The sequence below is a fragment of the Hippoglossus stenolepis genome, chromosome 11 (genome assembly GCF_022539355.2).
Source record: "Hippoglossus stenolepis isolate QCI-W04-F060 chromosome 11, HSTE1.2, whole genome shotgun sequence".
Lineage (NCBI taxonomy): Eukaryota > Metazoa > Chordata > Actinopteri > Pleuronectiformes > Pleuronectidae > Hippoglossus > Hippoglossus stenolepis.
In genome coordinates this window covers 704,927-758,364 of record NC_061493.1, presented here as the reverse complement: position 1 = coordinate 758,364, position 53,438 = coordinate 704,927, and the positions used below count along the sequence as shown (strand labels likewise).

Genomic DNA, 53,438 nt, shown 5'->3' with positions numbered 1-53,438 from the left:
TACCAAAGTAACCTAAAGTTCTCTTTCTTAGCATTCGTTTTGATGTCTCACTATGGGATATGGAGACTCCCGTATTGCCAGACAAGCTTATCTCGACGACTGACAGCCAGCCTCCCTTCACGTTGGAGTGAGTGGGTGAGGCAGATCCACAGAGGAGTCCACGCTCAGGACAGCATGGGTCAGGCCAGGGGATGTGACATCCAACCTGCAGAACCTGGCAAATGTGAGGCGCGAAGACCAGCTAGCTGCAGCGCAGATTCCTTGGATAGAGACTCCCTTGAACAGGGACCAAGAGTAGCATGTGCCCGTAAACCAGTCGGAACCTGGAGGCCCAAGCTGGAGTAGGCCAACGCAATGGCATCCACTATCCCGTGAGAAAGTCTTTGTTTGGTGATAGGTTTGCCCCAGTGGGGCTTAGCCCAGGACACAACATGTAATCCTCCTTGTCCTCTCCACATATGTGGAGAGGACAAGGAGGATTACATGGGTAACCGCATGGGTAACCGCTGCTGTTCTGCAGAACCATAAGGTGATGGCTGAAAGGTTGACAGTTCCACTGGGGAGCATGGATTAACAACCCTGGGAACAAATGAAGGATTCGGACTCAGCGTCACCCCAAGGTTCCCTGTGGTGAACCACATACATGCCGAATGTACAGATAAAGCGTGAATATCACTCATTTAGCTGTAGCCAAAGCCAATAACAGAGCCACCTTCAGGGAGAAGTTTTTCATGTCCACGTTATCCAATGGTTCAAACGGAGGACTATAGAGGGCTCCCAGCACCACTGCGAGATCCCAAGATGGTGAAATAGGCAATGGGCAGTAATCTCCGTGCACCTTTCATTAAACGACAAACCAGGTGGAGTTGGCCTGCTTGTTTTTCATCAAATCCAACATGGCAAGCTAAAATAGCTGCCAAGTACACTTTGACAGTAGAAAATGCCCTGTTTCATCAATCAAGTACACGAACAGATCCACTGTCGCACGGACGAAACGTGACCAAATCGGATCTACTACAGCCGGATGAAGTGTCCACTCCAGGTAGAGAGGATTTCCCCGGGACAAACGGTGGGCACCCAGATTCGGAATCACAGATCTGTCCTCGAACACACCGCCCCAGCCTGACAGGCTGGCATCTGTTGTCACTACTTTCCTGGCAGATATTGCACCCATGCACCCTCCCACCGTCAAAAGAGACAGCTGTTTCGAGGGTCGCACAACACGCACACCATTACCCTGCGGCATCTGTGGCGCACAGTGTCCAGTCTGAGAGAAGCCACCCAACGCTGGAAATCTCTCATGTACAGCCTGCCCAGCCTTACCACCAATATTTTTTAGGCCATCAGTCCCCGTTACCTGAGGCAGTCCATAAGTGACCCGACGTGTTATGGCAAAATGAGAGAGAGTGGACCTGAAAGTGTCCCTCGGCTGACAGGTGAGCCATTTAGGTCAGTGAATTTAACGTGAGACCCAGAAAGGCAATGTCCTGTCTCTGTGTTAACATCCTCTTTTCCGTATTTACCACAAAACCCAGATCGGCCAGGTTTGTCAATACAATGCCCGGGTGCCCGCAGCCTCTTGCTCTGTTCATGCCAGCAGCAACCAGTCGTCTAGATAAGTGGCCAAGCGTATACCTCGTAAACACCCTTGGGCTCAGTGACAGGCCAAATGGGAGTACTAGGTTTCAGATCGATTGATGTGAACAAGTCTCCCGGCTGTATGAACCGTATCAGCACTGTGTGTGTTAGCATTCCAAACTTGTATCTACAGAGATACGAATACGGAGGTCCAGGTTGAGATGTAAGCAGTTCCCCCCTTTCTTTGGGACCAGGAAATACCTTGAATAGAAACCGTGTCTCCTACCGGTGGACAATGGCCTGTGCATCCAAGTACTACTGCGCATGCACAGACTGACTGACTCGGCATGAGTGGAACGAGATGTTTCACCACAGGTGGGATGCTGCATCCCCCTTGTCATGTTAAGGGGAAAAAACACTGTGCTCTGCACCTTTGTGTTTTTTGTAAACATTTGTAACCCTGCGCCCTCGGCTGTGAGCCTGGATGTGTCAGTGGAAAAAACGTTATGATCACAAACTGTGTGTGAGTGCTTGTGAGACATTGATGTGGCGTTGAACAATCCCCCATCTGAACCTTGTCTCCTCTTGACTGGAATGCATGAACTGAGGTGCGAGCGGAGCCAAAGATGCCCTCGGGGACAATAGGCATGTCCAGGATGACCTCCTTTTCCCTATCTGACAGATTGGTTAGATTCAGCCCTCTCGCCCTCTCTTGTAACACCAACATCGACATATACTTCCCCTCTGCCTGTACAGTGCTACGCTGGATGCATAGGCAGATGTCCGAGTTTGTGGTGATCTTGTCCCACGCAGGCTATGTCGTCAAAAAGCTCCTCTTCACTGTAACAAATTGCTGTAGTTTCTACAGTAAAATTTTACAGTAACTTCTTGTTCTGTCGTTTTACGATGTTTACCTGTATATCGCAATGCATCATGGGACAAATATAATTACAGTAGCTAACAGCATTTTTCCACAGTAACACATTGTAAAATTACAGGCAAGTTGTATTCTGACTGTAGATGGTGCATGTTACAGTTAAATACTGTTGATATCGATTGCGTTGCACGAGGCGGTTTGAAAGACGACCTTGACATGAGAGCAGAGGAGCAGAGGAGCAACAGCCGTGTCCAGCCACTACATAATACGTAAGTTGAATGTTAATTGCCTACAAAATTAATATGGGAAATTAACAACTTTGTTGGGATGTCATTGTAATAACATTGTTGAGATCTTAATTAAACCAATGCTATTGTTTGCAGTTACTAAAGTGACAACTTACTAAAGTGAATGACTTAAAGTGAATCAATGGAATTTTAAATTGAAAAGCTAGTATGCAACCCTACCAGGATGCTTTGTTATTAAAGGAGCAGTTAAGCTCAGTAACATCGCGCTAAAACTAGCGCGCTAAAGCTAGCATGCTAACGCTAGCTGGGTGAAATGGGATTGGGCCTAAATTGAACAGTCAGTGACTGCAATTTCCCATTATAGTAGCTAAATCGTGTTTTGAACATAGAGACATTTGGCATTCATCTTGTCTACTTTATTGTGGGGGGGCAGTTGGCTGTGGAACTTGCTGATTTGGGTATTCACAGTCTAACAGAGGTGGTCCAGGGCTCAAACTACATGTGTGTTAAGCAAGAAGATCTCCTTGATTATTGTCCATTAATGTGTACAAGCTGAATGGCACATCAGTGATTATATTTCACCACTCCCTCCCAGACATATACTGACATGTTAGTACTGGGGGAGGACATCAGACAAGCTGTGTTGGTGGTATTACCCAGCCTAACAGAGGACAAACTACAGTCCCAAGCATTGGAGTGGCATCCAGATCTGACCTGCAGTTCATCAAAGAGGAGGATCTCCCTGCCAACATCACACCTGTCCAGTGTCGAGGCTTCTCAGCGCTTGGCAAACCGAAGGTATGTCTTAGATTAATGTTTATAAAGCACTTAAAACAGAAAAGCTCATTTCATAAAATTAAAAGCTGTATATTGTGATCCACTATGCATGTTAATTTGCTAATTTATATAGGCTAATGAATGCACAACAAATTATTTTACTGAAGGTTTTGGTTTTCATTTTTTGTAGTAGGGATGACCTGCTGTTTTTTCCCGCAGATCACTGATCATCTGTGAGCCAAATCGGCTGATACACTGCAATACCGTTTTTTGTTTTGTTCTAGCAGGTATAACTTCAGGAAATCAGGAAATCTCCAACCAGAGGACCTGCTGCCTGAGGTTATGTTGATGCAACTATATCACTGCTGGTCAGCTCATGCAATCTTGTGAAGTTTTGCTTTTCATATTAAATGGGCAAATGATTATCTTGTCTTGAACAACCTGATGGATTCTGCTCCCTCTTTTAAAGGAGCTGCCGGCGCAGATTTTTCATGAAGTTTCTTTTCGTGTGATTTTGTGATTTCAGATGTTTCGTTGGAATCAATCCAACCAAAGGCACCAAGACGGCAAAGCTGGTCGGCCAAAGAAGTGGGAAGGTGCGTGAAAACAAGAACAACTCTGTCAGTCCTCACGTCTCTTCTCTCCTCAAGAGATTAATGGACTTTGAATGGTTTTGAGTGTAAGTCAAACATAAAGAATGAGGACTGTTCTCCTCCTCACTATGTGACTGGACATGGTTCTTCTCTTAACATTTTATTAGTATTTACATATTTTGCTGATATATTAAGATTTCCAAACACACTGAAAAAAGGTCATCCTTTTTAGCTAGTTAGCTAAAAGTTAAATTATACCAAAAATTATGTGACCTTCTTCTTAATACATTTCTACCTCAGGTCCTGGTTTCAGATTGGGCCTTTAAGCCGAGTATGTTGTCAGTTTTAATAATGTTTGACTATGTTGAAACTCTGGTCATGTGAATTCCACTGGGTGGCGGTGTCCAAAGATGTATAATTTACGTTTAAGAGCTTTTCTGAAAAAAGGACACCATGTTCTTAAAACGTTGTGAAACTGTATTGAGTGTCAATAAAAGTTTTATTTTGTTGCAGCTCTGGCTCCGTTTTTATTTAACAGGTGAAAAGACTTTAGTGCAATGTAGATGAATTTTGGATAAACAGTATGCATGGTCTCATTCAAAATACCTCACAGTATGCATAATTTGCAAAACTGCTAATGTAAAAAAATAAAAAATAACTAAAACAATTGTACAACATCATATTGTATTGTGAAGTATTAACAGCTATTTATTGGCAAATTTAGATGCCAGGTAACTTCTGTAATCTGAATAGAATACAAGGTAATGTTGTAAACTAGATTACAAGTAATTGCGGTTTTCTGTAAAAAAAACAAACAAGAAATTGCTGTAATTTATATACAACAAAAAACTGTTAAACGTATCCTGTAATATACTGTAATTCTTTTTACAGTGATTAACAGTAATTTTACAGTACTTTATTGGCCGACAGCCATGGGTGAAGGTTAGCTGCCACCAGGGGCTCCATGGGCGGCATGCGGGCCATGGCATATTTGTCCATCCCTTCAAAATCCAGGGAAGACACACCTTGAATTGTGGTTTTGCTTGAGTAAGGGGTTTCCCTCCAGGAGACAGTGGCTTCCTCCAGGAGCTCCGGGAACACCAGGAGAAGCTGTCTCACAGCCTGTTTAGCTTGGGGTAATTTCTTCCTCTTGTAGCGGGACCTTGGGGCCTCGCAACGACTTGCCACTCAGGGCTGGCGAATTGGTATAAGGGCTTCTGTGAATATGCGCAAAGGGCATAACCCATAGTGAGACATCGAAACAAATGCTAAGAAAAAGAACCTTGTTGAACTCCATGACTTACATTTGTGTGCATGGAGTTGTTGTTGTTGTTTTTATTAATAAATTAGCATCTATCATAACTTAATGAATGTGAAATGACCCTGATGATCAATGCGTTTTTATGGTGAATCAAATAAAAGTGCAACTTTTCTGACACCAAAATGGAGGTGATGTGTCACAGCTCCTCTGTGCCGCCCAGTTTCTCTCCCCCTTACCTTGTCTCTCTCCCCTCCGCAGGTGTGTGCCATCTTACCCTGGTGACTCGGCGGAGGCACGGCCAGGGACAGCTCATCACCGAACCTGCAGCTCATCCGCTGATCAGCAACAGGATATCTACCCTGGTTGTGCTTCCAGTCATCACCAGTTCGTCCTCGTCACTACTGTGCTAGTTAGTCGTCCTCGGCCCTCTGCGTAAATTAATCAGAGTACCTTCTTGTGTTGTTATACACTGTTCTCACCGCGTTTTCTCCTCGTCTCCTCCAGGATCCACCCCTCGATCCTCCTGCCTTCCCTCCTCGCTGAAGACCTCCCATGGATATATTCTCCCTCAGCTTCCACATCTCAGATCCAGCGTTTTAGAAAAATAAACACCCTTGAACTCTTAATTTTGACTTGTGCTCACTGTTCTGTCTCTGCACTGGGGTTCTAAAACACGTCCCGAGCACAACATGATGTAAGTGAGTTGGAGGTGAAGAAAGACATGAGCCGTTTTCAGACAGCACATCGACACTGGCGTCAGCTCTTACCACCACAATTGCTCTTGATGTCTTCGTCAATGTCTTCTACTTGTGTGGCACTGCTGAGATTTGTTTTCTTTTTGTTTTTTTTCATTTCTTCATCATCAACCCCCCCACTTGATGCAGTGAATTCTGCAGTGGATCTCCTGCTGTTCTCCTGCAGACTTTATACTAGGGGGCCAGGTGGAGAAAGTCCGCAGAATCTCTGGAGGCTCTCCCTTGGACCTTTGCATTCACACATACATGTCCCCTGGAGAAACTCTGGGATACAGCAGGGATATGACTGAGTGGCATTGTGTTGCTGCTGTGGTTAACTGAAAACTACTAGACAGATTACCACATAACTTGGTGGGTCATGGAAGAATCAATTGAATTTTGGTACTGATGGGTGCATATTCAGGGTTTCTTTTTAGGATCAGATTATTATTAATTTCTTCAGGGAATAGTGATGTAATTATCTATACTGTTATGTTTCTCACATGTTGTGTTCTAGAGGGATGTGGTATATAATGTCATAAGTGATGAACTGTGAAATAGGAGAGTGTGTGTGCATCAGGAGATGGTTGAGGTTTGACGCTGTCTCCCTTTCACATACTGGTAGCACGCTGAAAGCGATGCTGTTTGACCTTGGCAATTCTTACACTGAAATACTGTACCACCCAAACTGTTGAACGTGGACTAAATTCACCCTAATCCTCTTGTGACGGGACAGTCAGACCAGAAGAGACTGGGGGGTTGGCTCAGACAAGAAGGTTTAATTCTGACCGATGAATGTCTGGGGCCTTCCTCAAATATCTTGGGTCAATTGAGCCAAGCACTTCATGTGTCATGGATTTGTTTTCTTCAGGTTTGGCAAAGATAGTCATTGTAAACATTTTTTCAACAGAAACAAATCTGTTGCTGTATAAATACCGTCAGGATGTTTTGAATGACTGAAAGACGAACATCAAGGACTCCATTCATTACACTGATTCATTCATGATCATTTTCCTTCAAGAGATTTCATTAATGTAGCCTTGTACTCAAATAAAATAAAAAATAATTTCCTCATCAATCTACACCCTAATGACAGTTTAGACATTTTTTTGCAATTTAATAAAAATGGAAAACCTATCACATTGAAAAAAGTATTCCATCTGTGGTCAATTGAATTATTCAGGACACCAGGCATCATGGCTTTGTCAGCTGTGAGACCTTGTATGGACAGGTGGTGTGCGTCTTTCCAAATCATCAAATTGACCACAGATGAACTGTTAAAAGTATTACTATTTATTTTATCTTCTGTATAAACTTAAAGGATTTCATGAGATGAGCTGTTTTAGTTTGTTTATGTGGCTGTGTTTGTTTGTTGTTTATGTAATGTGTATGACTTTTTGTGTGTGTGATGGACCCCAGGAAGAATAGCTAATTCTAATTGCTGGTGCTAATGGGGATCCTAAAAAAGAAAGAGAGAAACCAATGTGTACAAACATCTTAGAGACAATATCAAGAGAAATAGGAGGAACGTATGAAGTGTCAATGTGAAGAGTGTGGATACTTAAGTCAATGTTATATATCATTTTGCCCTTTATGATACATTTGCAAAAAATTCTAAAGCTTTGTCATCACATCATTATGTTGAAGTGAAGGAAGTGCTACATGTGTTGTGTGACGCTGTAGTCGTTGGGAGGCTGTCGGAGTAGAAAGCTCAGGAGTCTGACACCAGAGACCATGTTGTGTGAGGTTATATTTAGGCAACAAGATGACGTTGGATAAAGTTGGGGAAAGATCAAAGCTTGGTTAAATGTCAATAAAGTAAACTTATCCTGTTACATTCACCGCAGACTGTTTCTGTATTGAACCAAGACCACAATCTTTCCCTAACCTTATCACTGTTCTTAATAAAACCATAATAAACACATCACAATATTGTAACTGCTTGTCAGATATGTTCATATTAAAACAATTTTGATAAAAAGACATCATCTTGGCAACATTTCCTTCATAATGCAGCTTGAATCCAGACCTGTTGTCTGACTGCTTCAGAAATCAAAAGTTCAACAGTTCCTCATTAGAATAATGTTATGATCACGTTTTTTGTCAAAGCTCCACCTCTCTCAAACCCTCAGTGTTGTGCTACAGTCTCCAGGCAGGCCAGCAGCTGTGAGCCATCAGGACTATTTTGGTCGTAGGAGAGTCGAGCCAACTTTCACACTTAGAGTTAGAGCATCTCTAATGGAATAGAACGCTGCATGCCAGGGGCCCAGATCAACTTTGGGAACAGGGAATGCCCCTCTGTTCTTCATAGTCATTGTCTGACTTCACTCAGTGAGACTGTAATACTTAGATCACAAGGGTTACGGATGATTATATGTTTGTCACATTTTTACCATGGTGATTAGCACAGTGATAGTTATAATGCATTATTTGTGTCTTGTAAAGAGTCTCAGAGCAGGGGACAAAGGATACACATACATGTGATGTAAAATGTAAACCTACTTTTTAATTCATCTCCATACAAACAACTGTCAAAAAACAAAACAGAGAAAAAATAAATTAATACATTGTTGTAGTGTTAAATAATGGCTAGCAGTATGTATATTGTATCAGCAGCAACACACAAATGATAGTTGCATTTAACAATCAAGCCAAATATTTAAAGTACAGTCATGAACAGTTTTGAAAAGACTCTCAGACCATAGACATTATACAGTGATGTAGAAATTCTACATAGAGAAAAAATTACAGATTGTCATCATCATTTCAGACAAGAGTCATAATAGATTGTCCTGTTGGGGCAAACCACTGATGGCACATTAGGTAGATTTAGCTGAACGTTAAAGGCTCAACCTAAATTTGACAAAAAACTCAACACATAATTCACCAACAAACATAAACCTAGCATCCGGCTAACTGGTCTCATAAAATCAATGACCCAGTTACAATTTAAAATTTTCAACAAATTATATTTCAGCCAGCAAAAAACATCACTGATATGTCCAATAATCTCTAACCTTCTCTTCCCTGTTCTCTTCAAATACAGCATTTCATCAAAGACATATCCGACCAGTGAAATTCTTCCTTTCTCTTTCATACTCTGACAACCTCTTTCCTCAAACAACCTTGTTTCTTCTCTTAAAATCAGACTATAGACGATGTTACTATTTCCTATTCTTAAAACTTTCCACCCACAATCCAGCAAGGGAAGGAAAACTCCCTCACAAAATCACTTACATTTTATGTATGAGGGTCACCATAGGCCTACCTCAGGGCAAGTTGCATATGATCAACTACACTAATCGAGGCCCAGGGTTAACCAAAACATTTCTTCTAAATGTGCATTCAAGCTTAAAATGTCACTGTATTAAAAACCCAAGGGTCTGTTTGTGTGGGCAAGTTGTCACGATAAGGTGATGCATGTTAATTTTAAAAGCTATCAATGAATAACAGTTCATACTATGAGACAGAATTATATATCTAAGGAAAGTTACTGGGATCATAAGCACATTTATCATCAGAAGCAACATGAGTTCAACAGCAGAAATCCTAGCGCACTGCTGGTTGTCAGGGTCCACTTTTTGGACACTGCATATTTTTGCTGGAGTATTCAAATGCATAAATCTGAGGACCCTCGACTGATTTTCTGTTAGTTTTGAATCAACAACTGTATGTTGATAATTGCATGTTTGCTAGAGGGAAATCTTGCAGATACTTGCAGGACAAGTTCACTGAACTGCTGAAGCTGGTGGAATAACTCACAATAAAACCTAAGCCAATTAAGTTGGTTATTTAAAAGATATAATATATGTAACTGAATGTATTGGTACTTTTGCACCTCAACAATGCTGTTCTTTCTGAAATGTTGAAACTCAAACTCTTTAGTCATGCTCACCTGCAGGTCTTTAGTTTGGCAAAGAATGAATCAAAGAAGCTGTGAGTAGAGCTGCATTTCTGCTTATTCTACAAGGATCTTCTAAAATGCCCTGGATGAAATGATGGTATATCTTATTGGTGATTAATTAGTGGATTGTGGTGATATTTCCAGCAGACTTGTCTTCAATTGATATCACACTTGCCCTCAGTCTTACTACCAGTCATTCAGCCTATTTAAATGAAGAGAAGATCTCAATGTGCTGCTTGGTGTTATTGTGCGCACCGCTTTGAGAATTAACAAAAATAATGGCCAAGAATGATGAAGAGACCATATCCAAGCAGTTAGTTAATTAGGGGCAGCTAACATTAGCAATGGTGCAGTGGATAGCATTACTGCCTTGCAGTAAGAAGGTTCTGAGTTTGAACCTGCTGGCCAGCCCTGTGATAGACTGGTGACCTGTCCAGGGTGCATACCTCACCTCTCACCCATTGTCAGCTGGATGAGAGAAAGAAGTGGTATAGCTAATGAGTGCTTGGATGGATACGGGCTGGGACCATAGCCAATTTCCATGGATGTGGAAAATAAACCAAGCAAAACTTTCGAACGGATACAAGCTGACCTCAAGAATCAATGTACAACAAATTACTGTTGAAAGAAAAACAAACTGAAAACAGTTACAACATGGAGGTTACTCAGTTGTGCTATGGGGCTGCTTTGCTGCTTGCTTTTTCCTTTTTTAAGTGGAACATTACTAATGATTTTTGTCACATGTGTATGTATATACACTCAGTTATACACCTGGCTAAAATGCAGTCAATAGCAACACTTGAACATCAAATCCACCACATGAAGGTGATAATGTTCAGCTCTTCATAAATTTGCTTTCAAGAGAGGTGTTGATTGGTGTGAATGGGGAATAAATCATGTGATACATTTTAATGAATTTGCTGAAGAGTGGGTCTAATGCAGTTTTTCAGACTTTCATACCTTGGAACTATGAGCTTTACTATCATAAAGTTAAATCACTCACCTGCTACCATACCAATACAATCATCTACCAGTTACAATAGTACAGTACAATTTGCATTTGCCAACACAAACTGTCCACAGTGTCAAACTGTCATTTCACCTTCTGTACACCGTATGTGTTTCCCAATTGTCACACAACTGCCAGGCATTCGATGCTACACCCTCACTGTTCAGGCTACTCATTTTTCACAACAGTGCAACGAATTCAAGTAAAACAAGATTCCAACACATAATCAACCAAAGCTTTGCACATTAACTTTGTCTCTATTCATCAATTCGGCAACTCACAAGACTTTAATTTACTGTATTCCCTTTAAAAAAAGTGTTTTATTCTGACTCTCAAGTGGGGACTCTCTTAAGTTTCTTTAGACATGACATGTATGGAAATCCAAATTAGCAAAAAACTAGAACACACCATTTTTTGAAGTTACATCAAACTGTCTCTGTGTCATGTGTTTTGTGATAAGACCTGATGTAAAGTGTTTGTAACATCATTTACAGGGTTCACCCTGACGAACAGAAAGTACATACTTTTTTTCCCATCAAATTTTGTATGTGAAAATGAATAGGAACAAATGCAGTCAGCTGCCTATCCAAGTATAATGCAAAACAATAGCTCACTAGAGTCTCTTTACCTCTCACACATAGCTGCTCATAGCATTAGCATTAGCAAGCCTATAAGCATATGACATTGTACATTAACAGCATTCAATTCTCTGCAGTGACACAGAACACAACTCAAGGGCCAATTGACTATATTCAGAGCTGATCAAGATATTGAGGGCTGTAATGTTAACTATGACACAACAGCAGGACTGTGGCGACACTGGTACTGACGCTGCTGGTATACGACATAGCTGTGACTCTCACAAAAAGTCAGTAATGTTCTTCGCTGCACTTATGCTGCACTTGGTGGAGGTCAGCCAAACCCCCCCCCATGTCCATCCGATCATGCTGGACCTTGCTGGAACTAGTGCTGTGTGTGGTTACAATTTGTAACTTGCAACCATCCTTGCAACACTATTACATTATGAGAAAGTGCAGTCGGAAAAAAAGGGTGAAAAAAATACAAGACCCACAATGAAGTCTGTGATGTCATTGAATTGGTGACTTATGTTACATTGGGTAAGACACAAACTTTGTTTGGCAAATTTTAAACTGACATTAGCTTTTGCATCAGCTGTGAATGCACAGTGGGCCCATGTGTCCCGGCCAGGTCGGAGCACGGAGCAAGGTCCAGCACTTCTGTGTGGGCTAAGGCCTGGTTTTTAAATAAAAAACAGGTCTGGCTCTGTTCCAGGTACTTCTGTGTCAAACAATATGAAGCCATTGAGCTGGGCCTCCCGCTGTCACTGCTCTCTATAGCTCCATCTTTTAGAGGTATGTCTGCTACCACAGCGATGCTAGCCGAGAACATGGTAAGAATGGAGCTCCTTCATTGGTGCTAGTGTATTGTTATGTTCCATATTTTCAGTTTTTCTCCTTAATATTATTCTCACTTTTTACATACTGTTTGGTTTAGTTTAGACAGCCAAACGGTTTCGTTAAGTTTCTTTCAAAATACTGACAAAGTACATACATGGAGTAAAATGTGGCGGGTCATTGGGTTAAACACATGAACCTTGGAGATTTGGGTTTGATTGCATCAAACTTCTTATTTTCACTCTTTCTCTGCTTTGGTTTGGGCAACAAAACTACTGAACTAAGTTTCCATATTATAACAAAAACGTGATGCTTAATCCAGCCATCAGGGTGGAAACATATTTAAGACAATGCTTTTCTTTCCCAACTGTAAACTTCATTAAAATTTCAAATGTTTCTATCTAAAACTTTCATCAAAAAATACAGATAAATATTTTAAATGACATCATGCACATTAAGAGGGGTTAATTTTAAAAGGCCAATAGTTCATTTTGAAACCAGCATTCACACACCAGCAGTTTTGAATACATTCAGAACATATGAAAGTATACCACTGATCTTAGTGACACTGTTGGCCTCAAAGCCCAGACTGTTGAGAAGTTAGCAGACACAAACTGAAACCTAATGTCACACTCTGCTTCTACAGTGTTATTTGTCATATACCATGACCCCCTGACAGAGATCTAAATCAAACAAAGCACTGTAAAATCATACCGTAGGGCATTCATCATTTAAATAAAACTGGAACAAACAGCTGCTGTACTATTCAACAGGCACTGGTACTCCAGCTGATAATGGTGAACAACAGCAGCACAGTTATCTGAAAGCAATGCATACCCTGAAGTAACTCTGAATCTTCATCCTGCCAGTTCAAATTCAAACAGGATACCACATACAACAGAGCAGAGAGCTCTACATCATCCAACCAATGTACAAATGTCATCTTTATCTAAATATGAATGATAAACCACCTAATTACTCTACAGAACAAAATCCTAAATGTATTAGTCAAAGGTTGGTAATATACCAACTGTACACCGTATGATATTGAAAGTCTTGGGGGCAGGGAAACACCTCCTATCATGCTTTATTTTCCACATTATTTTCCATTTCTTCATTATTTCCAGTTATTATTAAATAACTTTATGGCAAATAATTGTAACTAACAAACCCACAAAATAAAGTGTATGTTTCAGTATACTGAACAATAGTGGAAACATTTATCACAAGTCCACAGTTAAACAGAACAGTACCATGCTGTCAAGTTGAGTAAATATTAAAAATCAATTCTTCATATGCATCAAATAGAGATTGTAGACAAATGACAATTACTATTCAGCTTAATCAGCAAACTAACTTGGTTAAAGCTGCAAACACATGTTTCCACATTAAAATATGTATAAATAAATAAATAATGTATAGATTCTGAGTGATTCCTCTATGTTTTCTAACATATGTTATGAAGGAAAACATTTTAAGCTAAGGATTCCTTTGATGGTCTATGTTATTAAAACCACAATTCTCTGTGCTAGTAGTTTAGTTTTGCACAAATTAATGGCAAAACAATGCATTATACAATCCACAATGGTACAAAAAACTCAAGTTTTTAATAGATCCACCTTTCCCAGAATGGTCAGAGAATCAACCACGTTGATAAAACTAGGATGATAAACGAAGAGTAGCCTGTCAGTAAAGTAGTAAAGGAGTAAAGCTCTGCTGTGTCTCTTTGCTCATGCATAACAGTGCAAATATGGTCACACACAGTCTTCATCTCACTTCATTTTACAACTCCAAACAAGAGTTATGCATGTAACTGCCTGATGTCTGTGTCCAGCAGGAAGAATGAGACAGACCTCTCACAAGACTGAGAGTTGATTTTGACCCTTGACAGAAGATTTAGACCAAAGCAGATCTGAAACACTTTGGAGTTTAGGTAGAACACATGTATACAACCAAATCCACAGATTCTCATCGTGAGGTGCATCAATCGTCCCTTACAATTTAAGTTTTGTTCATTTTCCACTGTCTAATTCTTAGAAGATGTACAGAAGAAATGACAACAGCTTCTGTATTACTGTTGACTCACATTGTTCATGTACTGCACTAAGTGAAACAGCTTCACTGCAGTCACTAACACAAATCCACACTGCATTCCTACCAGGAATTCAGTTCATAGTTGAAAATTCATTTATATTACTCAGGCCTGAAATTAGAGCTAGATGAATTTCACTCATTAAGGTATTAAGAGTCTTAAATTGAAATCTAAATGTATTAAACTGTACTAACCTTCATTCATTTATTAAAAAAACTTCCTTAGAAAACAGAGGGGCACATACAGCTGTCACACGCCACACTGTTATAAACAGGATAGACAAGCCAGGGTTAAATTAAGCTCAGGAGGGATGAAGACTGTGCCAAAAGATATTAAAACACAGAAACATGAATTCCTGGTTGAGCAATAATTACAAGTGAAGACAGACACAAACAGTAATTGTATCAAAAGCAATCTTTCATTCATCCATTCCAAAAATGAAAGACAGGGAATAATATTCAATTTTCTGAATTGCAATTATCCCTTTAAAAACTATGATGTTGTAGTCATGTTTTCATCTGTTCATTTTGGAATAAAAGTCCTCTGATCATCGTATGTGCACCTGATGTGGTATAGAATATGGCAGGCAGGCCCTGAGAGACCCACAGAAAGAGATAAAAACAGATATGAACAGATCGATACACAGACTTATAGAAATGGAGCCACTCTCCCAGGACCAGGCAGAGCTAGATTCAGCCAAGCGCTTCACATTCCTGCCCGGACCCTTCTCACCCACCAACACGTCACTCTGTAAAACGGTAAGGCAGCTGTCGGATTCCATCAGCTCAAAGTGCATCTCCGAACATTTCCAGTCCACCATCGGCCCGCGTGCACACCCACGTGCACAAACAGACACGCGCACAAACACACACACACACACACACAGCAGAAGCAGATAGAAAAACATGTAAAATACACTGAGAAACACACAAGCCTGGTTTCCATCCAGCAGTTATGTGTAGATTTCGACGTAACGGGAGAGTTGATTCTAAGCAATAAAAGATAAGAAAGAAAATCTACAAAAATGCTTCATGCTCACCACAAGCAGAAAATGCTTTTCTTCAACAACACACCATGTAGCATTGGTTGATGCAATAACAAAGGCTTGGCGTAACTGACCTGGTCAATAGTTGAATTAAAGTGTACTACAGTTCATTAATGTTTATTGTGATGTATCTGACTGCCTGTTGTCTCTCTAAAGTGTAGGTGTCCTGTCTGATGGTAGATAAATAAAATAAAAACATAACATATGACCAACATCAGAACAGCAGTTACTAATAATTAACAGCACTAATCAACACAGTGAAGTCGCTCTCAGTTCTTCTGGAGGATCATTTAGGAAACAAATTGTGTTCAACGCAGCTGGACTAGGCACAAACTTTTATTGCAGCATTTCAAAACTTCCATATTTGCTGAACAGCTGGATGGAAATGGAGCTCGAGAAAGTGAAGCACACATTTATAGGCAGTATAGATGTGTGCCAGGCCTTACACTCGCTCTAATCCGCTCTACTCTCCAGGTCTCCTGTTATTTCTAAGCCTGTTAGAGAATCCATAGTTGGGGCTAAAGGGCCCATTTCCAACCAGCAACTGCTTGCTTCAGCTTTCACTGCACTCTGGAGTGGAGTCACAAATCATCGCCAGTCCAATCAGGTTGGACTCGGGCACTAAACACAGTCATTCAGTCCATCCAGAGAGAGAGGGCTGGGTGGGGTGTAGGGTGGTGGTGGTGGTGGTGGTGGTGGTGAAGGAGGTTTCATCTTCCCCCCCCTCTCTCTTTCTTCTCCATGTGTTTTTCTGCTCCACTTCTTCTCTTCCTCCTCCTTCTTCACTAGTCTATTTTCAGTCCTCCGTTCTGCCCGTGTTTGCTGTTCTGACTGTTGTTGTTTATTTGAAAGGCCCCTGTGGCTGGTGGAGGGTTAGCAGCTCGGCGACTAGTTTGGATGAGTCCACTGCAGGGTCAGAAAAGTTGAGGGTTAGGGAAACCTGGTATTATGGTGAATGTTATTCACGTACTAGGTTTGCAGCCATACTGAGACTAGGCAGGTATATTAAAATAACCTGCTGTGAAAGAGAATCACAATTCTTCAGATAAAAAATCCTGGAATCTTAAAAAGAGAACAACAACGTATTTAGTTGTTTAGTTGTGCATAGGTGAAGGTAAGGGATCAGTGTAGTAACACCTCAGAAATTAAAGTGCAACTAAAAACATTATGTGAATTTTTATAAAACACATTATAGGCACATAGTGCAAACATTGTGGCCAAAATAATAAATTTAGTACAATGGGGCTTATATTAAAATCAGACCTTCACTTTCAACTCACAGTCAGTTAACTGCTGAATATCTCCTCAGAATAGCGACGGTCCAATCATAGCTTAAAAGATGTGTCTTGTCCTGTCAAGCTCTGGATTTCTCTGCATGCATGTTACTACAGTAAAAGCAACACTCAGCAATTTAACCGTTCAGCTGTACTATTCTCTCCAACAACCATAACAAAAAAACTATTGGAAGGAATTAGGCTGACAAACATCAGCATTTCTGGTAAATATCTTATTATCTACAGTAGTATCCAAGCATTACATCAAAGGTTTGGAGTGAAAACACCCTTAACTACGTTTGTGGGCCCTGAATAAAACATCCACTGTGTAGGATCTCTCCACTGTATGGCAGGTGCTTCTGGATACCACAAGCATTTATGTTAAGCATATCAGTTAGTCCTGATCTTAGTCCTTTTTCCCTTTAACACAAAGTGTTTGAAAACGGAAATCTATGTAATGTAAACACATCAAAACAGGCTTATGTTAAAATTAAATAATAGTTAGATCTTACATGGTTCCCATACTTGTGTTAAACTAACTAGCTCTACACTGCAATACGATAACAATGCACATTCTTTCTTATGTGTTACGTATCGTCACGTGGTGAGAAGGATTGAATAAATAAAAAAACAATCACTTTAGTTAGATTAATGAACCTTTTTTTCTTTTATTAATTAGATCACTTTGTCAGCTTCACCTTCAAAATTTCAGTTGACGAAATGCCTGATAGATTGTTTATGTAACCCAATAATGTAAGTTATGTAACATTGTTAAACTTATTTGCATACTTGCCAGCATGCACTGCATTAAGTAGGGTTGAAGTCAACCAAAAATAATCTTAGTCCACTGAAATATTACCTACTTTTCAACAATTATTGATCTGCTTATTTTGTCTAGAATAACGATATCAGCCAAAGTGCATTAAGTGCACTCTACCTAGTTGCCTTATTAATCAAAATAAATTATGAATACACATTTATAATTGTGTAAGTATTGGCTGCATATTAAAATAATTTCACCAAATATATTGAAATGCCAGTTCTGATATGCTTGTGCTCAAAGCATCAAAGCTTAAACTCAGAGATGATAGAGCATCTTAACACAGACAGGTTATCTGATGTGTCATGTTGGTTGTTGAGCTGTGATATGAAAAGTTTTACACTCACCAACAATTTGTTTCATTACAAGATGCAACCACACGTTTCACTTCTGTGTTCCACCACTTAGACAACTCTGAGGTAATGTTCAGTAAATGTTTAATAAATGAAATCTAGTTATTAGGTTGGGCCAGTCCAAAGTAGTGAAACCCCATCTTTTCAAAGGTGCTCAGTCCCTCTCACCAATGTAAAAACTACATGAATCCTGGGAGGCTAATGATCTAAAGCTTTTCTCTGTGTTAATATAACAATTGTCTGACCAATAAGAATTTGGTTGGACTAGAGCAAATGCACCAATCGACCAGTTGAACATGAGATGAAAGCTCAAGCATTAAGGTTAAATTCTTCAGAAATTCTTGTTTAACTTAAAATGAAAAACTGTTTAGGGAACCCGATAGCTGAATGGTTATGGTGCATATCCCTCAAGCAGTCCCTGGTATGACGCCTGGCTATCTGGATCATTTACTGTGCATCTCGCAACCACTCTCACCCCATTTCCTGTCTCTTATTCAAAAATGTACAGACAGATCTGTACTTAGGCACTTCCTGTAGCCATCAAAAACTGCAACATGGGCATGAGTGAAAATAATAACTGATTTAAATGGATTCTGTATTTGAAACTCGGGACAGGACATACAGATCCTATTCAACCACATATCAATCAGTGCCTGGCTCACGCACAATCCAGTTCCACAGGAGAGTCATAAAGCCACTTTAGCTCATGTGCATCACCCCTTTAGAATGGATGAGGATGCAGGTTTGTCATGTGTCCAGAGATTTACTGGTGTGTTAGTGAAAATATAAAATAAAGGTCTAGTAAATATGCCTTTGAATGAGTTAGATTAGAAAAATGAATGTAACCAAAATTTATCAACACAGTCTAATATATGTATTATAAACTGAAGACCAACAGTTTCAGATACTTTTTGAAAATAGTTGATATCAGTTCTTACCTGAGTTGAGATTTGGTCAGGTGAGGAAATGGACAAAAATGATTGCTAGACCTACATTCAACAGCATCACAAGAGCCACCAAGATGGAGTTAGGGCCCTGTGGAAAACACAAGAGAAGATTACATTATGTCTTCTGAATACATTTGCATATAAGTACATCGAACCCCTGCAGCAAACTGACATTACAAATAAGCCTTTATTCAAATGGTAATGTCTGATAAAAAAAATTTATATATTTTATTTTACAAACTTAGAAAATAACAAAACATTTAAGAACATTTGTGGCATGTTCAAAAGGGGCAACAAGTCTCAGAACTTCATTAACTTGTTAGACTCTGACTCATTAGGACTTAAGAGGCAGGTCAAGAGCTGTTATTAGCATTTGTCAAGTGCTTCACTGTGTGAATTATCATTTAGAAATTATAGTTAAGGGAAACTGTGGAGGACAAGACAAGATCTGGAAGACCAACAAGATAAATCTGCAGGTCTGCTGGACGGAAAGACAAACCCAACCCCACTGCAGTCACCTCATCGCAAAAGTCAATGTCCGAAGTCTGCAGAGCGACATCTGGATACACCAGTGTGGTTTAAGAAACAGGTGCTGTGGACAGATGAAGCTAAAACTGAGCTTTCTGACCACGAACCCACAGACCAAAGTGAAGAAAACATTATGAACTTGAAGTGATCTGCAGGAGTGATTCCTAAATCACTAATAAGATGGGGTTACTAAGTACTGAATTTATATGATACGGTTGAATTTGTTTGTATTTATCTAGTTTATGAAATTTGAAGGTAACAGCATATTCACATTCAAAGGAAGCTCATGTTGGATGTCTGTTTGCTGGAGGAGTTTGATTTATTTCTTTGCCCCACATAAATCAACAAAATGTAATTTGCTCTTAGTGTGTATGTAACTGTACATGGCACATAAACTACATGGAGATGTTAACAGATACAATCTTATGAATATTAATCTTACTGATGGCAAATAGAATAATAGTGCAATGTAGTCTTTCACTTAATTAATGAACAAGATGATCACACTGTTATTTTCAAACAGTAGTCAGAATATAGTTGTTGACATCCAACAGCTGGAAAATCTGAATAACAATAAGAAGGAATAACTGATGAGTACATTGTCATCAATTATAGATTGCGTGCTGATTTGGGTTTCTTTCCTCATTAGTGGTATTAAATGTATACATTAATAATTGTTTATACCAATTAATATGAAAAATTCTTATATATCCCATAACATTTTTGGTGATATCACCCAGCCTAGTTGGAGTTTGCCTTCATTGCCATGTGGGTGGCTGTGGTGTAGAGTGGGTCATCCAATTACCAGGAGGTCAGAGGTTTGATCCCTGGCTCCAGTGTCTTTGGGCAGGACAATGTGCCGTCAGAGTGTTAATGATGTGCACTGGATATAGAAGCTCTCTGTGAACGTGTATTGAGTGGTCAATTAGACTAGAAAAACACTATATTAATGCAATTCATTTACCATAGTTTCCCAAATATGTTGCTTTTATATAATGCAAATCTGGCTGTTATTACATTTAAAAATCATTGATGTCAAGTATACAGCTAATGATATTATCTATCTAAATATTAGCAGAATCTGTAATGTTTTGTTCAATACCCCTTTTATTTAGGAGTGGGTTGGTTTCAAAAAATAATTCCTCACGTGGTTGTTTACAGTGATTTCTCTAAATTGCAAAAATGATTTCCCCCCCCTTATTCTTGTTGAAGGTTAAGAGCAGAGGATATTGCACCGTGTTAAGCCTCATCAGACAAATTAGATTGATTGATTGAAAAAATATTTGCCCACTTCCAACCCCAATTTCTTCTGTTTTTGCCTTTTTGTCACATTTACCAGTTCCAGACCATCTAACTAATTTTAACATGAGCTATAGATGTAAGTAAACACAAAATGCAGCTTTTAAATGATAATTCCATTTGTGGTCGACTCTTCATTGCAGAACTGTATTCATTTATCCACATTGGAGGGTTTCCGAGCATGGACTGTCCGTTATAGGTCTTGCCACAGTTTCTTAATTGGATTCAACAGTGGTTTGTGCTTTGCAACCGCCCAGTGTCTTTGTTATTGTGGAATCATGAACGGTGACCTCCTGGTGACCTTCTGGATGAGTCATTGAAGCGCTCTTGGAGGAATAGGCCAGTCACTGCTGGGTAGGTTCACCACTATTCCAAGTTTTTTCCATCTGTACATCATAGCTCTCACCTGGAGTACCAGAGGCTTGGCAAAGGCTTTGTGACCCTTACCAGACTGAACGATTTCAAAGACTTTGTTTTGCATCTGTTCTTGAATTTCCTTAGTTCCCTGCATCATTTAAGCCAAAATCACACAGTAAGAAAGGTTCAATTTAAGTGATATTTAGATTGAACAAATCTGGCAGTAATCAGGCCTGGGTGTGACTAGTAACAGTGAACCCAATTACCAATTAAATTTGGTTAACTGCTTGATTTAGAGACTGAGGGGGTTATTACCTTCAAGTAGATTTGGATAACTTTTTTTCCTTCAATAAATTAAATCATCATTTAAAAGCTAAATTTAGTTTTTCCTTGGCTTATATTATATTTAATGATAACAGAATCTGAAATCTGAAATAGATAAGTGTGACAATTACACAAAAATAAAAGACATTAGGAGGGGGACACAGCACTGTATAGGAACACAGGTTGTTTAGGTTTTTTTTTTTTTTAATAAACTGCCAGTTTGTAGAAACTAATCTCTGTCTTAATCGATATCACAAGGTACCAACACTGAGAGGTTAGGTAGCCTATTTCCTGAGTGGCTCTATTGTACAATCTTGCCAGTCCATGTGCCATGCGGGAGCTGAGAATGGATGTTTAACAGCTAATTGGTTTAATTCCAGCTGTGGATTGATGGAAAAAAAATTGTTAGAATCTAAATCAAACATTGCGGTAATCTAACTCACCGACTCCTCTACAATTTCAGGAGCTATTTCCATGCTGGCTTTCTTGGTTTCTGCGAGGCTCTTTGGTTTGGTTGATTCCAGTCTTTTTGGCTTGACAGGTTCTGGTGCTTTGGTGCTCTCTTTTGGGGGAGCTGGTGAACGACTCTGGGCTGGCAGGGATTTTAGTGCTGGTGTCTGAATCAGTTTGGCAGGTGGTGGCAACCGAGCAAGGCTTGATGGGTGAAGGTCATCCTCAATTGGATCATCGGGTGGTGGACTCTTGACATCTGCCTTGACATAGTAACCATGGTACTGGGAGTGAATCTGCCCATTGCTGGGGTAAATGCTGGCTGCTGTGGTAACAGCTGGTTTGACTACTGGAGGAGCCTCCTGTTGCCCCACTTCCTGTCTGAGAGAAAGTTTTGATGCAGCTTTTGTTAAGCCTGCTGAGTAGAGGGAAGGAAAAGAGAAGAGAGCTAGTTAAACAAAGAAGCAGTACATGTATTTGTTGTGTTGCCATTAATCAAGGGACTTTTGGTTCCACCTACAGCTGCTTTTGTCTGACTCTGGGTTAAGAAGTTGAACCCCAAGTGTCTCCTGATCGTCAGACTCTTCCATTGCCTATTGTGTTGCTGTTTACACCGACACACGTATGCCAAGTGTACGTGAGTGATCACGTGATATGCATTTGCAATATGGAATGTTAGTATGAACAGGGATTAAAACTGATGCGGAACCAAATTGCTCGTGTGGACGGGAATCTAGTTTAGTTTAGTATATTTGGAAAGCCACATTTTCAAATCCAATTGTAGTAGTATGGATGTAACCTAAGCTGTCCTCTCTTTCGGAGAAACAGTCCCACCCCCTGCAGTACAACCCAAAGTGTCTGAAGGAGAGGTATTGCAGGTCGTTCCTTCCTGTTAGACTGTCGAAGCAACCCTGCTCCCAGTAGACCACACATACCCTAAATATAAATATTATAACTCATTAAACTGTGCAATAACAATGTTTCTATCCATGCAATTCCAATATCATATATGTGCAATACTGCTACGCTGTTTATATTTTGTTTACATTGTATATATTTCAATTTTCTATAGTTTCTTTTGTTTATATTGTATTTTTTACTTATTTATGACCTTTACTAAGTATCTATTCTACTATTCCATTTTTGCTGCTGTAACATGGTGAATTTCCCCATAATGGGACTAATAATAGACTGTCTTGTCTTGTCTTATCACATCAGTGGTTATGTGTGTGCTGGTGTGAGGAGGAAGTCGATTGTCTGTAGTTGATCAGATTTTTTGGGATTGGATTTCTTTTTTTTGACTGATGATAAGGAATATGAAACTGACAGTGAGTAAGTGACTGACAAGACCCAATCAGGAAGAGAGCGTAGGCATCTGTCATTATTTCCAATAGTCTCTGGTGTAGTGTGGACGGCAGATGCAAACCAAACAAAATATCAGTGTGGACGTTGCCTATATCTATAAAGGCAGTGTGCTGAAAGCATCCCATTAGTCTCTACACAGGAGTCCTTCAGCTACAGTACTGTAGTGCTGTCAGTTGTCCTCAGAGCCCAGAGACATGTGTTACAGTATCACTCACCAAGTTGCCACCTAAATCCTTTCTGCTGCTCACTGTGATGCTGCTACAACTATTGCTGCTGCCAAACAATTTAGCCACACCTCCAGTATGATCCCACACAACACAATGTGCAAGAGATCTTTGAGGCCTAGACACCAAATATAAATCCTTTACATTTACAACAACCCAAGTTCCTCACCTGCTGTCAAAGACTCAGCTGCTGGGGTTTTGTTCTCTTTCCCAGCAGGCTTTGCAGGGGTGGTGGTTTTACTGCTAAAAAAGGTCTTCTTGACAACAGCAGGTGAAGGAGTGGGGCTGGGGCCTGGGCTCGGAGATGGAGAGTGGTTGGGTGTTGTTCCTTTCCGGTAGAAATGGGGGCTCCCTGATGGAGATTTTTCTTTCTCCACAGGAACCTCTTTCACCTCTACTGGCTCATTGTACTTCTGTCGTATGTAGTCAGGGCCTGGAATAAATGAGAGAAGAATTACTAAAGCAGGTTATTTCTGACAGGCAAAGAGCTCAGCATTTAAGGATGATTCTGGTTTATTACACATTTTCTTTTTGTGGTTCTATGTATCAAGACTACCCAATTGAAAACAATGTGCTCATCAAAGTAGATTTGGGAACAAGGCATCATTGTTACAACTAAGTCAGACTGTCCAGAAACATGTGCAGTCAGACGATCAGACAGATTGTAAACAAAGTAAATTTACAGATTACTGATAATCTAAACCATTCTGAAGGTGAACACACCAGAGATGTCAGTAATAATCCCTTATGTCACAGGAAAACTCTGAACACAATTGCCTGAAGTACAGTGGGTCAGACTAGGACAGGGAAATCTGTCTGTACAACAAACAGATCATAATGTTACTGGTCACATGCATTTTCTCATCTGAATAAATTCAGATGACTTGGAGGTTTTACCCATACGCTATGGGTTAGTCTATTTCAGAAGTAAAAAAAATAAGAGATACAATATTATATTCTTCATCACAATATATATATATTGCTTTTAAAACACAGGAGTATTTTTGTTGATTGCTGATGATGGATTAATAAGCTTTTTATGCTCCTCGATCTACACCCAATCTTTAATGATAAAAGGAGTTTTTTCACAAATTTATAAAAAATCAAAGACTAAAATCACTTATTTACAAAAGTATTAAGATGTGTAATTCAATACTTTGTAGAAGCCCCTATGGCAGCAGGTACAGTTTCCAGTCAAAGGGCAATTCTATAAAAGTTTTGCAGTGCTGGATTGGATGGAAAGGGTCAATCAACGGAAATCTTCAGTCTTACTTCATTTCAGTGAACCTGTAACCATGTGACTGAGGTACTTCCTCCCATCTATACTGGGGAGGCAGGTCATAGTATGAACAGACAGCATGGCGTGGTGTCATACATTAATTGCCAGGCTAGGTTGAAGTTTCCATCTCTGTATGCAACAGTTCAAAGGCTGCTTTTTGGTCCAAAGGTCCAAAGTCCAAAGGTGTGGTCCTGTGGGCATTTTATCTTCTGGGACTGCAGAATGCTGTCACAGGGAGGCCCCCACTCTGACGAAGGGGCTTGCACCTGCAGATGGTGGGGTCACATTCATCAGGTGGAGGAAGACCTCTTTGCCACAGTGGAGAACACTCTCTGTTCCCTGCTGTCATCGATTCATGGCCCCCTGTGGACACTCCCTTTCATGGCCTTGTGTGAGGCTGTGTGCATACCCCCTACTTCATCTACTGCAGGCCTTCCTAAGTAGGGGAGGTTCCTGCATCCTCATGTTCTCTTGATGGCGCTGAATTAGCTACAAAGACTGTGGATGGCAGAGATCCTTGCATCGTGCATCTTCCATTTAGGAGGGATATGCTATCCCAGGTGCAAGGCAAGATATGGCACCTAGAGTCCCAGACCCTGAAACATCATGTATAGCCCTTGTGCAGCAAAGATCTTGGCTAGGAATTTTGCCTTCAGATAGAGGCTTTTTATCCTCTACCATGTGTTTCCACAGTGGCTGAGAGGGTTCACAACTTGTGTCCTGTGAGAGCCTTCAGGATTTATGTGGACAGCACTAGGGACTGCACTCATGTGAAGCCTAACGTGGGATTGAGCTCATTACCGTCACCATCGTTTGTTTTTCTGGTGAAAGTTACAGGAGAGCATATATGCAGAGTTTTTCCTGGACGAAAATTAGGCAGGGGTGGTATAATTGGGTAATAGTGATCAAGTAGTCCGCTTACAGTGTTTATCTTGGGTGTTCACACATGTTTGGACGGTAACAAGGGTTTTGTTTAAAATTTGTACCGGCTCTTTCAGTAGATCATTTAATTTGTGTAATTTTTCTCCATGCTATCACTGCTTCACCTGTACCTGGCTGATGGAAGCTTGGGGAGAGCTCTCTGGCCACAGCTCTGGCAATGTCTGAATCCTGACTGGCTGATTGTGCAGCCTGATCTGCAGTCTCTGCTTTGGCACGAGCATGGGACGTCCTGCAGAAATACAGAAATATACAAACTCAGCAAGTAACATAGTTACACTATAACACCACTGTTGTTGGATTTATTAAAATTGCCAGAGATTATTAATCTCACTATATTGCTGCAGTGTTTACTATAGAGCCCAGTAATAGCTGACCATTACAAGTGACTGCTGTGTACAACAGGCTGCAACCAGAACTTCTATTAATTTTTAACAACACAATAAAATACTGTCACTTTAAAAATAAAACAAAAAACTATTAAGACAGAGGGTAGTTTACTTTCTTATTTTATAGTATTTTATGCTAGGCTATAAGCTTCTGAACCAGACGACTGTACAACATCCTTGAGTGCCTCCAGTGCAACTGAGTGTTGAACTGACTGTGCTGTCAGGAGAGAAGCTAGGATTTTATAACTGAGCTTTGACCAGGAGGCTCACGTTGACTTCTTCTGGCTGTGAGGAAATGTCATGTTTACATATCAGTCAAAGATGATGAACTAGAATGGCATACCTCCACTGAGGCCAAAATATATCCTCTAAATATGGCAGATTATATTTCTCAAAGAGAGGATTTATTAATTTGGAAATCATTGAAATTGTAAAAAAACGCCCCATTTCCCAATGTTATAGAAAGTGGAAAGAAATTCCTGGATCGGCCCTTTCAGAGGATCTGCGCCAAAATCAAATGGGTTCTTCCTTGGCCTATACCCCAACCTTCCTCAGAGTCTCCAAAAAATATGCGATGTATTTTTTCCATAATCCTGCTAACAGTCAGAAAAATGACAATGAAACATAACCTCCTTGGTCGAGGTGACAAACGTGGATTACGTGCATTAAACGTGGGTGTTACAAGTGGAACAATACAAGTGAATAAGGCATTTTATCAAATATGTTTCAGTCCGTATTTCCCACTCACAGTTTAGAAGGCCAAAATGTGCTCCGTTCAAATGTCTACAACTGATTACACCCATTCAATATTTTAATGTAAAGTATTTATAGTTAAATTCACACATAACTAACCCAGAGCCATAACAGAAACAAAACTAAGGCAGCCCCATTTCAAAGGTTAGTCGTGTCAACCACACAGTTCAGACTGTTCTCCACACTGATCAACGAAAATACCAGAACACTACACTACTGACTGACAGACTGCCTGACTCTGTGTGTGTAGCTGGGGCAGTGTGAGACAGTATTCCTGTATGCTTCCTCTTCCCTGGCCTTTTTTAGACAGGCACTTACTTTTGATGCACTCAATACGCACGCACGCACGCACGCACGCACGCACGCACGCACGCACGCACGCACGCACGCACACACACACACACACACACACACACACACACACACACAAGACTGTGCCTACTTGCTTCTCGCTTTCTGTCTTTCTCTCTCTCTCTCTTTTTCTCTCACCCCACCCTCTCTCTTAGCCCACTCACCTACTCTCTTGACCTATCTCTCTGTTTCCTCACTTTGTTCCTACTTTCTCTCTACTTTGCCCAGATGATGGGAGAAGTGATGCAAGCTGAAAGCTCTGACCAATGTTGATTATCTTCACTACAACAAGCAAAGACTGTATCTCCATTTCCTAAATTCAAACAACCGCTCTCACTACACTGGACTGTCTGAGCATGTACTAATGTCTGTCTCAATCCAAGCACGCACACAGAGATATGCACTCATGTGTCCAGTGCTCATGCATAGTGTAAAGGGTTGCTGGGTAACATAATAATACGAGAAACCATTGTCAAATGTTCATAAATGGTATCTGCATACATCATACAAACATTGTTGGACCTAGAGATGTTTCTTCCACCCATCTACACAACAGGGAAGACTAATGGAGACTGTGGGTGTTTTTACACCAATGGTTTGTTTGACCTGTTCTAACTCAGTTTTCTCTTGGTTAGGTTTCTTTTAAAATAGAAAAATACAAGCAAACCACAATGCATCAGGACAAACCATGTGAGACCATGAGATGTGTCTAGGGTGGGAGAGACACAGAAAATACAGGTAAAGATACATCATTCCGACAGGAGCCTCTAAGCTCAAAACTGCAGAGAAAATGTGGTAGTTGGGTCAGATCAAGGCTGGATCGAGTTCCTTCCACAAGCGAACCACAGTTTGTATGAGACCAGACCAAGACCACCTACTCTAATGGGTCTTAAGGTGGTTATTTTAGTCCACACTGTGTGAAAACTGTGTTCATTGAATAAATGGGTAAAATGAATGAATCTGGATCTGATTTAACTACATTGAAAGGTGCATGTATGAAAACACCCTCATACAAAGAGAAAAAACAGACTCTGCTGCAGATGTGTTCATCTGCTGTGGCAGCTACAGTAGAATGAGCTCTCTTACATGTCCACATGAAAACACCAACTTTCCTGTCGCAAACCAATAACATATTTTGTTTTTTACCATGATATATACTGTGTATACATATACTGTACTACAGCCACGATATCACCAGAACTGACGCCTCAGAGATTGACTGCTGTTGATGAGGAACTGCTTCACAAAAGTATCATGATATACTGTAAACTATTATTTGAAACTGGGCAAAAAAGAAACAAGGGTAAATCCCCTAGAACATTTTCTCATGTTAGCTCACTAAGTAAGTTGATTCTATATGAACCTCTTCAAGTAACTCTTGGTGACAGATCACTTACGGGGGGAATTCTGGTATATTACAACAACAAAGTCTCCAACAGGAAAAGACACACATGAGTCAGACAATCGAACATGTTGGAAACCTGATCATCTAAACCACTTTATTAAGAGGTCAAACTAAATGTCCACAGTAATACTCACTCATTGCACAGGAGAACTGTGTTTACAATGATGTTGTTTCAATGCTGTAAGAGTCCATTTTGTATTAGACATTTCTCCCTATATTCTCACCCCTTAATGCAAAAGAAAAAACGGGTAAAATGAGATTTAGTTGTGGTTTTCTGATATTATTTTACAAAGGGAATTTTACCTGGAGATGGCAATCTCCACTTTGGTCCTGGCGATGGCTGCTGCTCTCACTGCTCCTTCGACGGCTCGATCCACCTTCTGTTTGGTCTTGGTGTTCTTCAGTGGGATCAGCTGCTTCTTTATGCCCCTGGCCAGCACGTTGTTCTTATACTTCCCTTCTTCCTTGGTGCCGTTAGGGAAGATGGTGCAGCCATAGCCATGGCGCTTATTGTTCAACCACTCACCTTCATACTTCATGCCATTAGAGCGCTCAGAGACACCAAAGCCGCTGCGCTTGTCGTTCTTCCACTCGCCCATGTAGGACTCAGTGGTGAGGGCATCCACATTGTCCTCCTGAGTCAGGTAATCATCGCCCGGCTCTCCGTCTCCAAAGCTAATAGTGGAGTTGGCGTCACTTGAACTGATGCGGCTCATGGTGGTGTCACTGTGTGCTGAGCTACGCTTACTGGAAATCGACGAGCGCGAGTCTGATTTTCGCAGTCGCTGAAGGCTGCCGAAGAGGGAGCCACGTCGGAAAAGACTCTTCTTCTTCTCTGAACCTTCGCCATCTGAGTGGAAGTTGAGTACGAAGCCACCACGTGTGCCAGCAGGGCTGTCAGACAGGCTGTCACGCAATACTGTGCCATTACTCTGCTCACTGCGGAGAGAAGCCAGCGAGGTTCTTAGAGGCGAGCGGATGACAGAGGCCATACCATATGGGACACTTTGACGTACACCATAGCCATGACGCATTCCACCAGTCCACTGACCCTGATAAGTACCTACAAGGACAGAATGTGGGAGAGAAAAAGACAGACCATGAGTGAACAGTAAAATACAGAAATCAGATAAAGCAGTACATAAAAATTATAGTTATTGACAGAGGTCATTGAATATAAGCAAACATGGAATACAAGAACGCATTGGTTTTTGCTGATGGTTGAATAATCACTGTCAGTTTTACACTTTCTCCATAATATTGTAAGGTCTTGGCCTAAATATGTAAAGTGCCTTGAGATAATGTATGTTATGTTATGTATTTAGTGCTATGCAAATAAATGTTATTGAATTGTATAGAAATACTACCACAAAATATTTACACTGACTCTGACATAGCTACAGCTGCAACAATTACTTGGTTTGTCAATACACATAAAACAAAATCTACACACACATATACACTACCGTTCAAAAGTTTGGGGTCACCCAGACAATTTCGTGTTTTCCATGAAAACTCACACTTTTATTTATCAAATGAGTTGCAAAATGAATAGAAAATATAGTCAAGACATTGACAAGGTTAGAAATAATGATTTTTATTTGAAATATTAATTTTGTTCTTCAAACTTTGCTTTCGTCAAAGAATGCTCCATTTGCAGCAATTACAGCATTGCAGACCTTTGGCATTCTAGCTGTTAATTTGTTGAGGTAATCTGTAGAAATTTCACCCCACGCTTCCTGAAGCACCTCCCACAGGTTGGATTGGCTTGATGGGCACTTCTTGCGTACCATACGGTCAAGCTGCTCCCACAACAGCTCAATGGGGTTGAGATCTGGTGACTGCGCTGGCCACTCCATTACAGACAGCATACCAGCTGCCTGCTTCTTCCCTAAATAGTTCTTGCATAATTTGGAGGTGTGCTTTGGGTCATTGTCCTGTTGTAGGAGGAAATTGGCTCCAATCAAGCGCTGTCCACAGGGTATGGCATGGCGTTGCAAAATGGAGTGATAGCCTTCCTTATTTAAAATCCCTTTTACCTTGTACAAATCTCCCACTTTACCAGCACCAAAGCAGCCCCAGACCATCACATTACCTCCACCATGCTTGACAGATGGCGTCAGGCACTCTTCCAGCATCTTTTCACCTGTTCTGCGTCTCACAAATGTTCTTCTGTGTGATCCAAACACCTCAAACTTTGATTCGTCTGTCCATAACACTTTTTTCCAATCTTCCTCTGTCCAATGTCTGTGTTCTTTTGCCCATATCAATCTTTTCTTTTTATTGGCCAGTCTCAGATATGGCTTTTTTTGCCACTTCTTGCCTAGAAGGCCAGCATCCCGGAGTCGCCTCTTCACTGTAGACGTTGACACTGGCGTTTTGCAGGTACCATTTAAAGAAGCTGCCAGTTGAGGACCTGTGAGGCGTCTATTTCTCAAACTAGAGACTCTAATATACTTGTCTTCTTGCTGAGTTGTGCACCGGGGCCTCCCACTTCTCTTTCTACTCTGGTTAGAGCCCGTTTGTGCTGTTCTCTGAAGGGAGTAGTACACTGTTGTAGGAAATTTTCAGTTTCTTCGCAATTTCTCGCATGGAATAGCCTTCATTTCTAAGAACAAGAATAGACTGGCGAGTTTCACATGAAAGTTCTCTTTTTCTGGCCATTTTGAGAGTATAATCGAACCCACAAATGTGATGCTCCAGATACTCAACTAGCTCAAAGGAAGGCCAGTTTTATAGCTTCTCTCACCAGCAAAACAGTTTTCAGCTGTGCTAACATAATTGCACAAGGGTTTTCAAGGGTTTTCTAATCATCCATTAGTCTTCTAAGGCGATTAGCAAACTCAATGTACCATTAGAACACTGGAGTGATAGTTGCTGGAAATGGGCCTCTATACACCTATGTAGATATTTCATTAAAAACCAGACGTTTCCACCTAGAATAGTCATTTACCACATTAACAATGTATAGAGTGTATTTCTGATTAATTTAATGTTATCTTCATTGAAAAAAACTATGGGCCTTGGCAGATGCCACACGTTTTTTTAATTGTCTTTTGTTTAGTGCTAGTTTCTGGGCACTGATTCGACCATGGAGGCCATTTCGAGACAGAATTCTACAAACTGTCCTGGTTGACACGGGGACTTGAGGTGACCAGGCCTGGTGGAGCTCTGCTGCAGTGGAAAAGGGGCTGGCCTTGGATTTTCGAGCCAACAAACGGTCCTCCCGAGCAGTTGTCTTGCGGGGTCTGCCGGACCTGGGCTTGTCAAAAACATCTCCAGTCTCTTCAAATCTTTTTCTTATTCTTTGTACTTGACGCTGAGACACATTGAAGGTATCAGCCACCTCAGCAGTGGATCTGGTCTTCAGCCTCTTGATAATCAACGCTTTGGTCTCAGGGTGAATCTTAGGCATGTTGTCAGAGGTCAAGTTGCAGTTGATGTGAAGGTCTGGTGTGCTGGGGTTCTTTTTATACACACCCACTAATTGATTGATCAATTATTGATCACAGGTGAGGCTGTAATTTAGGATTGGGTGCTTGATCATATGACAAGGCGACAAGACTTTTGTCTTTGCAAAAACTGACTCAGTGGGCTTTACCAAGCTGTGAACGTTAGAATGCTTTTCAGCAGTTTCGTTTGGCACCAAAACATTATTTCAAAAGCTGTTGGGATTGAAATTAGCCATTTCTTGTAAAAAAAAATTGATTACAAATATATTTGAGGGGCACTTAAGGTCAACTTGTACCCAAGCGACAAGACTTTTGTCAGGGACTGTATATGACTACATTTCACATATAAACAATCTCAACAAACATTAACAACTGAACAGCTTTAACTTTTCTCTTTGTTCCCACTTTCTCTTGTTCAGTAAATTAAACTCTACTGAGGTGTTTTTGCGCAGGTTAAACTATAAACGGTCCGTCACAATCTAATAACAGGTCTGGGTCCGTATAGAGCGGCTTCTGGGTCCTGAGTCGACGTATTTACATAAGCGATGATGTTTATTATGTCGACGCTATGCCCCAGCCCTAGTCTATGGTAAACAGTCTTTACCACCCCCTTGGGTTCCTTGCACCGGTCTCTGTGCGTGGTAGGCTGATACTCAGAGCTAACCATGCAAGCGGAGGGCTAGGACTCGCCACTCCTAAAGATATGGAAATGGACTGGACTAGGTAGAAAGAGTCACTCCAAGATTAACAGGAACTCCCAGATCCCATACCCTTATGCATCTTTTCTACACACAGGTGCAAAAACAAATGAACTCTGTCTTGCAGAGCTTCAGTGAAAATAATTCTGCAGCTATGGCCTACATTAAGGTGACTAGCCATATGGGACAAACTGAGGTTGGCTTTGTCTTTTGGAAAACAAATTTGGCTCCCAGCCTGGACTTACAGTCCCAAGACTCGAACTGTGTGTGGCTGTACTTGCAGTGGAGATCACTGAGCTGATAGTCGCTAAATGGATGTAACATTCGACAACATCACATACTACACGGATAGCAAGGTCGTGCTAGGATGCATCCAAAATCAGTCACCATGTGCTGGCCAATGGAAGTACATCCATACAGACCTGAATCCAGCGGACGTTGGATCAAGATCTGTGCCACCAGCACTCTCAACAGTACGCCATGGCTCACAGGACCGGCCTTTCTTAAGAATGCGTCCTTGAACCCACCTAAGTCTGAAAAGACCTACGACCTCATCGATCCTGCCTTCAACTCTGAGGTACGACCTGAAGTGACGAGTCTCATACATGTTACCTAACATGTGGTGCACCCTCAAGCTTTATAACATATCAAAGTATAACATTCTTGTCACAGCAATGGCACACTTGATCCACATAGCTACTTCTCCCACTCTGTCAACAACAAGTGTCGTGGGTGGCACATCTGTCACCCAACAGAGGAAGAACTGACAAAAGCCAAGGTGTGCATTGTGAGGAGCGTCCAAAACAAGTGTTATGCAGAGGAGCTCAAATATGTAACCTGAGGATCCAACATCCTATCCTCAAGCAGCCTGTGGAAGTTGCACCCTGTTGTAGGTAACAATGGACTTCTGAGAGAAGAATGTCTCATAGGTCACTCTGAGCACGGATCAACTTCACCCCATTATCATTCCTGCTGGTGTATCAACATCACGAGGAAGTGAAACATCAGGGAAGGCATCTCACCAGAATCCTGCTATTCGACCTGCAGGATTCTGGTTGGTAGGAGCAAAACGCTGCATCAGCAGTCTGCTTTTCAAATGCGTCACTTGCAGTAAGCTAAGGGGAAAGACAGAGCATCAACAGATGTCGGACCTACCAGCTGAACGGCTGCAGGTAGCACCTCCCTTCACTTACGTAGGTGTTGACGTCTTCGGGCCATGGGAGGTTGTCTAATGACGCACAAGAGGAGGACATTCCAACTCTAAAAGATGGGCAATAATGTTCTCATGCATGTGTTCAAGGGCAGTGCATATCGAAGTTATTGAGGCAATGAGTGCCAGCAGCTTTATCAATGCCTTAAGAAGATTCTTTGCAGTCAGGGGTCCAGCGTAACAAATACGGTCTGACTGTGGCACAAATTTTGTAGGTGCCTCTCGAGAGTTGGAAATGAACACTACAAATCTGGGCTTCAACCCAGTGGAGAAGTACCTGAGTACACAGAACTGCACCTGGGTGTTTTAACCCACCACACACGTCCCAGATGAGTGGCGCATGGGAACGGATGATCAGCATCGATCGTCTACACTACTCTACGCATGAAGTTCTGGTAACACTCATGGCTGAGGTGGCAGCAATCATGAACACAAGACCTCTTATCCCAGTATCATCGGATCCAGAATCACCTCCAATCCTCACCCCAGCAATGCTCTTGACCCTCAAAACAGGCTCTACACCACCTCCTCCAGGTTACTTTAAAAGAGCGGACCTCTTTAAAGAGCAGTGGAAGCAAGTTCAAAACCTGGCAGACACCTTTTGGAGCAGGTGGAGACGTGGATACCTTCACAAGTGGCAGTCAAAAAGGTCAAACCTTCAAGACAGGGACATTGTTCTCTTGAAAGACAATAAGTCTCAGAGAAACGAATGGCCCATGGCCATAATCACAAAGACTTTTACAGGCAGGGATGGATTAGTTCAGAGAGTTGAGGCGGAGGACCTCAAGGACGGAACTAAAAGTACCTTTTCTCGTCCTGTTACAGAAGTGGTTCTGCTTCTGTCTCCAAAAACGGACTCATTTATGCGTTCTATTTAGCTATGTAACAGCATTTAGCTATAGTTCAGGTACAAAACACATATCCAGGAAACGTGTTTAGCTTCCTGTGTCAGGGTTTGAGGTGTAAATCCCCCCGGAAGTAGTTCATGGTTAGTTTTATTTGTGTTATTTACAGACATCAGCTCTACGTTTAACCTGTGTTTATTGTTCTTGCAAGCTAACGCAACGTCTGTAAGTATTTTTGACAGACAAATTGTGTCCTTATAACCAGTGGGTTATTCTGCCATATGTTTATGTGGGATTAAGTTTACAGCGTCAGTATTGCAGAGCGGCTACGCTAAGCTAACGTGTATCACCGTGTCTTTGAGATACAAGCCGCCATGTGTTGTTGATTATTTAACTAGCTCTGTGAGCCAGATTATAATTTGCCATGTCTGTTTTGTTTTTACAGTTTCAACCAACTCATTAAACCTTGTGAAAGTTGACATCTATGCCGTGGAGTATTTTGAGAGTGTTTAGCTGGTTGGATAGCTAGCGTCATCGGCTAGCGAGACCTTCACAATTGTGCCTTTAATCACTGATATTTCATTTATTTACTTCATTATTTGAATTTTTTATTAGATATACATCCCCTGAATTTGAAAGTGTCCAATTTTCATATCATGTAATTTGTCATGGCAGTACAAGCACAAATAAAAGTATGTAAAACCATTAATGGTGGCTTCACTATATGTAAGGGTCAAAGTAAGCCAGGGCTAAACTGAACAGTTATTTTTAACTTTATTTAATACACTTCTGTGCTTTTCCTGATAGGAAAGGGTATGTCCGTTGTGCAATACATCTGCAGAGAAAACACACACTTCACTCTGAATTTTATTTCATTGCTATATTTACTTGAACAACATGTCAAGTGCAGTGTGATGGCAGCAAGGCTACTAGGATTCGAGCAGTAAGCCCATAAGATGGACAATTTAGATGGAGTAGATATGCCAAGTTTATGGTTATTGTTTTTATTGTAAATTAACCCAAAAACTACAGTAAACAGGAAGGATACTGTTGCCAAGGATTCAGTGAGATATGCTCTCACATGCTATGACTTTTTGGCTTATACACTGTATATTTACATTTTGGCAAACTGGAACTATTTGTATGCTCATGTGCTATTCTATTCCTTTCTACAAAAAAAAAGAAACTCAAAAAAATAAATATTCAAGCTGCTGTCAATAGACCAAATTCAGATCCCACTAAGTAAAGGTTCAGTGTGTACGATTTAGGTGAAAGGGATCTATTGGCAGAAATTGATTCTAAAATAATCCTAGTCATGTTTTTTACTAGTGTGTAGTCAGCATATATCTTTGGCAACCTCAAGATGGGTCAATTTCAGTGGAGGCAGTAGGAAACAGGACATTGCACTTCACCTCTAAGTTTAGCTAAGTCCTTCTACCCTGGATAGTCCAAAAATAACCTTAAAACGCAGTTCTGGGAAGTGGAGCTAAGACACACCTACCCACTCAGTGTCTTTGTCTCTGTGTCTTGGTGCAATGACTGTGTGTCTGTGTCGACTGATCATCTGAACTGGGAAACTCACTATTCCTTATAAAAGCCTCTCCACAGCTCTCAAAATGTGTGCTTGGAGATGCACTAAATCAGAGAGGAAATTATTATTTTCTTAAATAATTCTTCTGCCATAATTCTATTGATCATTTGGCAGTAACTGCTCAATCACTGTACTCAACCCACGCAGTCTGCTTTCTCCTCTCCCTCAATCTGCACACTCAGACTTCAATGACTGTTTTTTATGTGAAGGGGATGGTTTATAATGAAAACTTCCACCACATATGGCACCTGATCCAGACCAGCCAATAGCTATAGCCACAAAAGCAGCTATCTTGTTAGCCACACAAAGTGTAGAATTGAAAGTCTTTGTCTTAAAATGTTGAAATTTGTACCTAGATCAATCCACAACACTAATACCCATGTACAATGGTTTTCAGTTGCGCTGCATGATATTAGGATGCATGTTTTGGTTGCACTAACATAGACCCCATACAGTAAGTGGTCTTTGCAGACACTGAAAAGAAAATGAAAAGCAATATTTTCATTCCAGCAATATGGTTTTATTGAAAATGTTTCACCTGGTTACGACCGCAGGGACCACGGACAGCTCCACAGCCCAAGTGAGAAGGCGCACAGCCCGGCCACAGCACCACCAAGTCCGGGGCAGACACCCAGAGAGCCATGCACACTTCCACTAAGTTCGCTTACAGTGATCGTTTTTTTTTTTTTCATACACGTTTTGACCGTGAAAATACAGTTTTTAGCGGCTCTGTCAGTAATTTGCTGAGCACCGTCACTTTTCCCTCAGGTTCTGGGACTACCATAAATAAGCTACCCAATTCTTTTATATAACCAATCGCTCAAAGTGATGAATTTGACCCAGGACAAATGCGATCACTGGATATTTCCACAGTAGAACTTAGTCGGGAGGAGGCAGAGCGAGATACGACAGAGCCGCCTCGCAATTCTCTGTTCTCTCTCTATTCTCTTTTTCTGACAATGATTAATTTATGGAAAAACACAACAATGATCTGAATATCTTTAATTTATTATCTAGGGCAGCAGGGCTTCATCTGATTGGCCAAATATATTGACATGCAGAGCGTGAATACATGGCACATGGAACACCATTTATCGCAGTTCAAGCAGTGTTTTGCGATGCGTGTATTGCGCATGCTGATATCGCGATGACATTTCATACATACATTTTCGATATATTGTGCAGCTGTAGTTTTCAGCTTACTCTTTTAGTTTTTAGCCATTTTTTAACTATCGTTGAGTGAGCAGCCACAACTGTGTTCTTGTCTGAACCTGTATCTCTGTTTGAGCTAGCTAGGTGGCTTAGTAGTTGTAGTGTATTAGTGTGTAAAATATCTCCTTTTGTCAATAATCCATATATCAAACACCTTGTCCCACAATAAGACATGGGTTCAGACACCCTACAGCTAAATTATTAAAGACTGTAGATAGTTTATCTAGTCAACTTTAGGCTTTGATTTAACAAAATTATAAGTTAAATCTGTGATGTTTAGTGGAAGAAGTAGAAGTACCGAATCGATAAGCAGGATCGGTAAGAGTAGTAATCCTACTCTGCCCATCTATACCAACAAATCCTAATGGCGGTTGGCAAACAACTTTTAGGTGCACTACCGCCACCTTCTAACCTGGAGTGTGGAACACTCGCATGAATGAAAGTGACTTCAGACCAAAAACAGACATGGAAGAGGGCCGACGTTGTGTGCTCTTTTTGAAGCGAAAAACCCCAAAAGAAAAAAAACGATGGATTTTGTCATGGCTGAGAAGGTGGAATTGGCTTTGCCATTTTTCAGCGCGAGCTGGAGTTGAGTTGGAAATGTATTGCTGTTTTTAGTTGCATCTATACAAGTACGCAACTGCCGGTTGGTGACGGTTCCCAGTCAGCTCGCGCTCATTGTCTATTTCTGTTGGAGCCGATTATAGTAAATATCAAACATGTTTGATGACATTGGGGAGGCTCTGACTCAATAGGTAGCATGAAGATTATTTTCTGAACCCCTCACACGCGATTGTCAGAAGGGGCAAATTGGGTCCAAAATGGTCCTGATTATCCTCTAGTGTACAGCAGCCTTTATTGGTGATTAACACACTTTCTTAAATCAATATAAATACAATTACATATGATGATATGAATTTAAATAGATAACTACATTGTTTGTTGTTACGGTTTTGAGTTTGTGTGCCTTGAATACAATAAAGGAATACCTGTTTAAGTGATAAACTGCACTACCTGTGATTGCTTGTAGAGATGGCAAAACTTTATGGCCTGTAACAATAGTGTTATGTGGTAAAAAGTTAACTCACAGCCTTGTGCATCAAATAATATTTATAAACCATCAATAAATCTAGAGTTCATTGGTATAAAATAAGCTACATAAGCATGAACTGAAATGTAATACGAACCATCATACTTTGATTTGTGACATTCCCTCTGGCTGCAATCAGATGATCAATCTGATTGACCATCAGAAAAATAAGAGTATTTACAACATTGATTGGAATAAACAGTTTGAAGCATAATGTAAAGTAAATTAATTGAGGAGATATTGTCAGTAATGGTATCCGAGTAGGCATATTGTATATCAAGCAGTCTTGTTGTAATTATAGTCCTCGATCAGCTGCCACCACGATCAGGATCCACCACCACAATCAGATGCAACCATAATCCACAATCCATCGCCGTGATCCTATGACGCCATTAGGGTCCACCGTTGGCTGCAACCTCGATCATAGCCCACCACCACTATCCACAATCAGGGGCCAACACGATACAGGATCGTGACATACTGATGATGTTAGTCAGTACAGTCAGCACCTGGCTGTCTATACAATATTAGCCTGACCCGTCATCTCAAACAAAGCACAGACTAATCAGCAGCACTAGGGTTAAGTTTTATATAACTTGGGTTTGCTTACAGTTACTGGTCTACTTGTTAAACATTCTGTCAGTCAGATGTTTTTCAGTTTTAAAGCAACACTTTATAGGGGTAACGGTACTCGTATCCATCTGAACATTTTCGGTACGGACCTTTCGGTTCAGTACGCATGTGTACTGAACGAATGCAGCGAGTCCACGTGCGGAACTGTATTTGTCTGCGTAGAGGTCTCAAATTCCGAGGGTCAACTTTATAGAAGGACTGGATGTGCTGTCGGCTCATTGTCATAGCGACCGCAGACACACAGGAGAGTGAAGACCCTCCCTCATCATTTACGTTTGCTGTGTGGGAACACTTCAGTTTCACAGTCAACTATGACAGCGAACAATGAAAAGTGGATCATACAAAAGCCGACATTGCCCAACTGCAATCGGATATGTAGCTCTTAGCACATCAAACATGCCAACTCGTTTGGAACGGCATCACGAAAGAGATGTCCGCTTACATTGGAAATAACATTAGTAGGACAAGGAAAAAACGAGTTCTGTGCAAACCCAGCTCCCTGCCGCATTAAAGCTGCCGATTGCAAATAATTCAGTCCATCTCATAGCGATAATGAGCTACATATGTGTTTTTATAGCAGCCGACATGCGACCATTCTCTGTTGTTGAGAATGCAGGTTTCAAACACCCCTCGTATCTAAATGCATATATTGAATAATGGTAAATGGTTTGATTTTTGTATTTATATTGCGATTTTCTAGTCTTGATGACCACACAAAGCGCTTTACAGTACAGTTTGCTATTCACCCATTCACACACACATTCATACAGTGCATCTATTAGCAGCACTTTTTTTTCCTATGAGGGGCAATTCGGGGTTCAGCATCTTGCCAAACTTCGGCATGCAGATGGGGGAGACTGGGATAGAACTGCTGACCTTCTGGTTGGAGGATGACCACTCTACCCCTTAGCCACAGCCGCCATCAATGATACAATACAATTACCTGCACCTTAATTGATATTTATTTTACTATTTTTATTTATTTAGTTATGAGAGTATCTTTTGTATTTTATTTAACTTTTGTAAAAATGACTTAGGTAAGAAAGACAAAGACATTGTTAACTAGGGTTGAATGAAAAGAAATAAAAAAAGGTTAATGTTTTCTGTTCCTTGATTCCACTGTACTGAAAACGTACCGAACCGTGACCTCAAAACTGAGGTACATATTGAACCGTGATTTGTGTACGATTACAGCCCTAACACTTTATAACTCATATAACACTGTGATTAATTCTGTTGGGCTCAATGTCTAAGTGATTAAGTGGTTCTCCCTATCCATCATTTGACTGGAGCTCTGACAGCCTAGTCACACTTACTGAACTGAAACACAACTGAATGGTGGATATTACCTATGATTCCCGACTTGCTGCACCAGCAATACTCTTGAACATGCTGTACCTGATTCTGGCAATTAAAGCTCACCGAGAATTACATGCTGCAAGAATAAGTGTTTAGGGAGAGGAGTGGGAATGAAAGAGTTAACATTCTTCCTTTTCAAGTCAGTAAACCATCAAACTAATTTTGAAGTTGCCATTTTCAGGTGTAAGAGTTGCATCGTGATGCTTTAAAGTGAGATAATAATCACTGCCTCAGAGCTGTGAGTGGTGTTCACCACAATAAACCATGCTCAGATAATGCTAGCTATGATAACAAGATAATAAAAAAAGGACATTTCTTTGAAAGTTCAGAGTAGGTACTTTCCAATAAATCTGTCAATGTGCAGTGTGTCAGGTATCACCTGTTACTGAATATGACAAAAAATTATACAGATGTCAGCGTTAATACTCTCACTAAAGTGCCATACTTTACCGTATTCCTGTCACATGACCAAAGGAGCCTGTAATGTATATCATCGTAAAGTGATATTGGTGGCCATGTAGTCAATATTTTAATTAATAAGAAAAGCTGTAAAGACTTTAATCGGTTGATCATGTACTTGAGTTAATGCTATGTAATCATACTAAAGTTAACCTACTTCAGTGACTAAATCAGTAAGAGCACAGCTTGGGCCACACACCTGAACAAAAGTGTGTCTGAGTCTAAAAAATGTATTTTGAGAAACAGCTCCGTGGTCTGGTAAGGAGAGTTCAGCCTCTTGCCCCGATGCATTCAGCTGGAGAATGTGAGAATGTGCTATTTTAAAAGATGGAAGTAACTTGAGACACTGGGAAGTCAGTTGGGTGCCACTGGCTAAACATAACTGGAGCAGCTATCTTGCCTTGTGAAATAATCCTTTGAAGACATCTGAATAGCCTCTCGAAAATTAAATAATAAATTGTGGAAAATTACAGTAATATGGATCAAATTTATTTACTTAGTGGAGCCCTTGGTAAATATAGTAACATACTGCTTAATGGCATGTTTACTTGCCATGACTCCTCCACCCAAGTAGCCAATAGAGCTGGAAGTCCAGGCTCACTAAAGCCCAGTGCAGACGGGATCTGTGATACCTCGGGGTGCAAGTGATCCTTGTCCTTGTTGTTCTGTTATTACTGCAAAATCTGTTTGTGTTCATGTTAAAAAACATCTTTATTTTTCTAGGCCTCAGATGTAATTTGTGGAAACCCCACATCTACAATAGCAAATAGTTTTCGGTCTCTGTTTCTATTCAACTATAGATTTTTTTTTTCAGCTGAATGTGACATGAAACACAGGGTAAATTTCTAATTGTTACACAAGAAAATATGACTGCACTCTGCACTCACATTGGCACCATAGAAATCTGAATGAAAAACTGATGAAAGGAACTGGAGCTGTTTACCTACATTCACCTTGATGATATGGCGCCATCATACCTTTAAGAGCTCATAGTACCATATAGGAGTCAGAGCCTTCAGCTATCAAGCTCCTCTCCTGTTGAATCATCTTCCAGTTTCAGTTTGGGAGGCAGACACCATCTGTACGTTTAAGAGTAGGCTTAAAACCTTCCTTTTTGATTAGGCTTATAGTTAGAGCTGGCTCAGGTCTGCCATTGACCAGCTCTTAGTTATGCTGCTAAAGGTCTAGATTTTCAGGGGAAACACGACATATGGAGCTTCTCTTTCCTCCTCTCCCTATTCATTATATTAATGTCTCATCAATACATGTGACTGACTTGACTTCTTACAACAAAATACCAACACGGAGTCCTTGTGCTTTATCATTGCGGATCCAGGATTGCTGCAGTGGCCACATCGTGGATCATGGCTGTGGTCGTGGAAGCAGCTGATCGTGGATTATTATTACAACTCGATTGCTTAGATATACAATATTCCTACTCGCATATACTACCACTATTGGCAATACCACTATCACGACAATTGCCATTGCTACTCTGTCTGACCTTTTCTTGTGCATAGATACTTTAAAAATGTATAAACCTTTCCATTTGGAGACTGTGTTTTCTCATAAATGTTGTAAATATTGTTATTTTGTTGATGTGCTCTGCTGCACGCAGCATCTATTAGACGTCTGTCCTTCCTGGGAGAGGGATCCCTCACATGTGACTCTGACTGAGGTTTCAACTTTTTTGGTAGCTTTTCTTTACTTTTGTAGACGGTTAAATGCAGAGGATGTCACACCTTGATAAGCCCCATGAGGCAAAGTGCAAATTGTAAATATGGGCTATACAAATACAATTTTAATATAAAAGATGATGAATTGACTACATTAGCTTGTGTAGTCAAGGTCATTTGGTTTGGTTCTTCTGCCTTTATGTAACACCAGGCTGCTGTACTTCGTTACAGGAAAGTGACTACAGCCAGAGAGGATGTTATTCGTGAGTTTACTACATTCTGTTTTATGAAAATTCCATGAGTGTATACATTAGTTGACTTAGTTGCTGTGTGTCACTCCTATTAACTCCTGCTAATGAACTGAAAACAAATCACTGGACCTGATGTAACTTTGCTTTACTCAACACATTACCTGCAAACTACATCTGCACTGCTTTTTAAATGACCAGTGGAAGCAATGATAAACATATAAAATCATGATGCACTTGCTAAGAACAATTTGACAGTGAGATGGATCAATTCTTGCCACATCAAGGTGCAGGGCAGAACTAAAGATAGAGAGAGTGGGAGAGAGAGAGGCCCCTAATGGTTTCATATAACCAGCAGTGGGTAAAAGTAGCTCCACACACCCTTTTCTTGTTAGAGAAGGAGGAACACTAATATGATATATGAAGGTGAGAGTACATGTTTTACTCAAGTAAAAGGACTGAACAAAAACATGTTATGAAAAACAAAATTGAATGCAGAAGTAAACTTCTATTCTAATTCTATAGGTGATTATGGTGCTTCGTGTAACACATTAATCTGGTTAGCTTTCAGTCTGGCACCAAATTAAACGGGAACTTCCATAAAGATAGGGAATTCATGTCAGACACATGTAAAAAAAGACAGGTATAAGATATGCCACCCTGTTCTGCATGGTGTAAAGCTCAAGATGCAAAAATGTTGGATCCTACATTTCCCATGATGCAGCTGGATTACATCTTTTGTTGGGTCCTACCTGCCTTGTAAACCCCCATGCTTTGTGTATGGTATAAACAAGTCATGAATTGATACGCCACTAACGGAGACTGTAAGTAAAGGGTCCAGTGGACCTTGCTTTACACTACACCATCAAGTCTAAAATCAAAGGTATGGAAGCGCTTAAGATTTATGAGAATGATGGAAATGTCAGCTTCATGTATGCTCTGTAATAAGAACAGTGTTACAATGACAAACCTAAACACTCACCACGTGAAACATTTAAGGCAAAGAGGACATTTGTAGATGCTAACACAATTAGCACAATGAAGAGAGCTTAAACGTGCTAGGGCTTCTTTCTTTCTTTTTCATATTTTACCCTCACTACCTGCCAAAGTTATGCAGCTGATCATGGGTATGCCAGACAAACTTCACTTTATGTTCATTTTGTCAAAAATGTTTGTTCATACAGTAGACCTACAGTCTTTTTGTCTATCCGTCTCATTAACATGTAGTTCTGAATACATATATCCCAGCTTCCATTTCTTTACACTGTCATGAAGCAACAAAAAAATACTTGGGATTCTCCGGTCTTGTATAAAATAGCTACTTAAAGTAGGCAATTCTTTAATAGAATTGTCCTATTCTCATTTATAATATAAATTATAATATATCTAGATAAGGAATTGTATGAGATTGCATTGTATAGCACCAAATTGAACCCTATTGAAACACATCTTTCTTATTGTATCGTTGTATAAGGGAGAGATACGCACCACTATGTGTGAGCTCAACTCAGAGCCCTGTTCAACACTGGATATCATTAACAAGACAAACTGACCGAACTTGACCTGACTCTCAACACACATTTATACTTTTGACTAAATGAGCCAGACTTCTCAACAGCATCAGCATACAATGTTGTCTTAACAACAGAAAATCAGTTGGGTCTGATTAAATAAAGAACAAGTAATTAAACACAACTAATCTAACCATGTGAACAGTTTGCTATACTCTGTGATGAAGACATAGTGGTCAGTATTATTCTGTCTACTCTACAAAAACACAACTCACCAGTGACGGTGAAGACACTGAAGAATGGAACAGACTATGACATTTTAAATATGTATAGATTGTAGGCCTACTAGTGAAAACTCACTGAGCCATGAGGAATACCACTGATTTTACTTCAGCTGAGTTTTCAGTGGGAAGTAATTATTCATTTTAATTTATCTCTAACTTTACAACTGAGTTTTCCATTTTCCTATTATTACAGTCAAAATTACACTTGTATCGCTGCAGCTATGTGCTACTGCTCAAGTTTCTGCAGAAAGTGACTCTTGTTACTACTATTATATTACAATATGTTTAAGTGGAAAACCGAGGGCATCAGAAAAACAACATCAAGCAGCAAGATAAGAGAAAGAACAAGCAAAAAAGAAAATAAAAGTTCAAGGTTCTGCTGTCTATGCGCTGACATTATATTTTCATTCATGTCGTGCTTCCTTAACAAATCATACAAGAGTTACTCATAATAAACACAAACTCTGTGAAAATTCCTGAAATAAATGTGTGCTGTGTAAAGGAAGCACGAGTGTGTGATATTACTACAAATCTAATATATCATGAGTGAATATGATGACATAGCTGCACAGCTCACAGGGTAAACTGAGCCCCTCCACCTCCTGAACATGGCCGACCACCTGTTGCTGTCAGTCACTTTGTCCAGTTTAACCATCACATGGAACTAACTCTCCTAAAACATTACAATAACTGGAACTACATCCACAATCAGCACATTGTGTTTCATTGAATGTGCTGGTTCACCTTCAATGTGTCATTGTTTGCTGGCTATTCTCTGTATATTATAAGGGATTCACATCATTCATTTTATTTGTATTATAAATACAATTGCAATACATGTTGATATAGTGTGGTTAGTCACTCATAATGCAGGTGTCAAGCTCTGCTACTGATACAACCTAACATTTCACCATCCTGCTACAAGCTGAGACTCATAACTATGTCACATATAAGTAACCAACTGTTGAACAACGATCAATTAGGTCGGCTGAATCAAATTCATGGCACTGAATGGCAGGGCGTCATTCACAAAACACCACACTAACCTAGTGCACAGACGTTAGATCAAGGGGAAACTAACCATAGCCTAAATAATAATCTGTCATTCACTATTCATAGTGCACTGTGTATCTCATGTGTATATGCATGTGTGTTTGCTATTTTTGTAGTACTGTCTGAATACCTAGTCACAATTTCCACCATCTCCATAGTATAATCAAAATGTCCCATAATGCATTGTGAACCGATGAAAAACCAATTAAGATCTAGCTCATGTTTGTGCATCTCCGATTAGCACATATTCAGATCAGATAATAAACCAATGATGTGGCCTGAAATCACTCGGTGCCCTAAAGGTATCTCCACAATCCTCTTCTATACATAATGATGAAAAACATTTTGTACACTTAATGGTAAAATAATAAATCATAATTAAAACAAAGATGGCTGAGAAGAGAATCATGTCTCTTTTTTCCACTATGCGGAGTACTGAACAATTTTCATCTGAATGGTTCCAAGCGTGTTTCGAAGAGGTTCTGTGTGTGTGTGTGTAATCTGATGTTGATCCGTGAGAGGCACAGACTGTTCCATCCCCTGCACTGTGCATGGTGGGTGTAAGGAACGAGTGTCTCAAAGGGTTTTTCAGTTTGACCAAATATACTCACACAACTTCCATATAGTCATTTCGAACTTCATACTGAGATGTGTGTCACAGCCAGGTCACTTATGTTGGTATGTGCTCCATTAGGTCAGAATGTGATCCAAATTCAATTTTAGTCAAAGTTCCACAACAGCTGTTTCCTGTGTTTCCATCGAGCAACACATTAAACATTTGCCTCCATCACAATAATGAGGCAGCGGCGTGAGGTGGATCAAATCAATTTAGGACGACTTTCCAAAGTGGTTTGATTATATTGTTATTATATGTCCAAACAGCGACCCCGTCCCCCGCTCACCTCCATCACCGTACGTCTCCACGCCGTAGCCATCCTGCAGTCCGTTACTCCAGGTGCCCTCATACCTGGCCGGTGTGTTCTGGCTCTGCCGGACCCCGTACCGGCCCTTGAACCCGTGAGTCCACTCGCCCCGGTAAATCCACCTCCCTTTGGTCTCTACACCGAGTCCATGGCGCCTGCCCTGCGCCCAGTAGCCATGGAACACGTTCCCGCTGGGCCAGGTGTACACGCCGACCACTTCGAAGCCGTTAGACCAGGAGCCAGAGTACTCGCCCTGGCCCTTGGGTCCCGTGCACACACCGTGGCCGTGGGCTTTGCCGTCCTCCCAGCCTCCGCAGTATGTGCCGCCATCGTCAAAGTCGAACCGACCGCCCGTCATTCAGAAGGGAGTTGAGAGTGCTACCTGAGGTCTTACAGTGAAGTCCAGAGTGTGCTGGGGGGCGGTGCTGAGAGCGAAGCCCCGGTGAGGAGACGAGCTCTGGGTACAGGTGTGAGGGAGCGGGGAGTGACGGCGGCTGCTGGGCGCATCGGCAGAGCGCTGCGGTTCCTCTGAGCGGGCTGAAGGAGGGTGAGAGGCGGCCGGTCGCTCCGCGGCTGAGCGTCAGACCACTCTCCCCACACCGAAGTGTGTGCCAAGTTCTCCGTGGTCAAACTAAGCAAGGCTTCCTGTTTGACTTTCAAAGTAAATGCAGGAAATCTACCGACGTTACCCGGATCGGAGAACACCATTGGCTAATTATTTGTAGTATAGAGTATATCTTTAAATTCAACTTACAAATCAAATCATTACCTACGTCAATACGTTCCCAATACAATGGTTCAATTCCAAGACTTTCTATTTAGGCTATAAAATGCTTGCTTTTGAATTCCACAACTTTCCTGATTTTTAATGACTTGTAGCAAACTAAAACAAATGTCAATTTATTCATAACCTTTTCATTCTTAAAGAGGTTCAGCAGTGATCAGCAATGGCATATATATAAATATAAATATAAATATAAATATAAATATAAATATAAATATAAATATAAATATAAATATAAATATAAATATATACATACACACACTGATGACTGAGAACTTTATCTTAAATTAACTAAGTTTCAGAAAGAGATTAAATTCTTCAAATCCTCTTTGGGGAGAAATTAACAGAGATAACCTGAAGTATATATGTATACCTTTTCAGCAGTAAAATAATGCAAATGCTGTCTGCAAAGTTTTGGATAGTGTAGGAATGAAATGTGCTTTATTCCCTGTGGAGACAATAAAAAACATCTATTAAAAGCTGTTATGGCTAAATTTAGAAATGATATCTGTTGTTGTCAATGTTGCTCAGACTGCATGTTTAATATGGGCACCATAGAACTGTGTTGGAAATAATGTATTCAAGAGAGTAATTACTTTAAATAAGGTTGTTGTTATCTGAATTGCTATATTATCTGTAGGTACTGCACATATGGCAACATGACTTTTTCCTAAAAGCATTAAGAAATGTGATTGTATTTTGAATGAAGACATATCATTCATATCATTCATATTGTACTTTCGGCCTCTTAGTCTCTGCCTGTCTCACATGCAGACAAAAGGCTGATCATTCAGCTTCCACATGTCAAGGATAGGGTTTATTGATCCAGACAGGTCTATAGATAATGATTGTTTCTACTTGTGCATTAACAATGAACAATACAGTCAAGAAGGCTCTTGGATGATCAACAAATATCTACAACACCTTCCAATTGTCCTTGTATGATATGACTAAGAGTCTTCGTGGACATATTGATAATGATCTATTTATCTTGCATTGTGTTGGCTCTGTCAATGGGACCAAAAGACATAGCGCTGGCACCCTGTCAAACATATTAACCCCTCTGCCCATTGAACTTAGACAGACTAAGTCTTTAGCTTTAAATCCCCTTCTTAAAACTCTTCTTTAAATTACATTAAATTGTGCATCTGTTAATTGTGTGACTTAATATTCCACTGAAGAACAAGTGCCACCTGGTTTTAAAAAGAACAAATACCAGATGTCGTTACAGGTTTTTTAAGAAGAAAAGCCCATCAGTAAGTATATTTATAAATTGTAAACTCAGCCCATATGTCAGCTGATCTACAGGCACATCTACAGGTACAAGGACATCCCAGAGGACTATCATCTCATCCACTGTCAAACACTGCCCTCTTGTGAAAAATCTAGTACTCATGGCTCAGACTGCTGCTATTTTTTTATCTATTCTTTTCTAAACTCTGTGAACAATCATTTAATTTAACAATCATTTAAATCAATCTGTTTTGGTTCGAATTGAAGATCGAAATACCAAAAACTTAAATTGTTTTTATGATGGATGAATTAATGACTTTAAATAATCTGTATATGTAATACTAGTACCTAATGACAGGATCTATCTGTCTAATCTATCTATCTATCCATTCGTCCAGCCGCCCGTCTTTACAGGGATTTACCTGCTGAGATTACATGATGCATCTGTTACTGCTTTTAAAACCACTGACCAATTAATCTCTGTGTGAATTAGAAGTATCTTATTGTTGTTCGTAGCGTTTCTTGAGTGAAACACTTTATTATTGAATAAGGATTGAAGTGCTTCTCACTAAAAGGTGAGGGGGAGTTGCATCACTGTGTTATTATAGAAACAATGATTTCAGAGGTGGGCGGGTACATTGGTTACAGGCTCTTTGTGATATTGTTTCAAGCCGTCAACTTGTAGCTTGTTATTGTTAAAGCTGAACACACACCATTAAAGCTTCCCATGGAGCCAAAATCTGATCTGAAACAGTGTCAGTTACTCATCCATAGAATACAGTATCAACAACAGTTAAAACTATTATTCTCATAAGCATTCAAGTATTTTGATGTGCTATAATATAAATGAGAGCAGCTTTTATTTACAATAACTCTTTTTTACAATAACTCAGTGTCTCTGGTGCAATTAATCAGTGTATTTAGTGCAATAATTCAGTGTCTTTGGTGGATGTCGTGGCAATTCTGCAATCCCACTCTGACAACGAGGAACGAGAAACAAATCTCTTACAGGATTGTCACACTTTAATGCTCAGAGCATGGTGCACAAGACAAAGGTTGGTTTGTAATATACATGGAATATTTATTTTTTCTCTCTTGCATTTTTCCGCTCTGCCCTTCCTCTTTTTGTAACTGTGCAGACTGTTGGCTGGTAACCAATCGAAGTGGGCAGACAGCACTTCTGTGGGCTGCTCAAGTAGCCTATTGGTCCCGATGGGCAGTCTGAATATGTTTGGCTGTCAGACTGCCGTAGCCGGCTGTAGCTCATATGCTTACTTTAGAGGGGTAGGCCAGATGCTGGAACCATCAATGCAGTGCGCCAGGTACTTCAGATGTTTTGGGCACAGACAGCACTTTCTTTCCAAGAGCTTCGGAGTCCCTCCATTTCCTCCCTCTCATCCCTGCCATTGATGAGGATATCATCCATGTAGACTTCACATCTCCTTCAAAGCCAAGAAATAAGTCTAGACTGACATCTACTGAAAAATCTCTGTTGCTCTGGAGATGCTAAATGGGGAAAAAGTATCCTCCTATGGGTGTGACAAATGTGGTCAATGTGGCTGTTTCACTCTCGTGGCAGTATGTCATCCACATCATCAAGGTGAATGTAATAATTTGAAGCAGTCTTACTTCAGCCTGGACTTTTTTTTATCATTCTCTTGTCAGTCTCAGTCTCAATATATAAATTAAACCTAGTAAATACTGTATGGTCCATGCTGTCGAGCTGACAAGATTCCTGTCACCTTTATTAAAACCACTGCATCTTGCTTAACCTGTTTGTTTATTCGCTCAGTGTCCAGTCAGTGTGCCTATCTCCCTGTCACCATCTCTTGTTTGTTTCCCCGTCCTGTCTTCTCAATTAAAGACCCTAATTTCTCTCCTGGTTGTTGCTGACTAATCCCAGATGTTTTAGATATTGATCTTCATCCTCCAGGAGTTCCAGCCCCCTTCCTTCAGTCTTTCCCCCTCTGTATTTATTTCCTTCTCCAAGATGTGTGTCGATCCTGATTGTGTATTCAGTAAACGGTGAATAGTCTGTATTTTTACAGTACTTTGAGGGCCGCTGTGGCTGAGGGGTAGAGCGGTCATCCTCCAACCAGAAGGTCGGCTGTTCAATCCCCAGTCTTCGCCATCTGCATGCTGAAGTGTCCGTGGGCAAGATGCTGAACCCCGAACTGCCCCTCATAGAACAAAAGGAAAGTGCTGCTAATAGATGCGGTGTGTGAATGGGTGAATGGCAAACTGTACTGTAAAGCACTTTGAGTGCATCAAGACTAGAAAAGCACTATATAAATACAAATCCATTTACTTTTCCACTCAATGCACTTTACAGTACTGTAGTTTTGCCATTCACCCATTCTCACACACAGTCATACAGTACATCTATCCATGTGCAAAACTTTCTCAGTGAGATGGGGCAATTTTGGTGTTCAGTGTCTTGCCCAAGGACACTTTGACATGCGGAATGGGGAAGACTTTGGGATCGAGCTGCCCGACCTTCTTGTTAGAGGACGACCGCTCTACCCCCGACACCACATCCACCCTCCTCCTGTGATTCTTGCATAATTTATCCCAGAAGAGGGATCGCATCCCTGTTGCTCTTCCCAAAGTTTCCTCCATTTACCACATCCAAGGTGTTCTCTGGAATGTTTTCTTCTTGGATTGTGAAGTGTCAAAGGACAGATAGTTTTGTATGCAGTATGGATTGTTAAACCCCTTGAGTAAAAATTGTGATTTGTGATATTGGGTTACATATATACAATTTTAATTGACTACTGTGAATTTGTATGAGTTTGTACAAGAGCTGATTTCCTGAGATGTATTTGAGATTATTATGTTATGTTTTATTATTCACTCTGTGCTTTGCTGTTTTATTTTGGCAACTTGTGTCTTGTCTCTCATTTCAGATCCACGTCCTGTCGGGTTTCCCTCCTGTATGATTACCTCCCCCACCCTAACCTGTGCTTGGTTGTCCCACTGTGTGAAATCCTTTCCCTTGTGTGTATTTAGTGTGTGTCCTTCCCTTTGTCGTTGCCACAACGGAGTTTACTCCCGTGTAAAATGCCAGCAGTTTTTTCCTAGTGTTAGTCTTGAAACCTCTCTGTATCGCTGTATCTTCTTCCATGTCAAAAAAATATTGAATTCTCGAGATAAGCCAATGTTTGGACTTTGGCTGGCTGAAATATTTTTTTTTCCAACAGATGTAGATCAGAGGACACTTGCTTTTTAGAAACTTATTTCACAATTAGAATTGGAATCGGTTTTAGCAGGTAAAACTCTGACTTAAATCCCATTAAAGTATAATATTCATCTAGGGCTGACACAGTGGCTTGCTCTGTTTGAGGTGCCGTAAGAGCATGACACAGTCTACAAATCAGTGTAATGTGCCGAAAGAGGTGGCAGCACTGGATATGGTCTGGCAGACAGAGGTAAGTTCTCACTGGATGTTCAGATAAATGGTGGAGCTCACCTCCAGTGGTCTGATCTAAACTCACATATTACTTTAAACTCTATTACTAAGTTGGTTAACAATAGTCACACCTGAAAATACAACAAACATCACAACAAAAGTTACTTTATTCTTTGCTTTCTGACTAAAAAAGAAAAGCAAAAGTTCAACTCCCCCGAATAACTTGTGTGCAGCTCAGAGTCACTCAGTTTTCTGCTCTAACCTTCCAACGAACTTTCTGGGTCATTTAAATTCAGTACTGACTAAACTTCTCTTTTTAAAGCTAGAGCCTTTCTACTTTCTTCAGCAGCCAGCTTTGATGGTAACAATTTTTTTCCCAAATACACACACTACGTCATGTTTCAGACCTTCAGTATCTCACTCCAAAACTAAAAAGGGGAAATAGCACAACCTGGGTAATAGCAATTCTGCTGTCATGAGATTCATTACTAAACTGCTGAAAAAGTGTATATGTTTGACATCCTAATCCCCATGTAAAACTTACACTTGGATTTCTTTGCATTCAATTTAGATTGAACCTAATGTTAATACTTTGTAGTCCTATTGTACATATTGAACACTACACCAGAATGCAACTGGCATACAAAAATTCCACGAAGACCTACTTATCTTCTCTACTAGAACTGTATGAAAAAAACACATTTAATGAGTCCACCATTAACAAGTCCTAATTTCCAACAACAAATCAAGACCTTTGCAAATGCTTTCTTAAAATAGCTCATTTCAGTAGTTTCTGATCTGCCACCTCTATCATTATTGGTTATGTTCAAGTAACAAAATGTACTTAGTCAAGGTAATGGAAATATATTAGACATGGTTAAAAACAAACATGTTTTGTGTTGGAGGGGGACTCTAGTCAGCAGTGTCAGAATCACACCTAATAACCACAGACTGTATAATTATGAATATAATAAATATAATGTGTATGTCCCAAATATTAACAATGCCATCTTGTGCTGGAGCCAGAGTCTGTTGAATCCACAATTAAGACAATTTGAAATAAAGTGGTCAAACCCCTTCCGCATAGTCGTAGCCGTATCGCAAAAGACGGCAAAAAAACTGCGATATATGATGATCCATGCTCCACACATTCACTCTCTGCATGTCAATATATTTGG

At 40.4% G+C, this 53,438-nt stretch overlaps 1 protein-coding gene across 3 annotated transcripts; it reads right to left on the bottom strand.

Moving 5' to 3' along the window:
* Positions 1-8,554: 8,554 nt before the first annotated feature.
* LOC118117728 (junctophilin-1) lies at positions 8,555-47,460 on the bottom strand. 3 transcript variants are annotated; one of them, XM_035170234.2, is made up of 7 exons: positions 46,814-47,460; positions 28,894-29,653; positions 25,806-25,924; positions 23,644-23,907; positions 21,879-22,300; positions 18,919-19,015; positions 8,555-16,439 (listed from the first exon to the last, which is right to left on the bottom strand). In XM_035170234.2, the coding sequence occupies exons 1-6, from the start codon at positions 47,190-47,192 to the stop codon at positions 18,935-18,937; spliced, it is 2,025 nt and encodes a 674-aa protein (XP_035026125.1). In that variant the 5' UTR covers positions 47,193-47,460; the 3' UTR covers positions 8,555-16,439; positions 18,919-18,934. The 3 variants fall into 3 exon arrangements, 2 of the variants coding, with proteins under 2 accessions (XP_035026125.1, XP_035026124.1); XM_035170233.2 differs by having other exon boundaries at positions 21,879-22,303; positions 46,814-47,459; XR_004697826.2 differs by lacking the exon at positions 21,879-22,300.
* Positions 47,461-53,438: the final 5,978 nt, after the last annotated feature.

Coding starts and splice junctions, on each gene's coding strand:
- LOC118117728 (XM_035170233.2), bottom strand. CDS start 47,192: ATGACGGGCGGTCGGTTCGACTTTGACGATGGCGGCACATACTGCGGA. Junction 25,925..28,893: donor GTGGAGATTGCCATCTCCAG/GTAAAATTCCCT, acceptor GTATTTCTGCAG/GACGTCCCATGCTCGTGCCA. Junction 23,908..25,805: donor CCCAAGCTTCCATCAGCCAG/GTACAGGTGAAG, acceptor CATTTATTCCAG/GCCCTGACTACATACGACAG.